The sequence below is a fragment of the Tasmannia lanceolata genome, unplaced genomic scaffold (genome assembly GCF_043159265.1).
Source record: "Tasmannia lanceolata isolate RefF3 unplaced genomic scaffold, GAP_Taslan_0.1 ptg000023l, whole genome shotgun sequence".
Lineage (NCBI taxonomy): Eukaryota > Viridiplantae > Streptophyta > Magnoliopsida > Canellales > Winteraceae > Tasmannia > Tasmannia lanceolata.
Window position 1 is genome coordinate 19791081 of NW_027518700.1, and position 72089 is coordinate 19863169.

The 72089-nt window shown below is 38.8% G+C and overlaps 2 protein-coding genes across 7 annotated transcripts; one reads left to right on the forward strand and one right to left on the reverse strand.

Annotated features, from left to right (window-relative positions):
- The first annotated feature begins 5247 nt into the window (after nucleotides 1-5247).
- Nucleotides 5248-32603, forward strand: LOC143856589 (uncharacterized). 3 transcript variants are annotated; one of them, XM_077366856.1, is made up of 14 exons: nucleotides 5249-5527; nucleotides 13920-14016; nucleotides 14198-14306; nucleotides 16995-17084; nucleotides 18836-18946; nucleotides 22025-22210; nucleotides 26313-26447; nucleotides 27460-27953; nucleotides 28647-28746; nucleotides 28913-28972; nucleotides 29895-29987; nucleotides 30079-30198; nucleotides 31363-32042; nucleotides 32404-32603. In XM_077366856.1, exons 2-13 carry the CDS (start codon nucleotides 13943-13945, stop codon nucleotides 31675-31677), a joined length of 1887 nt encoding a protein of 628 aa, XP_077222971.1. In that variant the 5' UTR covers nucleotides 5249-5527; nucleotides 13920-13942; the 3' UTR covers nucleotides 31678-32042; nucleotides 32404-32603. The 3 variants fall into 3 exon arrangements, with proteins under 3 accessions (XP_077222972.1, XP_077222971.1, XP_077222970.1); XM_077366855.1 differs by having other exon boundaries at nucleotides 13923-14016; XM_077366857.1 differs by lacking the exon at nucleotides 22025-22210 and having other exon boundaries at nucleotides 5248-5527; nucleotides 13923-14016.
- A 2584-nt stretch (nucleotides 32604-35187) lies between these two features.
- On the reverse strand, nucleotides 35188-51169 carry LOC143856103 (uncharacterized). 4 transcript variants are annotated; one of them, XM_077366160.1, is made up of 6 exons: nucleotides 51011-51169; nucleotides 46112-46262; nucleotides 37019-37209; nucleotides 36670-36910; nucleotides 35679-35815; nucleotides 35188-35585 (listed from the first exon to the last, which is right to left on the reverse strand). In XM_077366160.1, the coding sequence occupies exons 2-6, from the start codon at nucleotides 46251-46253 to the stop codon at nucleotides 35358-35360; spliced, it is 939 nt and encodes a 312-aa protein (XP_077222275.1). In that variant the 5' UTR covers nucleotides 46254-46262; nucleotides 51011-51169; the 3' UTR covers nucleotides 35188-35357. The 4 variants fall into 4 exon arrangements, with proteins under 4 accessions (XP_077222275.1, XP_077222276.1, XP_077222278.1 ...); XM_077366161.1 differs by having other exon boundaries at nucleotides 46112-46271; nucleotides 51011-51168; XM_077366163.1 differs by lacking the exon at nucleotides 51011-51169 and adding an exon at nucleotides 48643-48666.
- Nucleotides 51170-72089: the final 20920 nt, after the last annotated feature.

Below are 72089 nucleotides of genomic sequence, written 5' to 3' on the forward strand. Positions count from 1 at the left end.
GAGGATAAATTTTTTTAAAGACACCAAATTCACCCCCCTCTTGGGTTGCCTAGTGGGATTTCACACAGGTAATCACACTGATCTTCATGATGAGTGGATTTTAGATTCAGGATACTTTGTTCATGTATGCTCTAGGAGAGAATATTTTGATACGTTCCAGGAGACAAGGGCTGGTGTAGTGTCTTTGGGTGACGGGTCTACTTGTGACGTCACAGGAGTTGGGACGATGAAGATCAAGATGTTCGTACTTTGGGTGGTGTGGCGTATGTCCCAAAGATACAGAAGAATCTAGTATCTCTTGGCCGGTTGGACTCCAGGGGTTGCAGTTTTTCAGCTGCTGGTGGAGCCATGACAATCACACGCGGTTGTATGGTTATTATGAAAGGCGACAAGTGTGGCAGATTGTATCGTCTGGTTAGGGACACAGTGACTATTGTTCCTAAGATCTCGATGGCTAGATGGAAATAGAGTAATGGTGTGCACACACGTAAGGTCTCTTCGCAGTTGGTGCAGAGAGTGATTTTCAGGTTGCAGACGATGGTGGGAAGGTGACAGGACCTGCATTGGGGAGGATGGATCGAGATCCCTTTCCAAGGTTGACTAGGTGAGTCAACGGGTTGGCAGCTACACATTTGCATTGGCCGTGTTGATCGAATCGAGAGGAGTCAGAACCAAAGTTATTCGAGGGTGTGTAGCTGGTACTTTAAAAGGCCAATGGTGGTTTACGGCGATAGCGGACCGGTGGTGACATCAACAGAAATCTTCAGGTGGCTGGAAAATAAGCCAAGGTGGAGATTGTTGGGAAAGTTGCCTTATTTCCCCCTACCACAGGTTGCTTGGGTGAGAAGGCAAAAAAAACCAAAAATAAAAACTTACTTTTTAGGTTTTAGAAAACCTAGGATATAAGAGAGGCCTTTTCTCTTATGTGGTGTGTGGAAACGTGGCTAGAGAAAGAGAGTGAAAAAGAGAGAGGAGAGAGAAAAAGAGAAAGAGGGGAGAGAGAAAAACAAGAGAAAGTGGGCTTTTCTTCTTCGGTTTTTCTCTTGGGGTTTTCTTCTTGGGGTTTTCTCTTGGGTTTTCTTTTGGGTTTTCTCTTGTACGGTCTTGGTTTGGGAAGCAAGGAAAGGGTTTTGGGTTAAATCCATTGTAATCCTTGTATATTGTTTTTCTCATAGTGGAAGATCGTGTTTCTCACCCGTGGAGTAGGCTTGGCCGAACCACGTAAAATCTTGGTGTTCATCTTGTGGCTTGATTTATTATTTTACTTTGTCGTTAATATGTGCACGATCGAATTGTTTTGCCCGGTGGATTTTCTCAACAAAATGTAATTTTATAAATGGAGTGAGAACGTCTCCCGAAAAGTCGGCGGTGTAACGACGATGATTGGATAGTAAAGCTCTGAGGTCTACAAAAATTCGGCAAAACAATAGCGCTAATCGAACAACGGGGCTTCCAGTTCTCCGAAAAATCGGCAGAACAACGATGCTACTTGGACAAAGGAGTTGTGTTCCCTGAAAATTCACCAGAACAACGTCGCTAATCGAACGATGGGCTTCGAGTTCTTCGAAAAATCAGTAGAACAACAGCACTAGTTGGAGGATGTCGCTCTGAATCCTCAAAAATTCCTCAGAATGCTGACGCCCATTTGAGCTCCCTAAGTATTTCTCTACTTTCTCTCTCGGGTAAAGAAACTAGGGTTTCTCTGAAAGAGCTTTCTTAAAAATAACAGAAATCATAGAAATATAGGTTTTTTTTACTGAAAATCTGATTTTGATCTGGTTAAAATATGATTTTTACAACCATTAAAAAAAAATCTGATTTTTACACTTACGCCCTATTTATAAGACTCGGATGCCAAATCGCAGGGTGCGATTTTAAAATTGCAAATTGGGATTTTAAATCGTAATTTGTGATTTTGGGATAGCACCCCTCGATATGGGGGCCTCCAGTAGGTCGGTTTGGGGTATTTTAGGTATTTTCTGGGATTTTCGGGAGTTTCGGGGGGACGTAAGTCCTTTGCTTGGACTCCGAATTGCGTATAGTCATATCTGTTGAACTCCTTGCTGCAAGGAGAATCCTATGAACCTAACTCCATGCTTTGGAGTGGCGTGGGCAATTCGATGTGTTCGAAATCAAATTTTCAGGATTTTTTGGGAGTTTTCGGGAATGTTTAAAGACCATAACTCTTTCGTTTGGACCCCAAATTGCGTGTCGTCAAATCCGTTGGATTCCTCGCGGCGAGAAGATTCCAATAAGCCTAATTACACTCTATAAAATGGTGTACGCAATTTTGCGTGTCTTTGAGCCATAGTTAAATTCAGGCGAGTGCCGTGTGAAAACGGGCTTCTTTGGTTGTGCTGTAAAAGGCGAGTGCCGTGTGAAAACGGGTTTTTGGGTTTAAATTTGGAACAAATTTGTTTTTGAGAAGTAATTCCTGTTTCACGAACCAGAGAGAGAGAGAGAGAGAGAGAGCATGGGCTCGTCATGGGACTTATCTTCGCGACAACCTATCATTGGTACCATCTTGACAAAATTGAGCGTCCACAATGGTCAATACCATAGGATGATGCAAGCCGTCCATTTGATGGGCCACAACGTAGATAGGTTGTGCCACAGAATCATTTCCATAGGATAATCGCAACCCTCCGATCTATAGAGATTTCCATAATATGCAGTTTCTCTTTAGATCGGAGGGCTAGGATCATCCTGTGGAAATGATTTTTTGGGACACAACCTATTTACGATGTGGCCCATCAAATGGATAGTTTGGAACATCCTATGGTGTGGTACGTACGGTTCATTTTGGAAAACATGGGTGGGGCCTACCTTGTCAAAGATTTAAACAAATTAATAGTTGGGCCCACCAACCGTTCAAGCTGAAGAGAGAGACCGGTTGGAGTAGTGCCGGCTGTGGATTAGAGGGGGATATCACAGCCCGAAATATTTCAAATGTTTCAATTTTTTTTACACACACAAAAAGATGACTTGAACCAACCCTACTCATTTTCACTTAGAAGGATCTTCAATTTATGATTATATCCCTCTAAATTAACCAAAATCAAATCATTTCCCATTGTAAAGAGAGAGAAATATTCCTCAGAAAAAATATTAAGTCGGAAATCTTTTTCTTACAATCCAAACAAGGCCTAGAAACACCTTCTCGTTTCCATCGTCCCAGTAGCTCTCTATTGTATATACAGAGTTCACTGAATTGAAGAAAACAACAAGTGAAGCTCAGTCTTTGCTACCACGCGCGCCACTTGGTTCCCTAATCGCGCCACTTGCTTCCCTAATTTTATGAGAATTGTTGCTCTTAGAAGTCAAAAAGAAAGCCCACGAACTAGAAGTCCTAGCAACACCTTCTCCTTGGAACAAGACAAATTGTCATATGCTTTAACAACGGTTTCATAGAAAGGGCGAATGTTCTGACAAGACTAAGATTGAGTAAGAAAGAGTATAAGACGAAGACCGGAAAGTCTAGCTTTGATTTGCCTTTAGCAACGAAAAAGCTTTTCTTTCATATCATGCCGTGTTGCATGGTGCTGAAGTCGTTGCTTTTATGTCATCAAGTATCTCAGGCTTAACAATGTTCATCTCTCTCTCACATTCCTAAATAAATCACTCGTGTATAGGGTGATGGCAAATTCGCACTCCTCGTAGGATAATTCGCACCCTTTTTGTGAATTGTGGACAAACAAGTCACGGAAAAAGGTGCGAATTATCCTACAGGCTGTTTGAATTTATCATCCCCTAAAGAAAAGGAAAAACAATTAATGATGCTAGCGACAAAGGAAAACGAATCGAATTTAGTAGGCGTATGGACCAACAAAGAAGATAGAAAAGAGAAATGTGCCCTTCAAGGCTTCAATCACCTAACCCATGCCGAAGGATTTTAATGGTTTTGCATACCTAATCAATGCACGCACGTTACCTGTGTGTCGTGCATACCACGACGCTGAGATAACCGGCAATAATAGAGAACGACTAACTATAGGGTCACATTATTAGGAGTGTTAGAAGTCTTTTCATTTTAGCATTTAAACTTTGTAGTGATGTATTTTTACTCTCTCTTTTTTTTCTTAGCAATATAATGTGTTTTACCCGGGGCTGGTATAGGGGAAGCCATGAAGTTGTGTTAGGATCTCCGGAATCATGAATATAAATCAACATCATATTCATTCTCCCTTAAATTAGGGGTGCAACTTGGGTCGGGTTCAACACAAAGAAAAAGTCGGGTCGGGTTCGGGTTGGCAAATTGACCAGAGTCAAAGCCGACATTTCTTAACAATTTTTTGTGTAAGTTTAAAAACTCGGGTTGGGTCAGGCTGAACTCGGGTCGGGTTGAACCTCGTTGGGTTGGAAATTAGGTCAGCTCGGGTTTGGGTTGGAAAAAAAGGTTCCTCGGTCAGGTTGGGTCGGGTTGACCTCAACCCAACCTAACCAGACCCGAGTTGCACCCCACCTTAATAGAGCAAAAAATAAAAAAATTCTAATAAAAATTCTACTATCCCGTGTGGGATTTGAATACCATCTCTTGGGTGGGAAACAAATGCCAGCATTTTCCACCCCTTAGGGGCTTTTTGGATACGCGGATTTAGAATCCGGGATTTCTTTAAAATTGTAGCTAAGAGACAAGAAAAGAAGTGAACCAGCCGTCGTTTTTGACTTCTCGCCCTTCTTTCTGTCAGCAAAAGAGTAGCAGATCCTCCCATATTTTCAGGTTTTATAAATCTCAGGATGCGGGAGAGATTTTTAAAACCTGAATTTCTCACTTAAAATCCAAGAAACGCTGTCAGAACAGCACGCAGTAGCTTGATCATGAACCCTCTTTTACACTGTTTTCAAACTAAAAACCTTGATTCTAAAATCCGAGTATCCAAACGGCCCCTTATTTTCTGCCACGATGTCAATTCTGCCTCTTGATTCCATTTGTTTGACATTGGAATTAAACAGAATCAGAATTAGATGCAAATTCCAGCGCTTGATTCCAGCAATCCAAACCCATCCTTTAAGAGTGTCATTATTAAAACAAGGGTAGGAAATACTATTTTCCTTAAATTAGCATTATTGGATGAGCCGAGGAGTAGATCTTTTGAACTAGTTGGCCAGCATGAATCCAGTCCGTTGATACCAACCAAGCAACCACGATCATCCACTTGTTTAGGAGAATAAAAAAATGTTTGGCTCTGACTGGCCCGCCGGCTAAATTTTGAAAAATATTAAAATACCAGTTACGCCCTCTACCACCTGCCATCTCTTTCTCTCTTCAGATCAGCTGTCACCACCTCAGCGATTTCGATATTTCTAAGAAAGCTCTAAAAAAAAGCGTTAAAATCTGCCACCATTCACGTTAAGAGGGGTGCGAATCATCCTACAGGGGTGCGAATTTTATGGACACCTGTCTCCGCCTCGGCGCTCTATAAAATCGCAGAAATGGAGTTTTTCGAGTGTCCCGGACCTAAAAACGAATCGATATGTCTCTATTTGACAGAGAAAAAAAAGGACAGAAAGATCGGTTTCTTAAAAGGTATTTGTCCCAAGTACTGTTAGATTCTATTTTTAAGCTAATTGACATTAGTATTTCCTATTTCTAAGTAAAAGTATCTGTGAAATATCTGCTCATAATCTGTTTTTTAGCTAATTAACTATTTCTAAGTAGAAGTAGCTGTGAAGTATCTGTTCCGAATTTTTCATCTTACAACGCAAGCAGCTTCAGAGCTTATTTTTCTCTTTTTCATCAGTTCTTGAGCTACTTTCTTTATCCGCCCTGTAAAATAAAGAGATAAAAAGGAGCGTACACGAAAGTTTTGATTTTTCTTTGCTGTTTGGTCATATTTCGGCAGCTCTTAACCTGTAAAAATTAGGGTATTTTCGCATCCATGGGGGACATGTATGTGAGAAAATAACTTTCTTTATAATGGAGAATTGCTTTTTCTCCTTCCTCTGTATAAAAGATGTGGATAACTTTTTTTTTGTTTTAATAAAAGTAAAGTTTTGGACTTTGGCCAAGGTGGCCCTTTGAAACCTGTGCTTGTATGGCATTGGAGTTTGCATAGCTATGTAACTTTTTAGCGAATCGAAAGTGCTTATCACTTTTTAAGGTCCCTTTTTGTTTCCTTTCAATCTCTAATATGTCTCCTTTTTAGCTTTCCAAATTATAACAAGAGCATGTTATTTTACAATTGTTTGGATTGCAAAACAAGGTCTGGACTAGGAACTTTCTAACAATGGGAGTGGCTTAAACCCATTCAAAATGCGAATCATGCGTGCGTGAGCTGCAAGAATGCCCCTCAAAGCAGATCTTCTTTGGCGATCGTCGGAAGGAAGATACAGAGGTTTCAGAAGCCGTGGTCTCTTCGTTGTAGACATCGGCCTCAGCGGATTCCTCCCCTGTATCCTCTCCCTCTTCTTCTTCAGTTCCTTCAGACTCAGTGTCCTCCTCCATCTCGGTCTCTTCGTGGGTTTCAGATTCAGAATCCGGTGGAACCTCACGGCTCGGTGGTCGGCACATTTTGCAGAGTAGAGGAGGGTTCCGGGAAAATTATGATCTTCGACGGGGTCAGAGGTGTTGGGGGAGATCGTCCTAGATGGGCCAGTGGGGCGAATTTGATCCCTCTTGGGGTCCGGCGGACCAACCCCGATGCAGGCCTTTTGGGCGTTTCTAAAGAAGGATGGAGGACGTTTGGATCTGTGCCGACAGTTAGGCCGAGAAATTGGTCCCCCCGAACTGAAGAGGCGGATTGGCTTCCCGTCCGTAGCAAGAAGGGACGTCGAATGGATAGTGTCTTCCACAAAAGAAAGGATAGAGAATTAGGCGATTGGAGATGCTGCAGATGTGCTTTCAGGAATTTTCGAAAGAGGGTTAGATGTTGGAAGTGTCAAAAAGTCTGGTCCAGTGCGGATTTCAATTTTCCAGGGCACCAAGCCCAGCAAGCGGATCAGGTGGAGAGGAGGCGGCTTGTTCCTAAACCAACAGAGTCTCAAGCAGAGAATGTTAGAATGGAGCCGTTGTTTCCTGCAACTTCGGAAGGTGTAGCCTTCAACCTTGAAGTAGTCCCCCTTAAGTCTATTAGTAATGCAGACTTAGGATTATGGGGGAAGATGAAGGAAGGGTGGGATGTGATCTGGACGCTTTGGAAGCCTGGCTCTCTCGCAATAGTAGTCAAGGGACTGAAGCTGTGGTGTATAAAATTGCTCCTTTAGAACCCAAATTTCCATCTCAGCGGGCGCTAATCGATCTCAATTAATCAGAGACTGGTGCTCTCCACCCCATTCTCCTCTGGAAGATTTACAGAAGTGGGATACACGATTTCCTAAGGAGGGGAAGCCTTTCTGGTGGACAATAGAAGGGGTTCCGCCTGAAGCATGGTGCGCCGATAATTTTCGGCGTATAGGGCGGAAAATCGGCCAGGTGGTGGAGGTTGATTTGTCGTGTTATGCGGGTTTCGGGTACGAAGCGGGTAGGATGCTGATCATGTCCGAAGGTCGCCCCGGAAGTGAACTATCTATCCAAAGCTCTATCGATGGCACAATTCGTTGGATTCTAGCCTCCCGGGAAAAAGTTGACGACGACCAGAACTCTGCAAAAATCCTTTCTTCTTCACCGGCTGTGCAAATGGTTTCGGAAGAAGAGAGGGGTCTTCCTTTACATACTGCTATTGAAGGGGTATGTGTAGTTGAAGTTAGTAAATATCCCATAAATGCAACTCAGGTAGCCTTCAATGCCATCAATGAAGTCTCAGCATTGCTGTCTGTGCCGGAGATAAATGCCGGGCTCGTCGGGTTGGTGGAGGCGGAGGCCCCTTCAGACTATTGTGAGCAGAAAGAGGCGCAGGTTAGCAACAACTCACCTGGTGAAAATTATGAATTTCAAAAAGTGGGTCCCACACAAGCATACAGGTGGCACAGTATAGATAGCCCTATTCAGGACTACTCAGCATCAGCTTGTCCTTACTCTAAGGTCAACAGCTTTGAAGACATAATCTCAGTCTTATCTCTTCGTATCACAGCAACTCTTCTCGAGTGGATGTTGTCCACGAGCCAATCTCGGGTCCATCGGATCTTTCTGAAAGCGAAGTTGATCCAGAGGACCATTGGGCTTCTCTACTGGTGGTCTCTGGGAATCAGGTGGCGGTAGGGGCCTTTGGGTCTTATCCATCCTATGTTGGGGATGAATACCCGCGTCTGGTGGACAGAGCCGTTGGTCCTGCTCATCATTCTCCTCGTTTCTCAGCGATAGATCTTATTCTGGAGCTTTTTTCTCACAATCTCCGTCCAGCTGCTGCTTCTTCTCCTTATTTAATGAGCCCTACAAATCAGAGCCTCAATCACGACTTAAGTTCAGTGGGCGTCGCTCGATCCTCTCCTGAGTCTGAGGAGGAACTCGGGGAAAACCGGATGAGGGGGTATAGTCTACATCGACACAAGAGTAGGTGCCCCCTTATATCTCGTGGTGACAGTATCTTCATTCAGTGTTGGGTGGGGCAAAGGAAGGTGCTCATTGATTCTAGTGGCTTGGGAGGTATGAAGAATTTATTCTCTGGTGAAGTTAGGGAGTGGTCCTTTCGCTCGCTCGTCAGGGTATCGCTTGGAAGTCCCTCCCATCTCTCTTCAATGAGATGGTGTAGCAAGGCGGATCTTCCGTTCCTGCCTTGTGCTTCAGAATTCTTTCCTGCCCCTTCAAGGAATGACTCTGGCCCGGTTTCTCCCAAGGCGGTGCTTGAATTGATGGTGGATCATACCAGGCACCTTAGTTCTCATCTGGGCCTAGTATTTCCGGGCCCCGATGCGGAATATAGGTCTTCTATACTGGCGGCAGAACTTCGGGAGATTGCTGGAGTGTCATCTTCAGTTTCGATATCCGAAGCAAACCTGAAACGAACGGAGCGCGAACTGGTGAGACTTCAATCGGATATCAATTATGATTCTGGATCGCATAGCAAAGGCCTCAAATTAAAAAAAAAAAGGAAGAAACTTTGGTACCAGGGCGGGGAGGAATTCATCTGAATACAGTTGGTAATGAAGATTCTATCCTGGAATATAAACGGCTTGGGCTCTCGGGAGAAAAGAATTCAAATCAAAGCATTGGTTAAACATCGGCGCCCTGAGGTTGTTTGTCTTCAGGAAACAAAGATGGGGCAAATCAGTAGCATAGATATGAGAAGCATGGGGTTCAATAATGACTGGAATTTCGCTTTCTTAGCATCCAAAGGAGCTTCAGGGGGCATTTTGGTGGCTTGGGATTCAGTCTTGTGGGCCAGTACGGATGTTTGGCGTGGAGTTTTCTCTCTCTCCGTTACTGTCCGAAAATGTAATGATAACTCAGTTTGGTTCTTCTCAGGCGTCTATGGTCCTTTGTCATCCTCTGAGAAGTGCCGTTTTTGGGAAGAATTAAATCAGATGCGAAGCCTATGCTCCGCTCCTTGGTGTATCGGGGGGGATTTCAATGAAGTTCTAGGCTCAAGGGACCGCCTCGGGGGTCAGCGGGTCACTGCGGGCATGAGATCTTTCGCTGATATCATCGCAATCAATGAGTTGACAGATTTACCTTTGGGTGGATCATCTTTCACTTGGGCCAGAGGTTCGAATCGGAGCCGGCTTGACAGATTTCTTCTATCGGGTGACTGGTTGGCAATTCTTTCTGAAGTCTATCAACAGGCTTTACCACATTCAGTTTCCGACCATTGCCTAATTCTTTTGTCTCTTAAAATGGAGTCCTGCCGCCCCCCCCCCCCCTTCAGATTTGAGTTAGCATGGCTGGAGAACCCCCTCCTGGAGGCTCAATTAGTCCGATGGTGGTCTGATCGCGTTTTCGAAGGTCCAGAGGACGTAGTTATTGGCAAAAAATTACGGTTCATGAAAGGGAAATTGAAAGAGTGGGATAAGGAGCAGAAAGAAGTTGACCAAGGCAAGAAGCGGATTCTTGAGGACAGATTGATGGCGATAAATACATTGGCAGAGAATGGTTTGGCCTCGGTGGAGGATTATGAGCAACAAGGAAGATTAATTCAAGAGCATAAAGAGTTGTTGATGCTTGAAGAAATTTCTTGGCGCCAAAGATCTCGAGTAAAGTGGTTGTTGGAGGGAGATAAAAACACAGCTTTCTTCCATGCCATGGCCGGTGCTCGCAGAAGAAGGAACCGAATTGAATCCTTAGACGTGAAGGGGAAGATTGTATCGGACAGAGAGAGGATTATTGAAGAAATTATTGATTTCTACAGATCCCTCTACTCAGCTGATGGAATGTTACGCCCAATCCCTCAAGACATTTGTTTTGCAAGCTTAAGTCTGGAGGTTTCAGCCGGTTTGGAAATCCCTTTCTCTGAGGAGGAAATCCGAACAACACTGTTTTCTTTAGCGAAAGATAAAGCCCCTGGACCCGATGGTTTCTGTTTGGCTTTTTTCCAAACTTGCTAGGAAACAGTAAAATCCGACCTTCTTCGCTTCTTCCTTGAATTTTTTGAGGGAGCAGTCCTTGACAAAGGGACATGTGCAACTTTTCTAGCCCTCATTCCAAAAATTGAAGGAGCATCAAAAGTCTCGGATTTTCGTCCGATCAGCTTGGTGGGCAGCCTTTACAAAGTCCTCGCAAAGGTTCTGGCGGATCGTATCAAAGTGGTTCTACCATCAATTATTTCGGTCTGTCAAAGTGCCTTTGTCAGCAACCGACAAATTCTTGATTGTTCTTTAACGGCCAATGAAGCCATTGATTATTATCGAAGGAAGGGGGAAGGCGGCATACTATGCAAGCTTGATATGGAGAAGGCATATGACCGAGTGGATTGGGCAGCTTTAGATTATCTGCTGGGTCGAATGGGCTTTGGTGGTCGGTGGAGAGGTTGGATCCGGAACTGCTTATCGTCCGCCTGATTCTCCATCCTCATCAATGGATCTGCAAAAGGATTCTTCAAATCATCTAGAGGCTTGCGGCAGGGAGACCCCCTCTCTCCTTTTCTTTTCCTGATTATGGCCGAATCACTGTGCAGACTGCTGAAAAAAGGAAGTGAGTTGGGGTTATATCAAGGGTTCCTTATTGGTGATAGTAAGGTGGAAGTATCGCTTCTTCAATTTGCGGATGACACTCTTCTGTTCTGTTCTCCGGTCATATCCCAGATTCTTAATCTTAAAGCTATGCTTCGTTGTTATGAGATGGTCTCGGGTCAAAGATCTAATTTCGCAAAATCTCGGTTGTACGCGATCAACGTTTCCGAGAGCGATGCATCCTATTTTGCCGGAATTATGGGGTGTGGGTTAGATGTCTTTCCAGCAACCTATCTAGGTCTTCCTCTTGGTATGGGTCGACCCAAACAAAACCTATGGGTCGACCTAAACAAAACCTATGGGCTCCTATTATTCAAAGGATTGAGCGTCGTTTGGCCACCTGGAAGCGTCGGTTGGTTTCCAAAGGTGGTAAATTGGTGCTTATAAAGGCCGTTCTATCCAATATGCCGATATATTTTCTATCTCTTTTTCACTGTCCCGCCTCTGTTGCTAAGCGCATTGAGCAAATTCAGAGACGCTTTCTGTGGGGCGGCTCAGGTTCTTCCAAGGGGGTCTCCCTGATTAAATGGAGTGTGGTCTGCTTGCCTATTAAAAATAGAGGTTTGGGTATCAGGAGAGTTCAGAGTTTCAACCAGGCCCTTATGGGCAAGTGGCTGTGGAGATTTGGCGAAGATTGATCCTCTTTGTGGGTCCGGGTCGTTGGAAGTAAGTATGGTTCTGCTCATGGGCACTGGGACTCTGTTGATAATTATAAAATCAAAGGACTCACGGTCTGGAGGGACATCTTGAGGTTGAAGTCTTTATTTGCTCCTGGCGTTCGATTCAGAGTATATAGGGGGGATCAGATTCGGTTCTGGCAGGATCCTTGGTGTTCGGCTGCACCCCTTCAAGTGATTTTTCCTGACTTATTCATCGTTTCATCTCAAAAAGAGGCCTGGGTATCAGAATGTTTTGTAAGGGAACAAGGGAAAGTGGTTTGGTCTCCTAAGTTTCGGAGAGACTTCTTTGTTAGGGAGTTAAGCTCTTACCACGACCTCCTCTCCTTATTGGATTCTTGCTTCATCAAGTCTTCGGGCGTAGATCGTCGGATTTGGATTTGGAATCCTTCGAGGATTTTTTCAGTCAAATCTTTTTATAACCATCTGATCCCTTCTTTAGAGGAGCATGTATCCTCCTCGGTTTGGAGACAATCTTGCCCTCCGAGAGTAGCCTTCTTTGGGTGGTCTGTTAGCTGGGGCCGCATTCAAACTATGGATTTTTTAAGGAAGCGAGGAATGTGGCTGGTCGATCACTGCCCTCTCTGTTTATCCGCTGGCGAATCCATTGACCACCTTTTCATACACTGTAAGTTTGCTCGAAATATTTGGGATCTTATATTTTCTCGTTTTGGAATCAGTTGGGTCCCCTCCAACTCTATGGCTGAATTCATTCAGAGTTGGGAATGGAATCCGTGGAAAAAGAAAGGCAGAACTCTGTGGAAGATGTGTCTCCTGGCCTCATGGTGGTTCTTGTGGAAAGAGAGGAATGCTCGTATCTTCGAAGGTAAAGCTAGATCCCCCTATTGGATCTATGTCAAGTTGATAGCTGCGGTCATATCCTGGGCCCGAAGCCTTCCTCTGTTTCGCTTTGTTTCAGCTTTCGACCTCTGGGAAGGATGGTCAATCATATGTATGGAATCGGCTACCAAAGTGAAAATCCTCCCGTCTTGGACTCCTCCCCCTCCGGGGTCCCTGAAGCTTAACTTTGACGGATCGTCCATCGGCAATCCAGGAGCGGCAGGAGTAGGGGGGTTATATAGAAACAACAAAGGGGAAGTTCTTTGGGCCTACTCGGGGCCTATTGGATTGGCAGACTCGAACGAAGCAGAGGTTAGAGCCGTTCATAGCGGGATTGTTTCGATGCCTCGCCTGGTTTTCGACAAAATTATAGTCAAAGGGGATTCCTTAAATGTTATTCGTTGGCTTTCGGGCGTCTCTACTCCCCCCTGGCGATTTTTGCCTCTTTTAGAGGAAATAGAGGATAGCTCTAAGGGCTCATCCATCGCGTTTGGCCATGTCAGGAGATCAGCCAATGCAGAAGCAGACTCCCTTGCCAAGAAAGGAGTCTTTCGGGCCGCGTTCGAGTGCTTTGACTATCTCCCTCCTTGAGTTATTGTAATGCTATGCTTGTATTATCTTAGTTCCTCCAGGACCATCTCGGTTCTGCTTCTTTATATATATATATATATATATTCTGCTGCCCTTTTCAATAAAAAAAAACAAGAGCATGTTAGCTGAAAATCTTCTCTCTCATCCAACATCTTATATTGGGTACTCCACATCTTGTTTTCATACACTTTGAAGCATCATCTTCGTTGGTTATTTTTTTTTTTTTTTTTTTTTGTTTTGAAGGCATACTATGGGCTATAGGTCAAGCTTTTGGGATCTGGTTTGTCCTTTTTTCTTCAAGCGCTTGTGTTTGAAATTAAAAATGATTATTTGTGGAATTGATTTAGGGTCTAACCTCAGCATCGTTGGATGTTGATTTTAGGAAATGAAAATGACTGGCAGCTGTGCATTCATGACTTATTACTCACAAGTGTTACAGTGTTTTTCTGGGTCTCCATCTCATTGTGGCTTGTCTATAAAATGCCATGGGCATGATTATTTTCAGGAAGTGATTTTTTTTTTATAGAACCAAGGGAACTAGGGAAGTGTTTCCTATGAACAGTATTCACTTTTTTGAAGAGAAATTTACACTTTAATCTGCATCTCCCTAGGCCTGACAGCTGGGTTTTGTTACACATTTCATTATTTCTATAAAAATATTGCATATTTTGCGTAGGTGATGAAAGTAAATGAGTGTGTTATTTTCTGTTATGTTTTATTTTCTTTGTAGTGGGTAATTTGAGCTTACATGTTTCTGACATTTTGAAACAGCAGAATAATTCAGCAAATCTTGGATGCTTTCCATAAGCAGTTCACCCCATGATTATGTAATGTGTGACTCAACTGCTACGCTGTTTTCCATGAACTTGTAAGTATCCCATTCTTGCTGTTTTTTCAAACTAGCATCTCTGTTGCTCTGCTATTATTTTTATTCTGTTCACTTATTTTAGGGCATTTCTGCTGCTAGATCTATTTCAGTTCACTCATCTGTTAGGGCAATTTTCTGGGCTTTGGACAAATTTTCTTTAATGTATAATTATTCCCTGTAGAGGTGGTTCGCTCCCAAAATGTTTACAGTCTGCAGAGAAATTTTGTAGTAAAGAAAACCAGTCCGCTGTTCAGGGTGAAAATGGGAGTGATCGCTCCTTCAGGTCAGAGGTCAGTATTAGGAGTTTTATGTATGCAGTTGGATTTTATTTTTCCAATCATCTCGTAGAGAAGTGTGCATGTTTAGAAAGCTGGGCATGAAGAGCAATGCTAAAATTAATTGCCGTTTGATTTGGAGCTTAGCTGGCTTTGCCCAATTTCCTAGCTCTCGGTATGGTGCTTAAACTTTGATCTTATAAATGTTGGTGGAGTCAATGATCAACTCAGAATCCTGCCTAAAATGATGAGTGTTTCATTGACTTGGTTGAGTTGAATTTGAAAGTTGAAAGATCACGCTTGGAATCAACTCTGAGTTTTGAATTTTGATAACTGCTAAAGATTCAAAAAAGTGCATTATGTTGCATCTACTATTATTTCATGTAGTCAGTTAATTGGTATTTTATAACCATCATATACGAGGTTGTTTCTCATCACCTGTGACAAAGTAGGATGTGTGTTTTTCTTTTTGGTTGGTGAGCTGGGATTGAACCTCCGACCTCTAGGTTGAAGAACAAAGCCTTGACCATTGGGCTAGAGGCTCAATCCCAAGTAGGATGTGTTTGTCGCACATCATTGCCACACACGTGTAAATTATAAAACAGTGTTCAAATGATTGTAAGCGTCTATTCATCATCAATGGACTTTTTCCCATCAAATGTTGACTGTTGACCAAATTTTCTTTTAACCACCCACTTGAGTCCCACTATCATTGTCATATCAAATGGTTAGGATGGCCGGGTTATTATGATTTTTTGTACCGTGGGCCATCCACGGTAGGCCCATCCCATAAATAGTCATGATCCTCCAACAATGCAGCCATGTCTATTGTTGGAGCATACTGAACTGAACTCAGTTGAACTGAACTCAGTTTCTCACGGATGACAATGGCAAGTTTATCATTTGGACCTATAAAAAAAAGTTTATCATTTAGTTCTAATTATTACTTTGATATAATGTTATTAAGATTGATAAATCTGACCTGTATGCTATCTATTGTCATCTGCTTGAGTCTCATTTTTTTGACAGTTGGAACTTTTCAAGTGTTTTAGAGGTTTAAACTTTTCTTGGAATGTTTAATTTGCTTTAATCATGGTCCGGTATTTAAGAACTTATATGGTTTTTGTTGAAAGAGAGAAGAGAATGAGAGAATGAGCAAGTTGGAGAGCTTCTCCCCCATAGTTACCAGGGTGGGCAACGAATTCGGGAAAAGAAACGTGAAACGGAAACGGGAAAGACATGAAAAAAATAGATGGGAAACGGGAAACGGGAAAACAACAGAAAATCTATGAGAAACATAGTAGGAAACGCATTAGATGTGTTTCAGAAACGATAGAAAAAACACTGACGAAACACAAGGAAAACACGAAATATGTGGCTTTGTAGAATCAAATTTTGTTAATTTCAAATTTCTATTTGATTTTTCTTATTTTTATTTTTATTTCAATATAAGCTATTGTTTTCTATTTTAATATACATTCCACAATTTTTATGTGTTTTTTTCCAAAATGATTTTCGCTTGTTTCCTACACATTTCACATGCGTTTTCTACGAGTGTTGCATACGTTTATCACGCTTTTACACATGATTTACATATATTTCTCATGCGTTTCGAAAATGTTTCTCCAATTTTGTATCATGTTTCAGAAACGTTTCGGAAACGAGTTTCCCACGCACGAGAAACATGTTTTAGGGGAAACGGGTTTCCCACCAGCCCAAGGCGTTTCTGGAAACTATGTTCTCCCCCTCACAAGAATATATATATATATATATATATATATATATATATATATATATATATATATATATATATAGAGAGAGAACATATATATATATATAGGGAAAAGTGATCCTACTCAGTCGATTAGATAAGCTTATCTACTCGGTCGGGTTAAAAACAGAGTGGGCCCACATTGTTTGGGTGATCCAAACCATTCATTTGAAAGGCCCTTACCTACATAGGGTGTCCACAAAAAATCAGATCCATAGGATCATCCTAACCCATCCAAAAATGGAAGGAAATAATGGGTAGATTTGTGACAAACAGTGTCTGTCCATTTTTTCCATTTTCCCCTCCATTTTTGGATGGGTTAGGATGATCCTATGGATCTGATTTTTTGTGGACACCCTATCTAGGTAAGTGCCTTTCAAATGAATGGTTTGGGCCACCCAAACAATGTGGGCCCGCTCTTTTTTAACCCGACCGAGTTGATAATCTTATTTGCTCGACCCACTTTTCCGATATATATATATATATAAACTGTTGGTGCGCTCGAGTGCCTAATCACATGGGTCCCACATTTTTTGTGGTGATCCAAACCATTCATTTGCAAGGCCCTATCATAGATAGGGTGTGTACCAAAAATCAGGTCCATTGAATCATCCTAACCCCTCCAAAAGTGGAGGGCAAAAATGGGCAGATTTGTTGACAAACAGTGTCTGTCCATTTTGACCTCCACAAATGGATGGGTTAGGATGATCCTATGGAGCTGATTTTTGGTACACACCCCATCTATGTAACGGCCTTTCAAATGAATGCTTTGGATCATCCTAACAAAGTGGGCCCACATGAGTTTTGGGCACTCGAGCACACCATAGATATATATATATATATATATATATATATATACAATGTCCAAGTGCCCTTAGGGACATATACACCTTCTAACAGTTTTCAATGTTTTTTATCCTGCAATTGTTCAGGGGATCCATTCTAGTGAAGAAGTTAGAAGGCCTGAAACATGTGATAAAAGAAACAGCATATGTCCTTATCGATTCCAGCTTGAGCATGATGTAAGTTTATCCCGGTTATAAGTTATAACCATTAACAAGATATGGCTGTAAATTTATCTTGTGGTCTTAGGTAATTTTTTGAATTTATGAGGTCTTTGGATTATGGGTTGGATATTTATTTGCGGGAGACTTTGCAAACCTTCTGCGCTGCAACCGTTGCTATATTCGTCTGGGACTGGATCCTTATTTGTTCATATAGTTATCTGCTATTTTTTCGTTACATTATCCTTCGTTTGCAGAACATTAATTGATTGGATCCCATAGTTCAATGGAGAGAGTGGTTGCAATATATCAACTAAGTCAATATGTTGGCACCATGACTTTTTTTGTTTTATGATTCAGTGAGATCCAGCTCAATCTAAAGTTCTATCAGAGTTTGCTACCATGGTTCATATTAAGTGAGACAAAATCAGTGCATACAATTTTTTTTGGGAATCCTTTAGTGTGTACAAATAATAAAAATGAACCTAAGTTATAGAGATTTTAACATATCAGGTTGCTTTAAGTGTGTTAAAGTGGAGAGAAAAGGGCCTGGAAGACTGGGGTACTTTGTTTCACAGTGGGTTGGTAAGGGGTTGGGGGGTTGGAGGTGTGGGAGCACAATAGTTAGGCTTCCAAGAAGAGTACAACATAGTAGCACCTAGTATTAGAAAGCATTTGTATGATATATATTAAATAATTTAAAACAATAAATACTGAAACCAACTCATTCAGTGATTGTATTATAAACTTTAAATTTTAGGATTTAGAAATGACAAGGCACAAATATTCCAAAATTGATCAAGTTAAATGTGGTCTTGATGAATTTGTAGTATCAGCAATTGGTACTAGGAGGATGATCTGAAGTGGAATTGGTACTAGTATCAGCAAATCCCATATGTCTGATAATTCAGTATATACCACATATTACATGCAGTTCATATAAATATAGTCATGTAACACATGCTATATAATATGGGAAAAGTGACTAAGAGCGGCCTCTCATATAAACTTATATGAGGTGACGGCTAGAAACACGGTGGGCCCAAAATTTTGGGGTGATCCAAACCATTCATTTGATAGGCCCTGGCATAGATAGGGTGTGCCCAAAAAATCAGCTCCATAGGATCATCCCAACCCTTCTAACTGCGGAGGTGAAAAATAGGCAAATTTGGGCAAATTTATACCCGCCCATTTTCACCTCCACAGTTTGAAGGGTTGGAATGATCCTATGGAGCTGATTTTTTGGGCACACCCTATCAATGCCAGGGCCTATCAAATGAATGGTTTGGATCACCCCAAACATGTGGGCCTACCGTGTTTCTAGCCGTCACCTCATATAAGCATATATGAGGGGTCGCTCATAGTCACTTTCCCCATATAATATGCTACTAATATTCTTACAATTTTGGTTTTTCTATGCATTTCGGTTTCGGAATGTGTTTCAATGGGTATGAAAACTGAAAGATTTTGGTCATTACGTTTCAGGTTTCTGTGGAAATTTAAAACTATGGTATTGAAATCTGCATAGAAGTGCTTTGTGACAGTATCAAAAAATATGATTCCAAGCCATTTCTATTTTACTGATTATTCTGACTGGAGGATACATTTTGGAGGGGTTCTCAGCCCTCATAGAAATAAATGTATGGCCATTGTTGATCGCTTCGTTGTGCACTCAAAACGCAATCAAGCACAAGACCTTTAAATGCATCTAAGCTATACTTTTTAATCTGTCACTATGCTATTAGCTAATACAATTCATTCTGATACAGGTTGAAATATTGCAACGAAAACTACATGAAGAGATGGAGTTGCATGTGGTCCTTGAAAATGCTATAGATCATGCTATTTCATCACCAAGTTTATCGTACCTCCCGCCTGATGTAAGACATTATTTGTATGGATTTTGTTTTGTTTAAAGTTTGAACTTTGGAATATGCTACTACTGTTAGGTTTGGAAGTTTCACAAACCATCTTAACCTTTCCAAGGCACTGACAAAATTCAATTATGAAATGGCAAAGCTTGAATATTTTATTAATCTAAAAGTTTTACAAGGAGGGAATCACCCCTGAAGAAGAGTCTTCGGATGGCCAACTCCCGAGCCAACTCCATTCCCATAATCAGAGCTTGATACTCCGCAACGTTGTTGGAACACGGTTCGCGGAGAGCGAACGAATGCGGGATATTGCCGCCTTCTCAGGTTCACAGAAGTACATTCCAAACCTTTTTCACACACGATAGTTCCATACTTCCATCAGCAGACATTTTTCAAAACTTCAAGAATGTACTGCAAAACATCTTGCTTAAATCAATATGAATAGCATTAACACCATATGGGTAATATGCACATAGCCAATTCTACTAGAATAAAAAGGAGAGGTCTAGATAGTTTCCACACTTTTATGTACTCCTACCTCGACAAATGTGTTGTGAAGACTAAACTTTGATTTTATCTTATAAGAAACATGAAAAAGCTAAAAGGATGCATCAACCCTATGTAAAGAGACATCTACTAAAACCAAGCGCCCCTAGGTCTTTTTTTTCTTAGTGTTTGTTTGGATGAGGGGAAAGGATTGTAATCCTCAGGAAATGACATGGCATCAAGGAGATTACCAATGAAAACTGAAATTTTATTTAAGGTGTTTTGTTCTAAGGGAAAGTGGAGAAGGGCTGCAAAAATAAAAAATTGATGGGTATGGTTCGAAGGAGAAGTTATGAGTAAAAACTAAAAAGAGCTATAAATATAAAAAACTGGAGGGGGTGGGGGTGTACCTGCGAAACAGGGAAAAGAACCCTCGAATCATGCCCAACGGACGATGTGATCGCAGATTTGGACGTTCTGAATCGTCGACCAAACAAGCCACTTCCGATTCACCTTCGAGTCTGATGGTGCTCTCTTCCACTTCCAAATTCCAGAATTGTGCAATTCTGAAAGTGTCAGGGAGTGGGATTTTTCTGACTTTTATAAATGTTCCTTAAAACCTTGGATCTAGGGCTAGCTCCAGCATTTCCTAATTTGTGGACAAATTTCTCATTCAACAAGTGCCACAATTACCGATTTAACCATCATCAACAGATAATTTCCACAAAGCCAAGTGTGCACAACCCTAAGATAATTTTCTCAATCAATCATACTTATTAAACCTCCCACTTCGAATAGAGTTCAATCAAGAAATATTTCCATTTTTCCAATCATCCATAGATTTTCGGATTTACTCAATTCAAAGTGTTCCTTGATTTGATTGGCCAAATTGTTAATCGTTTTGTAAATTCCCTCGACATAATTGTTTGCGAAAATAATAATATAATAATATAATAATTTTTGAAAAAATATGTCCCTTATTTTTCTTTAGACATTCCAATAAAATTCCATTTTGGCATGACCGATCGTCAAGTACAATTAGGATAATTGTATTCAACTTTCGTGTATCTCTTGAGCACTCTAAACACACTCAAATTAAATATCATTAAATATAACTTAATCAGGAATTCCACAATTAATTCCTCAACTTCAGTTAATTCCTCAATTTCAATCGGCACATTGCAATGAGTCCTAGCATGGGCATTCATCACTCTTTACAGTATAGTGCCCTATGTCCCGTACAAAAGATTTCACCACAAGGGCTTCTCTAGTAATGTGTATTGCATACACACTATCGTATCGGTGCACTTAATTCAACATATTCAAGAAAAACATACATTAGCTTAATTCCATCGAATTACTTTTCTATCCCTCGCACCTGCGTGTATTTTCGCATATTGTGAATGAGTACTTTCCATTATGAGACACACCAACACAAGATTCACGTGATTCCTCAAACACACTATGTCAACAATCTTCAGGAGCCGATCCCTTCAGACAAACCCTGGCGGAACATCCAAGTACCAGGTTTAAGGGCTGTATTCTATCGACAGGTCCCATGGTCCTATCACCCATTGCACGATGTATTCCATGCTCTTGTCCCAACACCTAGTCTGCCAGTACACGTTTCTAGCACCCCACTCACCGTGGAAATATAAGTCCTAACAATATTCTATCATGCACATGATGTGCAAACAGAGGAAGATAAATTAGATTAATTACTAAATTGTCTTGAAAGGCCACAATAAAAGTCACAAAATCCTAACAAGGGGGCTGTCAATTTTTCCTTCTCCCAACATCTCTATTCCACCTATCCACGCCATGTCTCTATCTCTCAACATCTCTTCCTCTCCATCTCTCGCTCTAACGCCTCTCTCCCACCTACGCCTACCCTTCCATCTCTCTCTCTCTCTCTCTGGGTGTGAGAGAAGAGAATGACTGTGCATGCATCATCTTCAAGATCCACGGTGCCGATTTGCTCTAGGATCCCACATGCAAACATGTATATGAAGTCCATACCATTTGAAATTGTAGAGCATCATGGGGCAACACAAGTAGTTTTAGTCCCATGCCAAATGGACACCCCATATGTAAGATAAAGAACTACAAAAACTAGTGGCATGCATTATCTTCAAGATCCTAGGTGCCGATTTGCTCTAGGATCCCACATGCAAACATGTATACGTAGTCCATACCATTTGAAATCGTAGAGCATCATGGGGCAACACAAGTAGTCTTAGTCCCATGCCAAATGGACACCCCATATGTAAGATAAAGAACTACAAAAACTAGCGGTTTAGTTTCTATTTTCGATACCCTGAAAGTGGCTTGTTGACCAACAGATCTGACTACAGAGATCAATCTAGACTCCAAGCACCAATCGATAGTGGGTGAACGTCGATTGGCTTAGGGTAGTGAGAGGTTTCATTATCAAAATCCTATTTCCCCTACCAAATCAGTTTGTTTAAATAGCTTTCCTTTATACTCAAACTATTTCCATTTGCTCATATGGTCAATTTACCACACAAATATGGTTGATCATCTAATCACTTTACTCTTGATGGCCATAGGAGTAACATTACTTCATTCCATGTGCAGGCCCAAGAACTCTTGTCTAATATTTCCACCTTGGAGGTTACAGTTTCAAAGCTTGAACAACGGATGGTTTCTTTGCATTTTCAGCTCATTCAAGAAAGGAATGAACGCAGGCTTGCGGAGTACCGTTTGAAACAATCACCTTCTCAGTCTCTGTATCTATGCTCCCCTGAGAATGTGAAACCATCAGTATGCAGTTTTCTCTGTTATATTATTTTAGTTCTACCTTTCAGCTTTCATGAGTATAATATATGCCCAACTGCTCCACAGAAAGAAAGCTATCGTAAACGATAACTTTAATCTTTATTTCTCTCATTTGTTTTGGTGAATGTTTATAAACATTAGTCATTGTGACCTTTTCTAATTGTTGGAAATGGGAATAAGGTTAGAGAAGAAGAAGAAGAGGAATGGAGAGGATGGAGAGTCTCCACTAAGGAGCTCTCTCATGTAATATGATGTATATATAGGCCTAACTAGGGCAACATGTGTACAAGGACTACAATACCCCTCACAGTACATGTAATGACTAAACTACGCTTTAACACACTTCAACATTCCCCTCAAGCTGGAGTGTATATACTATAGAACTCCAGCTTGTTACAAAGAAAACTAAAATAAACAACTTAAATACACATACAACAAAATAATAATAATCTCATACACACAGCTAGCTTGGTACGACACCCCTCCCTCAAGCTGGTGTGGTAAATACATAATGAAAAAAAAAACTTAATAAAAAATAGCAACGGCCACAAGAGTACAGCAGTGAGATCAACGGCCATCAGAAAAAACAGCTGCCCCTGAATCAGTACTGCGGTGAAAGCGTTCACAACATGATCCCCCCCTGAAGCAGAGCAACGACAAACTAATCCGAATACCAACAGGCTAACAGCGAGATCAACGATCGAACAACAGTGCCACAATAGAGAAATAGCAACGAACCACGACTAAAATACTCACACCAAAGGCACACATAGCCAACAACGATGAAGCACGAGTAGAGATACGGTGAACAACGCATCGCCAATAGAAGAAGTCCAATCACCAGAAAGGTGAGAGGAACCAAGGAACCAACAACCAACCAACAAAAGGGCGATAGAAAATCAGCCCACAACAACAAGGAACAAATGACAGTCACACATCACGTCGCCTAAAGAAACAACCAACCAACGACGGCTCGACAGCACATCGCCTGGAGAAACAACAAAGCCCAAAGCAACACTAACGATTGGGCATATAGCCACTGACAACAATAATAAGGTGGATTGCAACGCAAACCACTACAACCACAGGGGTGTAAAACTGCGCCAAGGTAGCTACACACACAAGTAGAAGCACCAACAAAAGGGACTCGCAAACGGGGTGAGAAAAAAAACTAGCCCACCAGAACAACCAACCACAACACACTTTCGCTGCGCGGACAACCAACCAACAATCAACCACAACCAACCACAACAAACCACAACAAACCAACCACAACGATGAGGATCACAACCACGATCAACCCAACCAACAAACCAACCACAATCACAACCAACCCAACCAATGATGATCACAAACCAACAACCAACCAACGACAAACAACCACAATCACAACCAACCCAACCAATGATGATCACAAACCAACAACCAACCAACGACAAAAGCAACAACCAACCAACGACAAAAGCAACAACCAATAGGGTGCACAAACCACCAACCAATCGCGTACAAGACACCAACTAAACGCTAACAAACAACCAACAAATCACCAACCAACATACACATCATTACGCGAAGAAGCCACAAGCATACTAACAAATCATCAACAAAGAAGGGTGAACCACATAAAAGGAATCACACCGAGAAACACCAAGCGTGGACGGAACCAACGAAGAGCACGAAGAAGAAACCAACCAACCAATGAACTACCAACAAAGAAGACGATACTAGATCATGCGGAAATGACAACAAGACAACAACACGACAATACTAAGACAACACCCCCCCTTAAGTTGAGGCCGAAAGCCTTCAACTTGCAACGAAAAAGAACTTGAAGGCACAACCTCCCTCTTAGACATTTCGTCAAACACTTGGGTGCACCTTTAAGATCAAGACAAAGACCATAGAATACAAGGAATATAGAGAGAAAAAATAAAGATTAGGATGGAGTGGATGGGGGGGTGAGACGCAGAAAAGAAAGAGATTAAAGAACTAGAAAGAACTCAAAAGAACGAGATTTATGGAGAAATAACAAGAAAAGATGCTATGGATGGAGAAAAGAAAGGAAAATAATGAATCTTTTTATGGTTTTTTATTTTGTTTTGGATGGATGGATTTACAAATGGTATTTACAAGAAAGGGTGGGGTTTAGGAACTTACAAGAAGGGTTAGGGATTAGGGTTAGGGTTTCATGGATTTAGGGTGTGGGGTTCACGGATTTAGGGTTGAGGGTAATGGATGTAGGGTTTAGGGTTTAGGGATGCACTAAGGAGGAACCCAACAAGGGTTTTGGGAAAATCAAGGAGGAGGGAGTCTTGTTGCGCCATGTCTTCGGATGGTGGGGGGCGTCTCGTCTCGCGTCGCGTCTTCAGGATACCATGTAAGAATGAGCGTATAGAAGATAGAGAAACATGAATGGGAGATGGTGATGGGAAAACTCTTCTTCTTTTTTTCTTTCTCCTAGGATCGTAGCTGTGATACCATGTTAGAAATGGGGATAAGGTTAGAGAGAAGGATAAGGAACTCTCTCATGTAATATGATGCATATACAAGCCCAACTAGGGCAACATGTGTACAATGACTACAATACCCCTCACAATACATGTAATGACTAAACTACCCTACACACTTCATCACTAATTATAACAATTGTATGTATCTTCTGCATAGAGCTTTAAATAGCATGTCGTATGTATGCACTTCAAATTGTATCAAAAGCATTTGATATTTGGCGTGCTATGTATGTTTATAAACACGTCCATTGTTACCTTTTCTAATTATAACAATTGTATGTATCTTATGCATAGGGCTTTAAATAGCATGTCATGTGCATGCTCTTCAAATTGTATCAAAAGCATTTTATATTTGGCGTGCTGTGTGTCAAGACCTTCTAGTGCTTTTCAGCGCCATGGGTGGTCTTGTCAATGGTTCCATGTAACCTTACACATATTGGTGCTCTTCACTTATATGTTGGTTTTTTAGGTCAGGGCTTTAAATTTCAGTTTCAGTTGCCATGGAAATGCTTCATTTCGGTTTCAGTTGGAAATTTATGTGTAAATCCTGTAAAATCATAGAAACGTATGGAAAAATATGCAAATGATAGCATTTAAAGACGAATCTTCAGGAAATGCTAAAAAAGAGCAAATACACACGTAGAAATTATCACATAAGCAAGACAACCATCCATCAATAATGGTTTAAAAACACTGAACATCTAGTGACATGCACTATCTCTCATGTCTGATAATTTAGTACATACCATATAAATAAAAATTTCACATGTATTTCATGTAAATATTTATACATAATACATGCACCACATTTTCGCATACAATTCATATGAATATAATTATGTAAAACAGAGAAATTATATGATGAAAGGCCGTATAAACAGTAAAGGTGGTGCGTCAGAAGTACCACCCTTGATATTGGATCCAGCAACAGCTCCTCAAAAAAGAGCTGTTGTGGGATCAAATATCAAGGATGGGATGATGGGTACGTGTGTATACGGCCCTTCATCATATAATTTCTCTGTAAAACATACTAGTGGAATGATAGGTGCAAGGGCCGGAGAAGGGCCCTTAAATAGATCCACATCATTAAGTGTAACTGAATTCAATTTCTCAACCGACTTTCTTAATGACGTGGATCTATTTAAGGGCCCTTCTCCGGCCCTTGCATAAAGAGAGCCCTTGCATCTATCATTCCTCAACATACTAATATAGTATACCACTATTACACTTATGATTTTGGTTTATGCATTTCGGTTGTTTCGGTTTTGATTTTGGTGGCTATGGAAACAGAAACATTTCGGTTGTTTCGTGTCGGTTTCGGTGTAAATTTAAAACCATGATCTAGGTAGGTAGAATATTTATAAGTAACTTCAAGGGTTACAAAAAAGACATGAAAAAACAAGTTAGGGTGAAAAAGGACATGATAAAACAAGTCAGGGACCAATTTTGTTAATGAATCTACTTGGCTTTGATTCTAAGGTGGCTGTGATGTCTAATAATGCTTTTATTCATCCATTAACTATCCAGTTTGAATCAGAATTAGAGACTGAACATAAAGTTGTTCCTACATTGTCCAGATCTCATCTTCTTTCAGCGATCCAAAGCATTCTATATCTGATGTGCATCCTACATCTGAAGAAGTATCATTCCAGGAGCAAGATCCACCATGTGAAACTAGTAGCAGCACCTCTGGTGCATGCTCAACAACAGAGGTTTCTTTCCTTTTCCCTTGTGCTAGAATTTCAGCTTAAAAATTGGAGCATTTTTTTCCTTGAAGCTCTTATCCTTTGCTAAAGCCAAGGACTGAATGCTCCAGGTTGATGATGGAAAATTTATTGTGCCGAAATCAGTGACTGATTTTTTTTGTTCAAATAAGTGTTTTTTTCTATGATTTATCCGACACTTTGAATTTACCGCTGACACACGTGTCATGTCCGGCACGACACCCGTGTCCACATGTATCGAGACTCCTTTCGACACTTTTAAATGTAATGTTAGAAGTGTTAGTAACTTTATATGTATGTATGTGTATGAGTGTGCTATTATTTCTACATTTTTAGGGGTCGCCATGTCAGATACATCATATCTGTGTTGAAACTCGGCACACGAATCCGTGTCTAGAAATCATGATATAACTACTTCCTATTTTAGCCATGTCCCTGTTTCTAAATTTTGGAAGTTTGCCATGTCCAACACTCCATGTCCATGTCGACATTTGACACTTGTATCCATGTCCACAAATCATAGGTTTTTTTAAATTTTACTGAGTAAACTGTGTATGAAGAAATACATACTTAAACAGTACAAACACTATTGTAATAATGGAAATTACAATGAATATACGGAAGTTCTGGTGACATGGAAAGACTTGTTGTGGCATGACTGCTTGGGTTGTCCTTAATTGTTGTCATTGAGAGGCTTGTCGTTGTACACGAAAATTTCGCATAAACTCTTGCCATAGTGTAGAACTATTCCTATGATTTCTGATCTCAAACTCAGACAACATTTGGACTGGTTATGGATACCTAACTTGATTTATAAGCAACAACTTTTGGTGTGTTCTTAGACAACCTGAAAATTTTGGAGTTTTTTCTTGGCTCCTTAAATGTTTTCTCATCTCTCCTTGTTTTTTCCTTAAAACTCTAGAAGATGAAAGCTAGTAATTAAACTTTTGGTCTGAAAAAATTGACAAATATCGTCTAATATTTTATTCTTTGCAATCAGAGTACGTCCGGCAGTGCCTCTTTCATTGAAGATAAGAACACAACAAGAGAAGTGTTTCAGCATGTACCTATTGGGAAACTTAATAAAAATATGCGGTTTTGGGGCCACTTGAATCACCCTAATCAGCTGTCAGAAGAGATGGTCAGGTGTATGAAAAACATATTCATCTCCCTAGCAGATTCTTCCGCGATTTCATCCAAACCACCCATGTTGGAGAGCCTCAACTCCTCTGCATCTCCCCTTGGGCATCTTTCCAATTTGTCATGGTCACTATCTGAACCATCGACGGATGCATCATTAGTTCAGAGCCCACAAGTTGATTTACATTGTAGTAGTGAGGTGTTAGCCTCTGTTAATGTCTTTGATCCCTACAAAGTTAGTGGAAAACTAAGTTGGACGGACATTGGAAGCTATGCTTTAGCAATTGAGGTTTCTTGGATGTCAGTGGGTAAGAAACAACTGGAATATGCTTCAGGAACTCTACGGATGTTCAGGTAAAACTCTACCCAACCTACTCTTTCTCGAGTGTCTTGGGAATTGGGATGGATTGTGCTTTCAACACATTCGTAAAGTATCTTGTATATTTAACGACTCACGATATTCTGACTAAAGTTATAGAAATTTCATGTAGTTAAGCTTTGTTCTTATGACACCAGGGTCACGTGCGCGAGTTCACACACACACACACACACACTCACACTCACACGTATACACACATGTATTGAGTCACACATTAATAATGATGTCAGCACACAAAAAACATGTTTCGGCCATGGTTGCATCAGTTGATACTGGTACAGTGGTGTTGTGGAATCAACAAAACACCATGTGTCCCTTTCTGGAAACATTTTCTGTTTTCCTGGAAGAATTCCCAACAACTATGTAACGTAGAAACAAGTTAATATTATAAATTGGTACATCATATGATCCCAGAGAGCAAAAGAAAAAAAACTAAATCAAAATTTTATCTTGATGGTCATTGTCAACATAGGGTCTTTTTCCTGTGAGTATGTGTCTAACCTGGCCTTTTCTTGCAAATTTGAGTGTCCTTGTTACATACCTTTGTTGCAACTTCACAAAGATCACCTTTAGAAATTGGAGTCCTAGCTTCATTCTAAATGCATGATTGTTCGTATGAGTCTTGGATAGATTTTGAAACTGATTTCTTTTTCTGTTTTGAGGGACAGGTCGCTAGTTGAGCAGTTGGCAAATGTGAACCCAACACTTTTGAGCAGAAATGAGAAGCTGGCTTTCTGGATCAACTTATATAACGCATTGATCATGCATGTACGTTTTCACTTTAGTTTTTCATGACTTGGTGTGTAGGCAATTCCTTAGCAGAACTATTGGAAGCTCATGGCAAAGTATGGGTTCATTCAAGAAAGGAAGGAAAATCAATGGAAAAAGTTGATTGATTTTAATTTCGATTATCTGATATCTGAATTCCTTCCAGGCTTACTTGGCGTATGGAGTTCCGAAAAATGAGTTGAAGCTTTTCTCTTTGATGCAAAAGGTTTGGTTTGTAAACACATTACTCTGCCTTCTTTGTCATGTTTCGTAGTTTTTTGGTTTTCTTGAGTATTAGTTTTGATACCGATGTCTTAAACTCTCTTGAACCAAATAGCAGTTTTAAATGCACATCCCTCCATTACCAGTTTATACGAGGCATTTATGTATGTGGTCTCAGTAGGGTGTCCAATTGAGATACCAGCAGCAATGCGTCTTGTTTTTGGTTAAGTGTGCTTTCATTGGAGCAGAGAATTCTTCTATTTGTTTTTTATGTTTCTTTGGTAGGCAATGGAAAGTTTTTTATACCATATTTATTTGTAAAAAGAAAGACAAAACAAAACAAAACAAAAGATAAATCGAAATATCTTGTATCAGACACAGATGCAGAGATTGTTTTTACACTGAAACCAGCCCTGTTTTGGATTTGTTATAAATAGTATTAGTACCTTATACGCACCAGTAGAACACAGAGTAGTTCTGGAAGTCAGTCTTTCAGTTCCCTGTGTGACTTGTTCGAGTCAGTGAGAAACTTGCCCTATTTAATGGGAATTTTGTGTTTGGACACATTACTCTAAGCAACCTCCGAGCACCTTAATTTTTCTGAACTCCACGTCAATTATGACTTTTTCGGAACACAGTACTAAGATCAGATTTTTGAAAAACCATGATGGACAGAACTTAACACAGCCTTATTAAGTTATTGTTTCACCCGTTATCTTCTTCCTTTTACTTTTCCTGTATAAATCATTGCTGTTTCCCTCATTCTATGAGTACATGAAGTATATATTTTCCGTGGTTTTAATCCATTTCAGATTTGCTCTTGTTTCACAAAAGAGAAGCAAAGAGAGAAACATGTCATGAAATGACCAAGTGTTTTTGGCTTGAATTTGCCTACTTATGTATTGCTGTTTATCTTTTGTTTTCAGGCAGCATACACAGTTGGGGGGCATTCATTCAATGCTGCATCTATCAAATATGCAATCTTGAAGATGAAGCCACCGCTCCATAGGCCACAAATTGTATGGGACTTGTAGTTTGACATTATAGGAGTATTTTCTTCTGAGAGCTTTTGGAAAACATGATTTTGATTAATATGTCTGAAATTCTCAGGCATTGCTTCTTGCCCTTCACAAATTGAAGATATCAGAGGAGCAGGAGAAGTTCTCAATTGATAACACGGAACCGCTTGCAACATTTGCTCTCAGCTGTGGGATGTACTCTTCCCCTGCGGTAAAGTTGATGCACGCCTCCATGCTTCCATTGCTTTATTTGACTGTTTATTCTGGTACTTATATAACGCATTTGGGCTAAACATTATAGTAACTAATGTCAAACAAATTATTTATGATATATTCTTAATCATCCTTGTAAATTCTTTCTTCCCCTCTTGATAATTGAATCAAAGGGGCCTATTAATATATTTTTCTTGGATCACTGCCATCCAAGAAAAGTTTATTTAATTATCGCCTATTTTGCGAATCAACGAGGGTTGAAACATGCTATTAAACTGTAAAAATATAATAGTTTTAGCATTTTTTTACTTTCCACCCATCTCTTTTATCTATAATATTCATTGCTTTGTTCGACTGACATGGATTAGAGCCGACCCCAACTAGAACCAGGATGAGAGCCCGGTAGATTCCTTTTACCTTCTTCATGAATTTTTTTCTAAAGGATTCATTTAGCTGACCCCAACTAGTTTAAGACAAAGGCTTTGTTGAGTTGAGTTGAGTATTCATCGCTTTGTTCGACTGACATGGATGGTATGAAAACAAGTGGGTGGAAAGGCAAACTCCATATACACAGTTTTGGACTTTTAGTCGTTGAGTGCTTGCCTACGTTGCATGAGTGCGGATACGAATGTGCAGAATCTGACATGGGCATCAAGTGTCGGATTCGGCAAACCTCAAAAGGGACGATTTGTGGATTCGTAAAAATGTTTAATCAATTTCCAAATTTTATTTTTTTATATAATAATATGAATATAATAAGTAATATGTTGAAAATTTTAATAGGCTAAGTAGATATAATATTTTATTTACATTTAAGAAACTTAATATTAGGATGGGTAAAACTCTAAACATGCAGTAATTGTAAAGTTGTGGTCGTAATATTTAGCCAAAAAATGATAAAAGAGATCTAGAAGTGTCTTGTAGAATCCTAAAGTATTTGGAATTCGTGACGTGTCCGACACGGACTCTTCGCCCATTTAGAAGAATCTATGTAACATGGGTGCCTGCCTAGGCACGCCTTGAGCTCAGCACACATCAGTATTTGTGTGTTATATAATTTGAAGCAGGTCTCAGTACATAAATAAAAATATTTAAACTTCCTCTCCAATGTAAATTGATCCATAATCTTGTGATTCTTTGTTGTCTAATATTGAATTTTCAGGTGAGGATCTATACTCCTGTAAATGTAAGGGAAGAGCTTCAAGAAGCTCAACGTGACTTTGTACGAGCTTCGGTTGGAGTGAGTAGCAAAGGGAAACTTCTGGTGCCAAAGATGCTGCACTGCTTTACCAGGGGCTCTGTCGATAATGCCAATTTAGCCGTCTGGATCTCCCATTTCCTTCCTCCTCAACAGGCTAACTTTGTAGAAAAATGCATATCACAGAGGCGGCATAGTTTCCTTGGCTCGCATAATTGTGGAATCCTTCCATTTGATTCTCGCTTCAGATACCTTTTTCTGCCCGAAACCTTTCCATGACAGTCCTAAGCCCACACCATTCTTCTCCCAAATCACATTTCTGGAAATTGGGCTGCATATACTCATTCTCAAAGCACTTTTTGCTTTACATTGACATTCTTTTCTGTTAAAGCCTATCTGTCAGCTCAATTGTCAACTGATTGATGACTGATTACAGAGTTTTTGATGGTTCTAAAGGGGGATCAAATGAAAATCCAACCTATAAAGTCACAAGGTTCTTACTTAGGACGCATCTCGCACCTGCACCAGTTTCTATCCACTCAGTGTAGAAGTTGTTGTGTTCAGAATTGGTGAATCTTGCTCTTGCCTTTCCCAACTGCTATACAAAATTCGCATTCAGACGCCAGCCAGAATTCTTGGATCAGGTAAAGAGAACAGAGATGGATTGATATATTCTTGTACCTCAAGTATCAGTGTCATAATTTGTCTCCTAATCTGATGTCTTTTCATGCTAAAGTTACGTTTGTTATTTTTCTTTATTGGATATAAGGATTTTATAATCCCGAATTGTAAAATCCTTACAAGCTATAAAACCTTGCTTTTATAAACTAGAACCTGGATTTTATAGCTTATAAAATCCAGGTTTTAGCTCATAAAATCCAAGTTTTAGCTTATAAAATCCAGGATTATAAAATCCATGTAAAATGGAGCCGTAAATTTCAGAATTAGGATATAACTTGGGTTGGTTATTTTTTTAGTAATGTTCTTAAATTTATTTTTTGGTAGGTAAGCTGGGATTGAACCTACGACCTCAAGGTTGTGATACATAGCCTCAAAGAATTGAGCTACAGGACCAATCACAATGTTCTTAATTTCTCCAGAACAGATGAAGATCAATAGCACTGACTCTCCGTGGGGCTATTTTGAATGATGGAAAATAGTTTTCAACAATTTTTTTAAATAGAAAATGAGTTGTCCTTGGTAAACTTTTTTTCCATGGAATTTTTTAATTTTTTTCTGTTAAATTTTTCCCTAAATCCAAACCCCCATACATAAACTTTTCCAAAAATTTGCACCAGAAATGGGTTTCTCGCAGTCCATCTCGCAGTCCAAGCAGTCTCTCCTTCTCTCTCTCTCTCTCTCTCTCTCTCTCTCTCTCTCTCTCTCTCTCTCTCTCTCCACACACACACACAACAGGAACAATTGGTGGGCCCAACAGAAACCGTTGGTGGAATGGTGGGCCCATCTTTGAACAATGTAGGCCCCGCCCATACCACACCATAGGATAATCCAAACCGTCCATTTGATGGGCCATAAACGTAAATAGGTTGCGTCCCAAAATATCATTTCCATAGGCTGATCCTAGCCCTCCGATCTAAATAGAAACTACATCTTATGCAACCTCTATAGATTGTAGGGTTGTGATCATCCTATGGAAATGAGTTTTGGGGCACAACCTATTTACATCATGGCCCATCAAATGAATGGTTTGGATCATTCTATGGAGTTGGTCGTAAAGTAACATTAAAGCCCGTCCACAACATAGGACGATCCAAGCAGTCCATGGTTTGGATAATCCTATGGAGTTGCCGTACAATAACATTCAGGCCCAATCGTAGGCCCCACTGATATTTTTTCTAATTGAAGCGTACCGTCCACAACATAGGATGATCCAAGCCGTCCATGGTTTGGATCATCCTATGGTGTGGTTCGTACAGTAACATTAAGGCCCAATTTAGGCCCCACCCATATTTTTGAAAATGAAGTGTACCGTACAGACCATAGGATGATCTGAGCCGTCCATTTGATGGGCCATAACATAAATGGGTTGTGCCCCTAGAAGGCTTGGCCCATCAAATGAATGGTTTGGATCATCCTGTGGTCGTACAGTAACAATAAGGCCCGTCCACAACATAGAATGATCCAAGCCGTCCATGGTTTGGATAATCCTATGGAGTTGGTCGTACACTAACATTAAGGCCCAATCGTAGGCCCCACCGATATGTTTCAAATTGAAGCATACCGTCTACAACATAGGATGATCCAAGCCGTCCATGATTTGGATCATCCTATGGTGTGGTTCGTATCAATTTAGGCCCCACCCATATTTTTGAAAATGAAGTGTACCGTCCAGACAGTAGGATGATCCGAGCCGTCCATTTGATGGGCCACAATGTAAATAGGTTGTGCCCCAAAAATCATTTCCGTAGGATGATCACAACCCTACAATCTATAGAGGTTGCATAAGATGTAGTTTCTATTTAGATCGGAGGGCTAGGATCAGCCTATGAAAATAATATTTTGGGACGCAACCTATTTACGTTTATGGCCCATCAAATGGACGGTTTGGATTATCCTATGGTGTGGTATGGGTGGGGCCTACGTTGTTCAAAGATGGGCCCACCATTCCACCAACTGTTTCTGTTGGGCCCACCAAGTGTTCCTGTTGTGTGTGTGGAGAGAGAGAGAGAGAGAGAGAGAGAGAGCGGTCAAATGGTGGGAAAACGTTAGCCAGCACGTGGCATGCCTCTGTTGATCGGCTTGCTGATATCATATGAGCAATCAAAATGCTGATTGCAATTCTCTCCATTTAAACTCCACCTCGACTATTTTCCAGTGATCTAAACCGTTCATCTGTTCTCCTATGTGGATATGACTTGCCCCAAAATTCATCTCTATTAGATGATCCCGTTACAAAACAATTATGCAAATGTGTCAACAAATTGGAGGGTCAGGATATTTTTGCTTATTAAGTGATAACTCTGACACAAATGATTTTAGAGCATGTCTACAATAAATGGAAGGCTAGATAGTGATGATGATATGGACGGTTGAGATAACTCTTGCCCACTCGACTCATATGTCAAGTTGAGTAACCTCAAACATCTGCACAACTATATTTTGATAATGGGACGAACTTACCATGTTTTACCTTTTTAAACCAGCTGTCAAAGGTTATTATAATTCCCAAAAGCTCTCAGAGCCAATCAGACAAGTGTGAAACAAAGTGAGTCTTCCCATTATCAAAACATGGTCATACAACTACAGGAAAAATATCCGCACTACCATATCTTGATAATGGCATCACTCACTTTGTTTTATACTTATTGATTATTGATAGCATCTAGAGTAATAATGTAAGTCATGAAAAGCTAATTAAAAAGTGAAAAAAAAAGAAGCAGTGCCATTATCAAAATATGGCAATGAGTCCCTTATAAAATTAGGGATTTGCTAGCGTCCATAGCAAAAGGCATTTCGCAGATGGTCTGTTGCATGTGAGAGCAGCCACACAGGCTCACTTTTCAGCAGATTTTGTCTTCCTTCATGAGGTGGCTGCTCTCACATGCAACAGACAATCCGCAAAATGCCTTTTGCGATGGACGCTAGCAAATCCCATAAAATTAACGTATAATTTTTTTCTTTTGATTGGGAAAATTAAGTTATTAATATATAAGGAGAAGTTAAAATTATAAGGTCTCAAACAGCTCAACTCAACTAAGCCTTTATATATATATATATATATATATATATATATATAACAAGGGCTTGTGTACATAACAGTCCAGTTGATTTCCATTTGAATAAACACTGAAAGCAGTATTGATTAATAGACATTAACTTGTTTCAAGATATAGGGCAAGAAATGAAGTTTGTGATTCTAATGTAAAGATACACAAATGGTTTTTGAGATGATGCCAAGTGAATACCAAGTTCCCTCAGCGCTCGTTATAATCCATTGTTTAGTCGGGTAAAGCAGTTCCACGCTCGAGATTGTTCTTGATCTCTAGAGTATATTTGCCAAACGCTCTTTCAATCTTCTTATTGAAATGCTCATTCCGATCATTGATTGAATCAATGTCCTTCTCTTCATGGAACCTACGCCGCCTGCTAAATGCCTTTCGTTTCTCGTCCCTGTCTGTGAGCTCTTTCACCATGTTCTCTATCTTATCTTCAGAAACCTTAGGTGTCTGCGCCATAAGAGATGGATGAATAGAAGGATCAAAACCTCCCGTTTTTATAGAACTGACGACTAATAAATTGGGTTCTTTAAATATAATTACCTTTCCATACTGAAGACTTGAAGCATCACGATAAAACTCTGGGTCGGCTTCCTTCGATTTATTATAATCTTCGATGTCACACTGTATGTTCTTTGTACGCTTTTTATAAGCATTGTACAATGTCTTCTGATTGAAAACTGTACATAGGAGATGATATTGTTTAGTGTACAAACAGAAAACTATGCAAATATGAGTTCAACCTAAAATTCTATAGTTTCCTCAGAGCAACAAATGTCAATGCATCTCTGATTCTGAGCAGGGTTGCTCGGCTAGACTTGATATTTACACAACCATGGTTTGATATTTACACTGGCCCATCTTGTCTTTTATTATTTAAAGAGCTCTAAAAGGTCATCGCAATTCCAAAAGGCTTTCACAAGTCAATTTAAAAAGAAAAGACAAGATAGGTTTGTGGAATTATTAAACCATGGTTGTGCTGATATCATTTCCCTAAAAAAAATATGCAAGTTCTTTGATAATGAGTTTCAAAGAGGAAACTGAATGAATCAGTAACAGCTCATTAAGAGTACCCTCATGCATCAAAACTATAACAGATGAAGATCCTCAAAGCAGCACCTCAATGGGTTCATGTCATTTTCAACATAAAAAAGCCCGTAAGCTTGAAATCCTATATTAATTTCTATCTGTTTACTCAAGGAAGTTTCAACACAAGGAGTCAAGCATAAGAAATTTATAAATTTAGTTCCATTACTATAGGAGTGCATTCAATTGTTGTATGTTAACAAGCAGGACATGATGAGTCTTCCAAGAGAAAATGTATTCTGAGTATTATTAAAGTTCATAGAGGGTGCATGAGAAATGTCAGCAACCAAACAAGATCCATTCTTATTGCTAGCAAAACAGCTATCTTCACAGAGTAGTTCCAACGGTATAACTAAAGAGAGAGAATCCGCATGAAATGGTAATTCAAATTGATAGCCAACTACGATGTAACAAATACAAAAGTAACATGAATTTAATTTGAGCTTACCGTCCCAACCAAATGGGGCAGGTTCCTTTTCCCATTTCTTATATTTAGTTTCAGCCATCTCTTGTGTATCAAGCATGTATGCCTTTGTCATATCCAAACCATTTGCATCCAGTAGTTTTCCAATTTTCTTTTTCCTCTCTTCAATCCATTTTTGTTTAGAAATGCCTCGTGATTCGGGCGGAGCTTCCAGTCTTTTCTTTTCTGACACCATGGCACTTTGATTGGCCTTTCTTGCCTCATTCTGCAAGCAGAGACCCACAATCAATGAAATTAAGTCAAAAAAGGCATAAAGCAAGTCATCTTAAACCTCAGGTAGTGACGCTCCTATTACAAGGGTGAATGAAGTTACCATCTTAAGCCTCAGCTCAAACAATTTCTTTTGTCTTCCAGTGAGATTTGCGTAATCTGCTTCAACATTTTTCTCAACAAGTTGGTCATCATCACCGTCAGCATGTTGTATTTCACCTGGCCTTTGTTCATTTGGATCTTCACTATGATCAGAGGCATCTATAGACGGATCACCACCATCTCCTTTAAATTCTAAGATAAAATGACAAACAATGAAATTAAACATAGATAGAAAGTAGTATATTAAATACACTGACAATATGAGTCCTCACAAAACAGAGCTTAATGATTGCCCAAATAATCTAATCAAGGGTTTATATGGTATATCCAATGCTATTCACACAACAAAAATTAGGCATGTCAAAAGACTTGTGAGATTGTTAGAGATTAGCAGAAACTTGACAAATAGATGAGATGTTCTTTAGAGAAAAAATCTATCATACGCCTCACTCGCATATGCCTGATTTATTAAGCGATGAGACAATTATCATTAAAATTCAGGTCCATATTATAGCAACAATTATTTAAAGGGCGACGATTTTTTCACCCCCCACCCCAGGACTACGCACCCCCTTTTAACGTGAATTGTGGTAAGACTTTAATGCTTTTCGACGTCAAATCACATTAAAAGGGGCGCACATAATCCTTGGGGGGGTGAAAAAATCATCTCCCTTATTTAAAACAATATTACCCCACTAAATTGAATTTATTGTGAGAAAGGCATTTTTTTTCTTTTGAACGGTATCAAGAGATTGAAGATTCACATTCAATTTTGTACATACAAGTCACTTGTTTGCATCATTCAATTTTGTACATACAAGTCACTTGTTTGCATCATACAAGTCCTTTGGACGCACATATTATTTTACAATGACAATATTACAAGGCTAGTATACCATTCAAAAAAAATATTACAGGGCTAGTATCTAAAAAATATCACAATATTTGTCATTTCTTACATATAAATTAATATTTTATATTTTTATTTACTTTTGGAACTTCCTTATTTTTATTTTTGCAAGCACCAGTGTTTCGAAACGCGAATGTGGGTCAAAATGCGGCCGAAGAAACTTGGCACGACGCGGTCAAGTACTTGGTTGACATGGCTGAGTACTCGGTTGGCGCGGTCATAACTCGGGAGAGTCAAAGTAGTTTTTATTGACTTTGTAAGGCAAAATGCGGAACGCAGCCAAGGCAAAAGGGAGTCAACTTTGGGGGAGGGGGGGGGGGGGGGGGGGGGGTCCGTGGTCCACGATGATGCAGAGGAGTTTGGGGTTTTGAAACTGTGGCAATAACTACTTGATATTATCTCTATAAAATGATTTGGAATAAGACTATCAAAACAAAAAATATTTTAATTAATTAGGGCCTAATATGGGTTCCCACTACATTTACATCAACCCCCTTATGTAACTTACCAGTACGGTTGTCCGTCTCAGGCCCATTATTCTTTCAAAATGAAAGCAACTTACCTTCATAAATTTCCCATATTTCCACCACGTATAGTACACAAATGGTCCTCGTTCTTGGTAATATGGCATGGCCACCACCATGTGTATGAAGGTTGATTCATAAATCTTGTTGGGCCATGTTTGGTCGATTGCCCATGGTCCCACCATCATCGAATGATTTTAGCCCCTTCATCACGAGTAATGAAAATTGAACGTTTTTGGCCATTGACTGTTCACATGCCTTTGCTCTTGCAAATGAGATCTTCATTCAGCATGGGACCCAGACCCACTAGGTTGCCTAATTTTTTTTTTTTGAATTATCGCTAAGTTTTATTGAAAAGAAATAAGGGACCGAGATGGTCAAAATACATAGAGAATGGAAATACATAGAAAGAGAAATTATGGGGGGAAAGAGTCGAAAAGGGCTAGATCCTCTTTAGACACCCTCAATCTAGCCAAGTGATCAGCCACCTCATTTGCCGTTCTACGAACGTCCTTAAAAGTTAAGTCATGGACCTAGAGCAATCTTGCACCTAATCAACGTATCTATCAAATCATCACGGGTTTTTGTGTTCTCCTCGAAGCCACTTGATGACATTAAGGGAATCAACCTCTACCACCACATTGTCCACCCCTTCTGACGCCAATAATTTAATACCTTGATGGGCGGCTTGGACCTCTCTTTCGAAGCATCTGCTATCCCAATTGGACCGGCAAAATCCCAAATGACTTGCCTTACACACACACACCCCCCTAATTACGGCCGGTCCTGGGTTTGAAATCAGATCAATGCTACTGATTACCAAACAAGTCTTCCATGAGTAGAATGCATCATGGTCGCACTTGTGATCAATATGGCATTGTCTACATGATCTCATTCAAATATGAAAAAGAAAGGGAGATGGCATAATGGCTTGCCACCTTCTAGAAGACTCTTTTCTAAAGGAAAATTGACCTGCCCATCTTAGCTTGTAGTTCATTTGCATGAGGTAAGTCAAGTGGGTGGTATAGATAAAATAAGGGGTGTTGACATAAGCCCCCTTAAATAATTCATAATTGTCTGAGCAATAAATATATTCTTAGATCGAGAAATTGGATAGAAAGGAGATTAATTATGCATACAGAGTGGAAGATTCAATTCCAACCTCCCTGTTTGTTCCAAAGAGGTGGGTTAAGTGAAGCGGATGGTACAGGTAAAATATGGGGTGTTGACATTAGCCCCCTTAATTAATTGATAGTTGTCGGAGCAAGTAATATATTTGTAGATCAGGAAATTGTATAGAGCAGAGATCAATTATGCTTAAAGAGTGGTAGATCCAATCCCAACTTCCAAGTTTGCTTCAAATGGGCGAAAGGGAAAGGTTTGATGTTCAGTTCATTTTTCTGTTTGAGTGGTATAGGGTAAGACATTCGTAGAGATTATTGCATGATATCAGTGTTCAATGTCAAAGATCTGTACTCAGTCTTGGACTTCAGCTCGCCAACTCAAACTTAAATTCCGTTTGGGACTTAATATTCGTCAAATTGCGGTCATCTTAGTATTTCAATTAAAGTGTCACCACGTTGACAGATTTTGCTTATATAGTGTTAAAAAACCTGGACTTGGACTTGCCAACTCAAATTTAAACTCGATTGTGTCTCAGACTCTCAGCATTGTCAAAATTTGCTGACTCGGTTTAGTATTGCAGTTAGCTTGGCAGCTCAACTAGATAGGTTAAACATAATCAACATTGGAGTACAATTTCCTCTAATGTGATAATTTGACCTCTTTGAATAGGCTTTGATGAACTGATGTTTAGAATGGAAAAAGTGAATGTCACATATCAAGCCAAACACCAAAGCCCTTTTTTCAAATGGATAGGGAAATTGTTGAAAGCTTATCGTAGATGTAAATCCTTTAAAATAGAAGTCAATAACTGTAACAACCCAGGTTTTACAATCCACCCCCTTGGGGCCCAACATCCTCATTGGCACAGTGGGCCCAACGTCCTCGTTGGCACATCATACTGCGGAAGAAACACTCCGAGTCCATGTGAGACGACTAAATTGCCCTTAGAGCCCGTAATTAAATTTCTTAGTTTCTACCAACATAACTCGCTCACTTGTCGAACTAGGCATCCCCGTTGCCACCATGCGGTTCTTTTACAACACAAGTAAATTATGTGCTCACCAGGCGTCCCAGCACACATGAATCTAATGTGTCAATCCTATGTGCTCCTTGTCTAGTTTCACCATCTCTCGACTTTTCTAGATACTAGCCCTAGGGATCTACAACCTAAGCTTTGATACCAACTGTAACGACCCGGGTTTTTAAAGAACTCTAAACCGGACCGTTAACAAAAGCCAACAATTTTATTTTACAAATTGGAAACTCAATTAAAAGTTTTATAAAGAGTTTAACAGAGGATTTGACATAATTAACAAAAACCGAAACAAACTAACAATAAGACGGATGGATGCCGAGGCTACATGGCCAAACCAACTCTTCGACGCACTCCAGTCTATATCTCTTCAATAGCATTTGTCTCAATGTCATAAATGGTTTCAATACCTGTGAAATTTTTATAGGGGTTAGTTCAATGAACTAAGTAGACCCATTCGTTACTAAACAAATACTATTAAACAAATCTTGAATTTAAAAGCATACAAACCAATTCAATAGTGAACATGAAGTAACAGTTATAATAAATGTGGAATATGGATTCAATAGTAATGATGGGACCTAGAATCGATCATCCAATCAGGAAGCGACACGTGTCATCTGAGGGGGGGGTACCCAAATTACCCCCGCTATAAGAGGATAATTAAGAACCTAATCCCAAAAGAAAAAGAAAACATACACTCTCCGCCCAACCACAGGGCGACACCTATCCAAAGGGTAAAGAGGTAAATCAGCCATGACCACCTATTATAAATAGCCATCCAAGGCTCAAAGGTAAGGGTGAAAAACCCAAGAAATTATTGTTCATTACTATTTTTGGTATGTGAATGGTGCCCAATACTAACTTGAGTGTCGAAGGGTCCGCCGGGGGACTATACCCCGAGTTGGCCTTCTGACCGGGTGCTATCTTGTGCAGGATTCATCTAGGCACAAAAACCTTTCCTTCTAGATGACTAGATAAACATTCACCCCTACCTCTGATTAGATCCCGATCAGGTTCGCTCCTCTTGAACTGCCACATCACATAAACTGTTTTCGACCACAACAGGTAATAAAGCAACATACCAAAATATCTAACAGTGAGAAACAAAGTATACAACGCTTTCCAATTAAGAAGCTTACGTTATTATTATTTAAATGCATGAGAAAACTCCACTAAGATAATCCAGCTCCCAATAGCTAGTCACCCCGCCTCCAATACGTTCCACTACACTCGCCTATAGGTAGTGGGCATGGATGACTTTTTACGACATGCTTAATTGCCACACCGCCTCCTTGACATCATGGTAGAAGATGATGTATTTACCACCATAGGGGTGCGCTAAAAACCCATTGCCGGCGTGGAATTTCATTACTTCTGCCACCGCCCAATCCACCAAAATTATTTCCCCACGACTTTATAATCTTACCAATTTTCTGGTATATCATTCATATCCTTTTCCTTTCTAATATCTTGTAGATATTATTTAGCAATTCTATTGCTTCCCATATTATCTCTTTTTTTTTTCTTTTAAGGAGGATTCATAACATTTCATCATTTGTAAGCTACTAACATAGCATCATTATTTCCACATTTACATGCTTACCAATATAGCAAAAGCATGGGCGTAAGGTGCATATCTATGAGAAACAATTATCGTAACAAAATCATATCATGAACAATTCAATGTCTACTAAGAATTTTCGTTGTATATAAACAAACCAATCATTGCTCAAGAGTACAAGTTTAGGGTACTGTCATCTACCTCGGTGATCTCTGATGTGAAAAAGTAAGGAATCCTCTAGGTCTGGATATGGTTCTCTACTGTATCTGTAACACGATGATATATAAGTTCTCAAGACATATTTTAAACGACACACACCTAACTAAGGATTGTGTGAGACCATATCTTTTTTAGGATTCTTAATTATTTTTGTTTATAATTACCTGTGGGTGACATCAATAGTTTATTTGCTGTTTTTATTGAAAAGATAGCGTAACAATTCTTCATTTCTTCTTACGTAGTATTCTCATCCTAGCTCTCATTGAAAACCTTTTTACAACATAAATCACATAACGTATGTGGGCTGTTTTTAACCGAAAAATACAATTACTTGCACGAATTTGTAGCATTAAGGTGCTGATTTTTCTTGAAAGATACATTACCCCCTCGATTATCAAATCACATAATTGTTTCGCAAAGATCTCTCTTTGAGTTTCCAAAACTATCAAGCCGGCATTAAAGTGCTGATTTTTTCTTGAAAGGTTCATTACCCTCTCGATTATCAAATCACATAATTGTATCGCAAAGATCTCACTTTAAGTTTCCAAAACTATCAAGCTGGCATTAAGGTGCTGATTTTTTCTAGAAAGGTTCATAACCCCCTCGATTATCAAATCACATAATTGTTTCGCAAAGATCCCACTTTGAGTTTCCAAAACTATCAAGCTTAGGGGTTGTTTTCTTGAAAAAAGTCATCAATAACTCTTTAGTTATTATTTTTGAATGCTGATTTTCATAAAGTTTATATTTGTGGGTTGTTTCTCTAGAAAAAATTATCTAATATATAATGCGTACGTGAGTATTTTATTGGGAAAAACAAGGTTTGTGATGGTATTCATCATACACTTACAAATCTAAAATTTTTGAATAGAATATACAACTTGATTCTAGTCTAAACCCACTTAGGGCCTTTGATTTAACACGTATGGGCTGATTTCCAATGAAATATGATATTACATATTAGTTTTATCATTCAAATGAATTTAATAGAAGAAAAGAAATTTCTTTTTCTATAAAATCATCAAGTAATCATTATTTTTTTAAAGAATTTAACCTTCGTAACGTATATCGTATTTTTGTTTTAAATTCGAAAGAAGAAAGGTACTTTTATTATCTATTTGGAAGGAATTAATTATATATATTTCGTATTTTCTTGATACACTTGCCCTAAAAGGAAGAATGGGACCCCCTTTGGTTCTTTTGATGATATCCCCAAAACTTTGTGAGGGAGTTTATCTAAGAAAATAGAATTAAAATGATACGAATTTAACATAACTAAAGGGGTCAAAGTGGACGATAGAGATTTGGGAACCCTAATTTGAGGATCTACGATTTCCCAAATTTACTATTTTTTGTAAATCCGAGACTAAGTATTTATAGTAAACCTGAGACTTACTATTTATAGTAAACTGGAAATGTACTATAAATAGTAAATCCAAAATTTTAGTAAAACAAAAATTACTATTTATAGTAAAAACGAAAATTTACTATTTATATATATAATTAAGAAAATACGAAATATATATATATATATATATATATATATATATATATATATATAATTAATTCTTTCCAAATAGATAATAGATGTATCTTTCTTCTTTCGAATTTAAGAAATAAATATGATATACGTTACGAAGGTTAAATTCTTTAAAAACTAATGATTACTAGATGATTTTATAGAAAAAGGAATTTCTTTTCTTCTATTAAATTCATTCGAATGATGAAGCTAATATGTAGTATCATATTTCATTGGAAATCAGCCAATACGTGTGAAATCAAAGGCCCCAATTGGCTGATTTTGTAAAAATCAGCATGTTTAGACTAGAATCAAGTTGTATATTCCCTTGAAAAATTTCAGATTTGTAAGTATATGATGGATACCATCACAAACTTTGTTTTACCCAAGAAAATACTCACATACGCATTCTATATATGTATATTAGATAATTTTTTCTAGAAAAACAGCTCACAAGAATAAACTTTATGAAAATCAGCATTCAAAAACAATAATTAAAGAGTTATTGATGACTTTTTTCAAGAAAACAGCCCCTAGGCTTAATAGTTTTGGAAACTCAAAGTGAGATCTTTGCGAAACAATTATGTGATTTGACAATTGAGGGGGTAATCAACCTTTTAAGGAAAAATCAACACCTTAATGCTAGTTTGATAGTCTTGGAAACTCAAAGTGAGATCTTTGTGAAGCAATTACGTGATTTGATAATCGAGGGGGTAATGAACCTTTCAAGAAAAATCAGCACCTTAATGCTACAAATTCGTACAAATAATCGTATTTTTCAGTTAAAAACAACCCACATATATTATGTGATATATATTGTAAAAGGGTTTTCGATGAGAGCAAGGATGAGAATACGTAAGAGGAATTGTTATGCTATCTTTTCAATAAAAACAACCCCTAAACTATGGATATCACCCACACATAATTATAAACAAAGATAATTAAGAATCCTAAAAAGATATGGTCTCACACAAGCCTTAGTTAGGTGTGTGTCGTTTAAAATATGACTTGAGAACTTAGATATCATTGTGTTATAGATATAGTAGAGAACCATATCCTGACTTAGAGGATTCCTTAATTTTTCACATCACAGATCACCAAGGTAGGTGACTGTACCCTAAACTTGTACTCACTGTAACGACCCGGGTTTTACAATCCACTACCCTTGGGGCCCACAGTCCTCGTTGGCACAACATACTGCATAAGCACAAGCAGCTCCAAAACTCTTGAAATATATTTTTTTACGAAAGATAACTATTTTTTAATGGCGAAAGATTATACTAAAAAATGGGGAATAGTCCCAAAAGATTGAGGTGGTCAAATACAGGAAAGAAAACATAAACAAAGCCACAAAAAAAGCAGCCAGTACATCATTGGGCGAGGATTGCCTAGAAAACAAAAGATCACAAGTATCTCCTGATTTGGCTAATTGGTCTTCCTTGCAGCATCTACTCCAAAACGCCAAAACTTCTCATCCCTCTTAAAGCTACAAACAGATTTCGAAAGAGATGCTTAAATCACATATGAATTCGATGGTAGTAATTCCTAATTCTTAAGAATCTATAAAAATACAAAGATCAAGTCGATAAATTTTTGGATTGAGTACTTTCAGCATCTACATCATAATTTAAACTAGGTTGACCCAATTTTCAGTTATAAGTTCTTGCCTTGAATACTAGATCATCTTGCTAGATGGTGTCATGCAAAGATTCGGGATTGATGTTTAGACTATAAAATTTCTAAATTATGATGCATCCTCTTCCTTCCACCATAGTTCTTGAGATTCAACACCCAACTTAAAATCATTGAAAATAAAATATAATAATAATAATAATAATGACTGAGTATTACTATTCAAAAAAAATAAAATAATGACAGAGTATTAGTCTTCTCCTCAAAACTTGGTAAATTTATCAAGTTCTTAAAAGTAACAAGCATGCTAAACTCATATCATCTCTAAAGTCAGGATCCTAGTTTCCCAAGTGCATTGCATCACCAAAGAAAAGAGCTCAGTTCTAAATTAGAGAAAATTTCAATTTCCACAAATTAATAAATCACGATACACAAGCAATAGAATAGAAAAACAACATAGGGAACAATTTCCACAAGAACAATTGGTTAGCAAGTTCACACACAAATGAAATCAATTACAAACAGATGACAAAACAAAGAATCGTAAAGAGGGGAGGAAAAAGAAAACCTAATTCATCTCTGTCAACCCGCTCTCTCTCAATCCGCTCCTTGGCTTCAGCAATCTTTTTGAAGCAGAATTCGACACATTCGTGGAAGGGATTGGATGCATTTATGCAATCTGGGTGCACTCTCCCTTCTTCAGACATCATTCGTCTCACCTTCAACAACTACATATCATCATGTTTTATTCTAAACATTAAAAAAAGGAGACGCCTACCACTCTCCCTAAATATATTTCAATAGATAGAAGGGAAAAATCCAAAAAAAAAAAAAAAAAAAAACCACAAGAAATATGAAGCATCAACAAAATCAAGATGAAAAGCTAGATTCCGAAACAAAAGAAATTTAATGTTTGTTTACAAATATAAAGAGAAAACTATGTATCGGTAGCTAATTGCCTAATCATTTGCCGATGATGAAAAAATCAATGTCAATGTTTGAGTGAGAGAAGAAAAGGCATACGCAATTTGACAAGTGAAAGGTGGGACCTGCTTTATGACACACGTTGAATGTACGTAGTTGGTTATATATAGTTTTTGAGTCAGTGCCCAACAACAATACATACATGTTATTTAGGTCCTATTTGTTTTGGATTCTGAGTCCAAAACTGATTCTAGACATAACTGGGCAGTTAGTTTGCAGGGTAGAATCAATTTGGGACTCAAACCGATTCTACATCCCATCAATATGTGTATTTTTGTTGAAATGTATGATCAATGTGAGTCCAAAATCAAAATCAATTCTACAGCTGAGATCGAAATGCCCAATTTTGCCCAGAATCAATTTTGGACAGTGATTACGAAAAATCCAAAACAAACATTGACATGAGTTTTGGGCCATAGGAGATCAAGAGCAATGCCTATTTAGATGGACTATGACTGGATATTTAACGTGTGTTTGGGCCATAGGAGATCCAAAGCAAGGCCTACAAAATGGAAGGTTCCAATTAAAAAAGGTGGGACTCCTGGACCATGGTAGGCATGCCATATTTGGGTTTCTGTTCTCTTATGAATATATAGATCCAGAACCACCATCTTCTTTTCAAGTGTAACTTTATGCTTCTATATTTTGTCTCCAACATGTTCAGATACTAGCATACCTTTTACAAAATATTCATGTATCATCAACGTATCACCTATTTTGCATGAATTATATCATTGGCAAATTCTTGTGTGCATTTTTCCATGTGATTGTGAAATAGGAAAAATATAGCAGTGAGCAAGTCAGAATGTCATGTTACCAAACGCCTAATGTTATGTGTCCCTACGAGGTTGTTCTATTTGAAAGACTAATAATTCAGACATGAAGACATAAAATCGTGTTATGTGTCCCAAAAGGGTGGCCGGTTGTCTTTTCTAACAGACCCAAAGTTACTCGAAAATATTTTATTTTTTGAATGGCAAATGAAACTTGAAAACATTTTATTTCAAGAAAACAGCTTTAGGCTTTTACTATGAACGCATATTATTTGCTAGGGATGCAACTCGGGTCAATTTTTGCAAATTCGGGTTGAGCTTTTACCTTAGAATCAAGTTGGGTTCGGGTTGATTCCTATTCATGTTTTAGCAAAAGCTCAACCCGACCCGACCCATGTTGCACCCCTGCAGTATACAAAATAAGTGATTAGGTGGCTTCATGTCTTAATTACTAGTCTTTCAAATGGAACACCCTCCTAGGGACACATAACATGGCTTTAGGCATTTGGTAACACAAAATTCTTACTTTCTAGCTGCTACATCTTTCCTATGCCACAATCACATGGAAAAATGCACGCACAAATTGACAATGATAAAATTCCTGCAAATAGTTGATATGTTGATGAAAGATGAATCTTCTATGAAAGTTTGCTAGTATCTGATAAGAACCTTGGATTAGAAGTATAGTTACTAGTTTTTTGAGTTATGTTGATAGTCTCCCTATTCAATATCCAGTTGCATAGAGGAGAGGATAGGCTCTTGTGACGTCAAAAAATGAACTGGTGAAACACTTCTTACTCAATTAATCTGAACAATCTTGCATGCCAAAAATGATCCTTAATTGAAGAAAGAGAGAAGAGAGGAGATGAATGTGTCTTTTTATGTTAAGAAATGAATATTAGTAACCTTTAATCATAAAAAAATAGATTATAAAAGATAAAAGAAAACAAATATTTGTCATAAGAAACAGATTATAGAAAAGAAAACACAATTTTGATCTTGAAACCTATAGCTCCAATCAGAGATCTAACAGAAAAAAAAAATTTCTGCGAGATTAAATGTTTTTCTAAATCAGATTTGGTGGAACACTAGTTGCTCAATCAATCCAAACAATGCTAAATGAAAATGCCACAAAAATCATAAGAATTTTAGCTTTTTTTTAATGGTAAAATTCTAGCTTTATGAAATTCGAAATTAGATTTTGAGGAACTAGATATTTCAGCCAAAATTTTTTGCAATGCTTGTTTGGGTTCAGAGAAAAATCAGAGCTCTCTTCATAAATTTGCAGAACTACATAGAGTACATAAAAGAAAAAACAAGCAAGAAAGCCATATCTGCATACACCAGTACAAAATTAGCTGGCATCCATTCAATCGGTAATGCATATGGTCCTGATAGTCATGAAAAAGAATAACAAAACTACTATAAGTAACTCAAATGAGATGAACAACCCACCCTACTACTACTCTACACTTGAATAAGCATGTATTGCATTTCCAAATACACACCTTCAACCTAGAATTCCCAATGCAGCATCAATTTACAGAAGCCATAGACAGAAGAAAAAAAAAAAGCTCTTATGTGCAGCAAAACATCGGAAACCATTGGAAGGCACCATACCGGGACAAATGTGTAATATATAGCAGTAGAGAGAAAACTTCTGATATTCGAAGTTCGAAGAACCGTTCTTAGAGAAAGATAGATGGCTCAAAGCACAGAATATGGTACAGTGAAATGCACGGCAACTCCTATAATGTAAACAGAACTTTCTCATATAGGATCCGTTTGGATGCACGTAGCATATAAGTAGAAGGAATGGGAATCATATAAGTAGAAGGAAAGGAATGTGGATTCCCATTTCTTTACTTTTCTTTTTTCTCTTGATTTGAGAGGGAAGTCAAACAGTGAAAATGACTAGCATTTGGAAAATTTAAAGCCAACAAGGACTGCCATGTGAATAGTAAATGACAGTGAAACAATGCTAGGAAATGGAAAATCTATCTTTTTACTTTGATTTTCCTACTTTTTGGTGCATCCAAACGGAACCATAATGTTGCAATGCCAAATCCAACGGTAGGACATTTTTTATGGAAAAAAAGTATAAAGAAGGCAAAAGCAAACATCCCAGTACTCAAAAAAGTCTGGACAGTACATCTTTGGCAAGATTCCAACCTTTTAGCCTCTTAAAAGAAAGGCTGAAATGGATACAAGTAATACCGAATCTGCAACAGCCTCACAACTTGCCCATCTGATTGTATATTTGGATGTATGACTTTAAGCAGAAAGAGGACAGAGAATGCCAAGAAATTTCCTAACCTTCTAAGAGTCCACTTCATTGAAATCGTGACATCAAAGCCACATCCTAACCACATAACCTATCATTACATTGAACTCATCCCTACACATCGTCAAGGAATAACATTAATCTGATTCTCTCGCAACCACAATTGGGTCTATACCATTGTTAAAGCATGAATGATTAAATAACACAAACTCTAACAGCTAAAGCTGTTGAAGTAATTGGTTGTTTCACATGGTATTAGAGCTATTGCCTCATGGCAAGTCTTGGGTTCAAAACTCAACAACTCTTTGATATTAAAAACCCAAGTGTACAGCCAACCCAAAATAGGGGCTACACGTGAGGGGGAGTGTTGAAGTATAAATAATTAAATAACACCATCTCTAACAGCTTAAGCTTTTGGAGTAATAGGTTATTTCACACAAAGTTCTAAATTTCGGCTCCGGTTTCAGTCACTACGGAAATGGAAACATTTCGGTTTCGGTTAGAAATTTCAGTGGAAATCCTGTAAAATCAAGGGAACATATGGAAACCTATGCAAATGATAGAATTTAAAGATGAAACTTCTGGGAATGCTAGAATAAGCACAAATACACACTTAGAAACCATGACATAAGCAAGATTAACATCCATAATGGTTTAAGAATATCGAAAACCTAGTAACATGAACCGTCACGCATGTCTGGCAATTTAGTACCAACAAAATTTCACATCTATTTCATATAAGAATTTGTACAGAACACATGCACCAAATTTTGCAAGCAATTCGTATACATATAATTAAGTAATACATAACAATATAGCATACTACTATTCAAGGTTTTAATTTTCAACCGAAATTCGAAATTTTTGAACGTCCGAAATTTCGGGTTTCGGTAGAGGACCAAATCGAAATCGTGTATACCCGGTATAAAATTTCGATTAAATTTCGTTTTCCCTGAAATTTAAGGAATTTCACCCAAAAAAAAGATTTTTTCCGTTAAATAAAACTTTCCCGAAATTTTGGTCGAAATTTTCTATCGGGTAAGATATTGCACGTTCGGTGAGGACCGAAAATCACCCCCGAAACCGAAATTCAAAAGCTTGCTACTATTTCACTTACTATTTTGGTTTATACATTTCGGTTTCGGAGGGGGTGGAAATGGAAACATTTGGGCCATTTCATGTTGGTTTCAGTGGAAATTTAAAACCATGGTTTCACAACCCTCGATGATCCTTTTTTTGTGTTCTTTCCAGATCCTACAAGGATAAATCACGAAGACATAGGATCTAAACAAAATAAAATAGGTGAAAATCAACCCTAAAATCACCCCCTAAATTAACCCTCATGCAGAGCCATTGTCCATGAATAAAAACACTAACGCATAGTCATTATACAGGAGAAAAAAAACCCTAAAACATGGAAACATACCTTGATGCTGGGAAGCTCCGAGAGTGGGAAAGGAGTAGTAAATAATGAAATATCATTAGAGAAATATTCACCCCCTTTTCTTCCCCGCTCCTCCCCCTCTTTTGTATTTATGTTATTTCCCGTTTCACACTAAAGTGGGGTGACACGGGGACGAAAAGTGGGAGCGAGCATAACATTTCCATAAATATGTGAATTAAAAGTCTTTTAACCCCTCTCCTTCCTCCCACAAATCTACATGGTCACTCAATTTCCTACGTGGCATATGAAAAATAAAAGCATAAAAAAGAGAAGTGATATTTACGCCCCTTTTCATCGCTAGGGACACCCAGCGCCAGTGTACGTGGCAATCAAGGCCACTGGATTCTTCTGACATCAAGTACATTAGCCCTCCTTTAGTCATTGATACACTAGCACTTGATACACTGGCGCCGGATGCCCCTGGTGATGAAAAGGGGCGTAAATATCATTTCCATAAAAAAATCTTAATGGATAGATTAGTCATTATGCAAGGAGAAGGGCTGTTTCACTCTTCGGAGGGTTGATCCTAACCCTCTATAGATTGGAGGGTTAGGATCAACCTATGGAAATGACTATTGGGGCACAACCTATTTAGGTTGCGGCCCATCTAATGGACGGTTTGGATCATCCTATTGTGCGGGCCATACCGAACATTTTAATAATGTGAGGAGTGCGATCATCAAAATACAGTAGTGGTGATATCATTTCCCTTAAAAGTTTTTTAAGCCCACACTATATTTTGCCTCCACAAATCGTAGGGAGGGTTGTGATGATCCTATGGAGCTGATTTTTTGGGCACACTCTATCTATATGAGGGCCTATCAAATGAGTGCTTTGGATCATCCAAACAATGTGCCACTCAATTTCCTACATGGCATATGAAAAATAAAAGCATAATTTTTTTAATGGATAGTCATTATGCCGGACTGTTGAGAAAATCCCGCTTGGCAATCCGATCAGATTGTGCACAAATATAACGGAAAGATAAAATAAACAAACAAGCCACAAGATGAACACCAAGATTTTACGTGGTTCGGCAAAGCCTACTCCACGGGCGAGAAACACGATCTTCCACTATGAGAAAAACAATATGTAAGGATTACAATGGATTAGTCTCAACCCACAAACCTGCAACCCTTTCCTTGCTTCTCAAACCTAAGATCTTACCCAAGAGAAAACCCGAGAGAAAACCCCAAGAGAAACCCAAGAGAATACCCCAAGAGAATACCCCAAGAGGAAAACCAAAATAGAAAACCCTCTATTCTTCTTCTTCTCTCTCTCTCTCTCTCTCTCTCTTCACTTCTCTTTTTCTTTCTCTCTTTCCCTCTCTTGATTTTTCCACTCACCAAAGAAGAAAGCCACTTCCTCTTTTTAGTTGTTTCCAAGAAACCCAAATAAGAGGGTTTCTATCTTTTCCTCTTGCCTTCCCACCCAAGCCACCTACGGTGGGTGGGAAATAAGGCAACTTTCCAACAATCTCCACCTTGGCTTATTTCCCAGCCACCTTCTTCTCCCTTTGTCACTCTCTCCCTCTCTTCACTTCTCTTTTTCTTTCTCTCTTTCCCTCTCTTGATTTTTTCACTCACCAAAGAAGAAAGTCACTTTCTCTTTTTAGTTGTTTCCAAGAAACCCAAATAAGAGGGTTTCTATCTTTTCCTCTTGCCTTCCCACCCAAGTCACCTACGGTGGGTGAGAAATAAGACAACTTTCCAACAATCTCCACCTTGGCTTATTTCCTAGCCACCTGAAGATTTTCCGTTGTTATCTCCACCGGGTCACTATTACCGCAAACCACCATTGGCCTTCTAAAGTACCAGCTACACACCCTCGAATCACCTTGATTCTGACTCCTCCCGATTCGATCAACATGGCCAATGCACATGTGTAGCTGCCAACCCGTTGACTCACCTAGTCAACCTTGGAGAGGGATCTCGATCCATCCTCCCCAACACAGCTACTATCATCCTCTCACCATCATCTGCAACCTGAAAACCTGTCTCTGCACCAACTGCGAAAGAGACCCTATGCGTGCGCACGCCATTACCATGCTTCCATCTACCCATCGAGATCTTAGGAACACTAGTCACCGTATCCCCAATCAGACGATATAATCCACCACACTTGTCTCCTGTCAACAGAACCATATAGCCGCGTGTGATTTTCATGGCTCCACCTGTAGCTGAAAACCTGCAACCCCTGGAGTCCAACTGGCCAAGCGATACTAGATTTTTCCGTAGCTTTGGGACATACGCCACACCACCCAAAGTACGAACCACTCCATCGAACATCTTGATCTTCACCGTCCCAACTCCCGTGACGTCACAAGTGGACCCGTCACCCAAGGACACTACACCTGCTCTTGTCTCCTAGAACGTATCAAAATATTCCCTCCTGGAGCATACATGAACAGAGCAACCTAAATCTAGAATCCACTCATCATGAGAAGTGTGATTACTTGAGGAGACTGTGAGAACGTCTCCAAACACTTCGCTCTGTTCTCCCGCTACCACAGCATTCGTAGCACCATTGTCCACCCGGTCAGCTCGCTTTGGACAATCCCACTTAATGTGGCCCTATTCCTTGCAATGGTAACATTGCACACCCTTTCCGCCGACCCTGGATCTTGACCTGCCTTTTCCTGATCCCCTGTCAGACGACCTTTGTAAGCCCAATGGTTTCCACCTTGGCATTCCCATCTTATTTTGATGATTCCAATACACAAGTGATTAATGATCACTAATGTGTTTGATTGTCTAAGTTGTAGATCACATTGGTGCTAAGACAACATTGCTTGGATTGAGGCCAAGAAACACTCATTGGACCACATCATGAAGGCCAAAGACAACGAAGTCCAAGACAAAATGAAGACTTGAAGAATCCATTGAAGATCAAGTTATATTAGATTGTATTAAGATCCAATCCTAGTTTAGGATTTTGAAAGGCATAATTAAGGAAATAAACACACACCCTAAATTTATATGTGATTGTCTTTGTGGTGTTCCAACACCTTGGAACCCTCATAGAAATCCCAACTTGGTGTTAAGTTGGAAGCCCAAAAACATGAAGTGAAAAACTGCTCTTCATAGGCTTCTCGGAACTCCGAGAGAAATTCTCGGAACTCTGAGAATTCTCGGAACTCCGGGAAATATTCTCGGAACTCCGGGAAATATTCTCGGAACTCCGAGAAATGGTCCAGTAGACTTTTTTTTCATCTTCTGTTTGTATTCCCGGAACTCCGAGATTTTTTCTCGGAACTCCGAGAACACTATAACGGTCATATTTTGAGCCGTTGGGAATTTTGCTGGAATTACCACAATGCCATTGAACGGTTATATTTTGGTTTTCCTATATATATGGGCATTCTAATCTTCCAAACCATCAATCCTAACACTTTAAAAACCTTCTTGAACATCCATAGAGTGAATCAAACTTGTTTATGCCTCTCATCATCTAAAGATTAGGATTTGGATCATAGGCTCAATTTGTACATCTTCTACCATCTTGTAAACCCTTGTGAGGGATTGCTTTTGTTCTTTCTTTCTTTTCAAGAGCTTGTATTGGGCGAGTGTTCGGAGAAGCGTAGCCCACTCTCCGTGGTGAAGATCGCCACCAAGGTTAAAGGCGGTTGGAATTTGTAATCGGCACCGATCTTCGCCGAAGTTAAGAAGATCACATAGTGAAGCCATCAACGGGTTTGGTTGGTGGAGTGGAGTAGGCCTCACGTCTGGAGGACCGAACCACTTTAAATCTCGGGTGCAATCTCTCTTACTCTTGCTCTTTATTTTGCATTTGCACTTTAGATTTAACTTGCGTACTTGAATTTAATTGTTGATCTCTTAATTTCTAAAACTGGGTTTGAGTTTTCAAAAGAATTAAAACTTGTTATCAACCTAATTTCGCACTCCTCATAAGTTGCCGTACTCGGGACCACCCTTGGATTTTCAACCTTCCTCTTTTATTCCCATCATGAACAACCAACCCTTGTTCTTCACTTACACCAAGAACAGGTTTCTTCTGCATCTCCTTCGATAAGAGCGATGCCGTGACTTCCTCAAACTTTATCGTATCCTTACCATACAATAAAGTCGTCACCAAGTTGTCATACGAATCAGGAAGAGAAGTAAGAAGCAAAAGGGCCTTGTCTTCTTCCTTCAACTTTTGTTCTACCTTGTGGAGCTGATCCACAAGCCCGTTGAACACCGTAATGTGTTACAGAAGATCCCCGCCTTCCTGCATCTTCAGCCTGTACAATTACCGCTTCAGATACAATCGGTTGTAGACACCCCATTTTTACCGGACCCTAATTCCCGAGAGCGAATAAAATCCCGAAAACTGAACGCCAGGAAATTTAACCCAAGTTGCACCTCAATCCTTATTTTTATTCCAAAAATCAATGAAAAGGGGTGTGAAATATCCCATACAGGAGTGTCAATATCAACCCTATAGGTAGCATAGATTAGAGCAAAATGTTGTATTCATTGTTACCCCAAGGCAGCCCTTGTTGGATAAAGAGTAATCATAATTTCACATACAGGGGAGTGAATCAGGGATTAAGGTGGCTGTCCATAACAAAAGAAAAGAAAAGGCAATTTCATTTTACCCTTATTGTTCAATGCACCACCCCTGGTAGTGTAAAAAGAGTGGTCATGAGCACCAGAGAGGTGGCTGTCCCAAGAAAGATGAGGGGTAAAAATATCATTTTCTTATAACCCATCGAGTGAGGGTTTCAGGGGATCCTTTTTTTTTCGTAAAAAACAGGGGGAGAGAGCGAGAGAGGCAGAAGGCATCTCAAACCCTAACCACAGCCACCATCCTCTCCATCTATAAATAGAGAGGAGCTCATTTGCAATCAAGGGGGGGAGGCGCTCATTTTTTTTTCGATTGAAAAATCCAGAGAGCAGTGAGAAAGAGAAAACCCCCAAATCCAAACCCTATCTCCTTCTTCTCCGGCTAGGCTCCGGTGAAATCCCGAATTCCGGCCAACCTTTTCCGATCTACATCTCCTCCTTGTTTTCTTCTTTAACTTGTCTACAAGCTTTAGCTCTTTCGAAACCCTTAGATTCAAAACTTCTAACCCTAAGATCCAAGGCCTGCTGTTCTTAAAATATCCTCAAACCCTCCTCCATTAAATCATGATCTAAGCTCCGATCATCTGATAGCTTCACATCACCTCCATCATCTTGTTCTCTTTCTTTTTCTCCAATCTTTATTTTCTAATTTCAGCAGCCAAAGAGAGAGATCTCAGATCATCGGAGCAAAGAAAAGGAGCAGAGAGCTTAGTAAGATAGAGAGAGCATCGGAGAAAAGAGAGAGAGCTGGGAAGATCTCTTGATTAAAAATTAGAGAGTGGGAAAGGGTTTTCAGAATTTCTGTGAAAGGAAGGAGGCTGATTTGTTACGGTTTGAGTCTAATCTTGATTTCTAAAGAAGAAGTAGAAGAAGAAGTAGAAGGAATTTCTTCAGAATTTGGAATCGTCATTAAAGTTTAGGTAATGATCTTCGTTCTTTCATTTCAGAATTTCTGTGTAATTGTGCTGGTTCATCTTGTCTTGTTCATTTTGAGGTATGCATCAGAGTATTTAGAATTTTAATGGTTGTATTTGCTATTCTATCTTTTCTGATTTTTTTTTAAAAAAAGACAAGATGAATTAGTGTAATCAACAATATAGAGTGATATCCCTTTTCATCAGTTCTTATATTTTGTATTAGATAGCAGTTTTTACTTTGCTTGTTTCCTGTCAATTGCTGTGATCTCTGGTCTCTAGTGTTTATTCTTTAATTAATTTCGTTTTCAGGAGATTTGTTTTGGATTTTGGTCTTTGGTTCATGTCTTGAGAATACTTTAAAACCTCTGTAGAGTTGTAATGTTTACACGAGAAAAAAATCACCTTTTTATTACCAGGAAGACAAGCTCTATTCACTCTATAACTTACCTATAGCATTTACCATATGAGATTTCCCTTTTGGTTCATTAATAGTGCCCTTGTGACTCAGCCTTAAGATCATGGATGTTGGTCATCTCGTGATTACCCTGTGTAATTTGTTTCTTTGGTTACTTGTATGAATTTAGTTAGTTTCCTTTACCCATTTGTGGAGCTAACACAGTCACATTCTGGTAATTTTCATATCTCTTTGTGAAAAGGAATAAGGTTGTCATATGCAATTATTCAAACAGGGTATGACTTATTTTGGCCTCACATTACCATATTTGAATGAGTGCATCAGACCAATTAGATTTCTTTCAGGGAATTTATCAACCCAAATATGTCTTGATGGAAGTATGACACAAAGGACCTGAATTTCTGCTACTATTATTGTTGGTACTGAAGTTCTTTTTCTGCTGCTCAAATATCATTTCAAATTGAAATCTTTTATTGAAATTGGTTACATGTTGTCATCGAACACCATAGCTGAGCACATTTTAGTTTGCTGTCAGAATGTGAATCCAGTCCAAGATTGGCTGCCAATATATCATTCCTGGAACTATTGAGTTACTATTATAGGGTTCTATTGTGAAGAAATTCAGATTGCATGCCATTGCTTCACATGAAGGCTACCATAAATAATCATAAACAGTCTCATGGCTATAGTTTTTGAAAAGTTTTTTTTTTAAGAGATAAGTTGTCTTGGTAGAAGTATCAAAATATAGTATGGTTAATGTCATTTCCTTATCCAGTACAATCATATTTCGTTTTGAATTGTCCAGGCTTACTTTTTTTTTTTTTAGTTATTCACTTAGGAAATTTATCATTCCTGCCATGTTCTGTGTAATTGCATCAATATTATTGAATGTTGTTTGTAAAACATGGTAATACCAATATCTTCATCTATAGATTGAGGTTTTCTTTCCTAGTGTACTTCTTACATGTTTATGGAACTAGTACAGTCCTGTTTGAAAAATTAAATTGTTCAGTTCAAATGATCTGTTCATTAATTTCGCGATGGGATCGCAACTATTCATATGTTCAAGATAATCTGTAATTGCTGACTTCTTTAAATTGGATTCCTATACATGCATGAAGGTTGTATTATGATGGTTTTGAGAAATTGTGCTTATTTGGAAAAATGTGATAATTAGAATACGAAATTTTGAAATAGAAGTTGGTGTAAAGGATTTATCTTGCAAATTGTTTTTCACATTTGAACCAAATCATAAATTTAAAATGTTTCATTGTTCATTTGGTGAATCAGTCGGAGTTAATGTGTAGATCCAAAGATCCTTATGAGTAGGTAAATAAATTTTATTTCCTATAAATTTTGTCACAAAGCTTATGGGTATCATGGAATATTACTAACGACGCTAGTTGACTTGCTCGGGTTTTTAAGTGGTAATGCATTGTTGGTCATTAATAATCGTTGGAAATATACTTTATACTATATTAAAGTACGAACCTTGGTCATTAGCTAAAATTACCTTTGTCGTTTCTTACATGTTTTGAGTTATATCTTGTAGGTTTAGGACTCATATGTGTTCATCAAAGTATTGTAAAATAATACTCGGGTCTTGTGTTTTTTCTTAGTTTTAGATGATCTAAGGTGGTTTAGGGCGATGAAGGTGCTAGCCCAAGTCCATCTTTAAGGGACTTGCTCAGTCCGAGTAGTGCTCCTCTCTTTTATTTTTAGACTTACATAGTCTTTAGAAACCCTTAGGAGTTGTCTTTTCATTGCAAGGGCAATGATGGCGCTAGCTGGAGCCTACCCCTTTTAGAGAGACAAGCTATGTCTTGATAAATCAAATCAAATCCTTTGGAGACAAACTTTGTTTCATTAGCGAGTCATACATAAGAGACTATCCAAGTCTCAAGCAGAATACCATGTCTAAATAGAAGACCAACTTCGTTTATTAGTAGCCTATTCTCTTTTATCATTGCAGAGGTAATGATAAGGTTACTTGGAGCCCATCTCTGTGTTTAGGAGACTTGCCCAGTTTCACTAACTCCCTTTTTATCTCATCTTCTTTTAGGAGACTAGCCTAGTCTCATTTGCACTCCCATCTTGGGGTTGTGCACTAGGAGTCAGTCCTTTTGTATATGAATCTGTCATTATCATAGGAGTCTGTCCTCAGCTAAAGAGTCAGTCCTTCTTTCAGGAGTCTGTCCTATCATCATAGGGGTTAGGATTCTGTCCAACCTCTCATCAAGTCATGTGATTTTATCCAACTCCTGTAAGGTATAGGATGTTGTCCAACCCTTACAGAGTCGTGATTTTGTCCAATTCCCCCGCAAAGCATAGGATGCTGTCCAACCTTTGCGGGATATCAGGAGTCTATCTTACCCTTATGATGATGGGATTTTGTCCTCTTGTGTTAAAAACTCAAAAACATTCAGAAATTTCAAAAAATCAAAACATCTGAGAAAATTCAAAAACATTCTAAATGTCAAGAGTCATTATAGGAGAGTAGTTAGGAATTTATGTTCTGAACTACGTTGGCTTGATCCCTTTCCACAGGGTACATAGTGCAGCTTGGGATTTTATCCCAGGTCCAGCCAAACCTTTAAAAATAAACATTTCAAACTTTTCAAAAATACAAAAATTCTTCAAAATCTTTTCAAAAAGATCCTCCCCTAGAGTTAGGAGTCTGTCCTAAATATTTGGGGTGTTTTAGAGTTAGGAGTCTGTCCTGTTTGTGTTGATATAGTGTGTCTTGTCGTGTGAGTGTCCCTAGAGTTAGGAGGCCTTGAGTCGTGGTCGGTTAGACATTTAGTCGAACCGATGGCTAGACTATGAAGCATTTAGTCAGCCCATGGTTTTCCTTAGGATGCACAGCCTAGTTATACATAGAATGTAGGGCCCACTTGCATTAGCTTAAGATTAACCAATTTGCATTAGTTAGGGCATATAGGAAGTCCTAAAAATTACAATTCACTTGAACTTAAGTAATTGTATAAAAAGCTTTAAAAACCAGTTGAGTCTAGTTGGTCAAGTTTAGGATAACGGTTCTAGATGGTTAGGCATCGTAGTTTAGAATAGGTCATCGAACTACGTTGATTCTGATTCTTCCTGGGGCCGGGATACGTAGAGTAGCCAGGACGGATGGCCATCTTGGTCCGAGTCAAGTATTGCATTAGAGTTTTAGGGTTTGTTGTGTCGAGTCGTGTGTGGAGTCAAGTTTTGATGTGTATTTTTGTTGTGTTTTCTTACTTTCATGTACAGACCCTATACCTTTAGCTATAGCATGCATGTGTTTGCCCATCAGAACTTAGACACTAATCAGGCATGACACTCATAACCTAGCTATTCTTAGGTGACATTTCTTTCATTTCTTTTTGCGTGTGCTTATTATTCATCTTTGAGACATGCATGATTAGATAGACGTCTTCTCGGAGATATATGTTCCCATTTCTCATGACTTTCGCCCAAAACTCTTCAAAATCAATAAATAAATGGCATAAGAGACCAGGTGTTTGCACTTGGGCAGATGATGTGCTCTTCGGACCTTCCAAATTTGTAACCAGGCACGAACATTCTTTTATATCTCTGGTTATCCATTGCAACAGAGCATAGTATGGGATCTAGGGCCTACTTCCTTGGATGACGACTCTTCTTTGTTTAAGGTACGACTCAAATCCGGGCTAGTCCCCGAATCGAGAGATATCTTACCTTTTATCACCACTCATGTTGTGAGAGGCATTTCTTTCGAGAGTTCCTTGGTAGAGCTCTCCATTCACGTGGATGATCCAGAGAGACTTTCGTGGGGGCTCGTCCCCCGCCTCTCTCGGATCGGGGTCCACACCGGTTGGCCAAGCTTTTTGACATATAAAGCTTTTCCAACTTATTCCATAATTTAGGCGCATCTTCTTCTTCCATAACATTAAACATAACGCTATCTGCTAGACATAGTCGAATCGTGCTGACCGCCTTCGACTCAATGTCTTCCCACTCGGCATCCGTCATCTTCTCTGCCTTCCCATCCTTTCCCTTCAACGCCTTAGACAAGTCCTGTTGAACTAGGATGTCCTTCACCCTCATCTGCCATAGGGTGAAACTTTCATTTTCGTCAAATCTGTAGATGTTGAACTGAGTAGAACTTGATTTTACCGTCATCTCAGATTACTCTGCTCTTTGCGGTGTAGCGCTCCACCTCGAACGAAAATCTTTCTTGGACAATCTTTCTACTCTCAAAAATCACTCTAACCGCGATCCAACCACAACATCCACGATCACTCCACCGGCCTTGACAATCGCTCCACCTGAGCTCTGATACCACTTGTTAAGAAAATCCCGCCGGGCAATCCAATCAGATCGTGTACAATTATAACGGAAAGATAAAATAAACAAACAAGCCACAAGATGAACACTAAGATTTTACGTGGTTCGGCAAAGCCTACTCCACGGGCGAGAAACACGATCTTCCACTATGAGAAAAACACTATACAAGGATTACAATGGATTAATCTCAAACCCACAAACCCGCAACCCTTTCCTTGCTTCTCAAACCTAAGATCGTACCCAAGAGAAAACCCGAGAGAAAACCCCAAGAGAAACCCAAGAGAAAATCCCAAGAAGAAAACCCAAATAGAAAACCCTCTATTCTTCTTCTTCTCCCTTTGTCTCTCTCTCTTCACTTCTCTTTTTCTTTTTCTCTCTTTCCCTCTCTTGATTTTTCCACTCACCAAAGAAGAAAGCCACTTCCTCTTTTTAGTTATTTCCAAGAAACCCAAATAAGAGGGTTTCTATCTTTTCCTCTTGCCTTCCCACCCAAGCCACTGTTAAAGTATAAAAGATATATAACGCCTTTCTCCAAAACACAGATGATTCATTCCCAAAACACATTCATTCCTTTTTCCAATGTGTAAAGTCTTCTTACCTTTTCTGATCACAAAATGGCAAGATCCTAACGCTTCCAAAACACCCCCATTAGGTTCTAATCTATATATTAGAAGGAGGAAGGGCTGTTACACTGTTGTGAAACGCATACAAACCTTGCTTACCGTTTCTATTAAAAAAGAATGTCATTTCTTAACCCACGACTACAAACGAAATCGTTTCTTATATAGTAGCTCTGAATTCTTCGTTGGCATTTCGGCATGCACATTTGTGATTGCGCCACTTGGAACTCTAGTGGCAGGATCTGTGATGCAGCAACATAATCTCGGGTTGGTGTTGCCTTCATGTTCCCTTTGTATGGCCTTGGGGCGGAAGGATTAGAGTTTGAAGAGGAGGTTGGTTCCAATTTGTCAGTAAACTGAGATCAGTCGTTGAGCCATGAAGATAATAACAAGGTTTGGGTTTGTGTTTCAATTTATTGTTATATTTGCATTTGTATGATCAAATTTTTTTTAGTAAAATGATATTGATGCCCTTATAATTTAGCCATTTTCTAACCATGTCATTTGTCTTCTCTATTTTTTTCCAATGCCATCTTATCTAATTTATTTTTACATATCTTATCAATCCACCTGATTGACACATGCAATGGATCTCTAGACATCCCATTGTGCGCTAATTGAGTGCAGTTTCAAGAATTGATTATATTATTTGGATGGTTAGGCTTGCCTAATCAGTTTGAGCTTCTGATGATGCAAGGTGAGCTCCTCTCATCACTTTTGATTCTTGCATCATGATCATGTTAATTGTTGACAGTCTTTGCTAAGCTTGAAGATGATGTTATTTGTTAGATGTTTATCTTGCGATTACGTAGTGCACATAATCAACATATTTTTTTTAATCGTTAGAATTTTTCTCAAGCTAGTTAGTAATTTCCTTTCAATGAGATGTAGTTATTTCCTTTGCATTTGATGCATGGAGTGGAAGTTTAATATGTTGATTTGTTATTTCTGACTTTACTGATGATAGTGATCTTAATTCTCCCCTTTATATTTGCTAGAACGGAGACAACAACATTATGCAAGTATTTTCATATCATGGATATGTACGTGGTGTTAAGGCGCACCCGTGTGGAACAACTGGGGAGTTATGGTCTTTTAAAAATGTAGATGATGAAAATTTAGTTGACATGTCACTAACTAGTTAGCTGGAAAGATTTTTTTTGTCTATCAATGCTTCAAATTAACCAGCTATATCTCATTATCTTTCATGGGCTAAAAATTGACCCATCTTCATAAACACTTCAGTATAGTCTCGTAAATAAAGAAGTAGGGATAGGATTCCTCTTTCTGGGTTGGTTTTGGATCTTTCCATTTTTCATATGCTTGGCATTGATTTGGAAATTGAGTTCTTTTTCCGGTCCAGGTTTGTATTCTATTGCTGGGCCTCTAGAGGATGTTATTTCGTAGACCGTCGTTGTTAGCAATGTAAGCACCCTCACAAATCCCAACTTTTATTTGGATGTAATGCAATTGCCTTCTTTCGTAGACTGCTTTGGATCATGTATGTTTAGGATCATGTAGAATACATGATCCAAAGTATTTTCATATCATGGATATGTACGTGGCGTTGTAGCGCACCCGTGTGGAACAACTGGTGAGTTATGGTCTTTTAAAAATGCAGATGATGAAAATTTAGTTGACATGTCACTAACTAGTTAGCTGGAAAGATTTTTTTTTTGTTTATCAATTCTTCAAATTAACCAGCTCTTATATCTCATTATCTGTCATGGGCAAAACAAAATTTTGCCAATAACAGTGACCCTTCTTCATAAACATTTCAATATGGTCTCGTAAATAAAGGAGTCAGGATAGGATTCCTTTTTTCGGTTGGTTTTGGATCTTTCCATTTTTCATATGCTTGACATTGATCTGGAAATTGAGTTCTTTTTCCCATTGTCCAGGTTTGTGTTCTACTACTGGGCCTCCAGAGGATGTTGTCTCCTAGACCGTCGTTGTTAGCAATGTAAACACCCTCACAAATCCAAACTTTTATTTGGATGTAATGCAATTGCATTCTTTCGTGGACTCCTTTGGATCATGTACTAGGGGCACCTTCTAAATGGGCATCATTGCGGAGGGTGTCGGGGTAGGGGTTGAAAGGTATCTCTAGTTTTGGCCTCCACTTTGCCACCAGTAACACCTTATAACTCAAGCTGACAGATCACTTGCATATTGTTATTCTTTTCATGGAACAAGATATATTCCTTCAATTTCTCAACGTATACCTAATGACAACAATTTGCACATTGTATGAAATTTTAAAGGGTGAAATGGTGCCCATTATTGCTATACAAATTGAAGCAATGTCCTCCTACTGGCATGCATTTTTTTTAATGGTCCTCCCACTGGCATGCATACACAGATTAAAACACCAGTTATACAATGATAGATTATTAACAACTTGATTTGAAATACAATATCACCTACCTCACATGAAATAAGCTTCCTCCATGGTGCCAATCCATCCCTGTAAGGTATAAAAAGACTTGCTATGGATATTCAATTCTAATGTATAAGAACCATTAATCTATTGTTTGCAATTCAAAAAAAATTATTGTTTGAGGGCCCACTTGCATTTCCAAGGGGTATTTTTTCTTACGATTGTATACATTTTCTTGTTTAAAATAGTTTTAACCAAGGTTTTAAATTTCGGTTTCGGAATGGGTTTCGGTACTCACCGAAACCGAAAATTTTGCCGAAATTTCGGAATTTCGTTTGAAATCCCAACAAATTGAAAAAGTAATATTCTATCCAGGCAAAAATTTTGGGCGAAATTACCCAAATTTCCGCCGAAATTTTGGTAATTTTGCCCGACATTTTAGGGAAATATTAAATAATTGGTAAAATTTAGATTTTCAAGTGATTTTTCTAAAATTTCAGTCCCAAATTTCTAAATTTCGGTCAAAATAAAGTAACGTTTCGGGTCAACCCAATTTCGATTTCGCTAACGACCGAAACCCAAAATTTCGGATTTTAGTCGAAATTTAAAACCTTGGTTTTAACAACATTTACTATTTTGGTCCTCCGTGCGGGGTGCCCCCACTAGTAATATTCTACTATAATAAGCCGGACGAAAAGTGGCAGCTTTTTTAATTTTTTTTTATTTCACGTGGAATTTTATTCGCTTTACTGGTCACTTCTTTCCATTCTAACACTCTCAGCAAATTCTGATTTCCTTCTATGCCCCCATTTATGAGTGAGAGATATATTTTTTTGACAGAGGTTTTTCCCATCGAATGCCCTTTTTCCCTCTGGAAATAACTATTCGTGCCCTCTCCTAAACGACAAAATATACGTCACTAAACGCCTCTCTCTCTCTCTCTCTCTCTCTCTCTCTCTCTCTCTCTCTCTCTCTCTCTCGGTTCAGAAGTCTCCATCGAGCTCTCTCTCTCTCCCAACCTTTTTCGGTTGCCTAGGAAACCTGTTTCTTCCATCCAACTGGACTCACTCCCCTCAAAACCCTAAACCCTAAACCCTATTTCGTTTCTCCCATCCAAATCTTTGCAAAACCCTAAACCCTATTTCTTCCTTTGTTGCCTTCAGTGCTTCTTCCCCAAACCCTAACATATCTCTTGCTGAAAATCAGAGGCAATGTTCAAGAAGCCATAACCCAATATAATGTTGGTGGAGAAATGGGTTGAAGGGAGAAGTGGGTTCGTATATTTTTTTCCCAACTGGGAGAGGTGGGTTTCTTGAAGCAATGTTCCAGAAGCCATAATCAATAAAAAGAAAGGGAGGGTTTCAGTGTGGGGAAGAGAAGAGGGAAAATATGATTTGCAGCCATCTTTATGTTATTTCTTCTTTTGAGTTGCTACTGCTCGATAGATTGCCAAAAAGAAGTATGTATGCATCTAATGTTATGATTCAGAGTTCTCCTTCATAATTTATCTTACCAAATCAGTGCAATTGTCTTTTTTTAATAGCATCAATGCAATTGTCTTTGTCATAGTTTTTTCTATTTTTTGAATTTTTATGGCTCATTAGCAGGTAGTTGATAAGTTAGTAGTTCTTTATCAAAGATGAAGACGTGAAATAGGAACAATGGTCCATTAAGGTTCTCAATAAATTCAATGTAGAATTGCTCTAGAGTTCGACTTCGGCGCCTCCAAGAAGAATGTGGCTCCTAGGTTTACTAACTATATTTGTCATTGCTACATTCTCTTCTGCATCCGTAAATTTTAGAAAAATTCCTAACCCATGCTTACTTAACAAAGATCCTTCCATGGTGCACTTCTCAATAACACAAACTTTTACCGAAAAAATCATGTGCTTCATCACCTCCAAGTGGAATGTGGCTCTTTACCAACCGTGTTTGCCATTGGTACTCTCTTTGGTGTTTGTAAGTTTTAGAAATTAGTTCTTGAATTTGAATTTCTTCTTTTGGATTGATAGGATACAAGGATTTAATTGGATGATTTTCATTACTATTATGGGATGTGTTCCAGATAATCATCCACTTCTTTAATAGTGTTATATATACAATTCTTTTTATTCAAATTATTCATTTCAAAAACTTTTTCTTTTCAAGCACTCTTCCATAAATTTTTTTAGAAGATTATAATTATGATGGTTTTATTTACTATGGAAGTTGGAAATTATTTTCAGGTGATGTTTCTAAAACAGATAGCTTTGAATAATTGCATTAATATGATTGAACATTTGCAGGAAGATATGGAATTAAGTATAAATCAACTTTTCTTTGTGTTGTGGGAGATGTGTATAGAAATTAGTATTTTTATTGGGTTTCTCTTTACTCTGTCAATTGTAATTGCAATCAGCTATCAACTCCGGAGTAGTAATTCACTTAGCAGTGAAGAAACAGTATAATTTTCCCTTTTGAAATTTGGTCACAGACAAGATGTGATACACTAGGAAATTCGAGCTGCTGATATGCATGCCCACTTATATTGTGACATATAAAATTAGGGAAATGATTTCTGTGCTCCAGTGTTTTGATAAACATGCGCTCCACTTGCTTGTCCTGTAGTATTTAAAGGGATGCCAGAGGATATTACGGTTCTCAAAAAGCTCTTAAAACCCTTTAAATACTACATGACAAACAAGTGAGCGCATGTTTATCAAAACATTGGAGCGCTGAAATCATTTCCCTAAAATTATATTACTTCTCAATAATTGATCTCAGTTCCACAATAGTTTACTCTTACTCAAAGAAACTGTGCATGTCTTCTCTTTGTAATTCAGTCAGATACCGGGATGTTCATCATTTTCATATACTGTTATGCTTGGATCCATTTTGAAGATATTTAAGAGTTGTTGGGTCTAGGTATGTAAATATTTTGTTGGCTTTATCTTTTTATGTTGAGGAAAGATGATGGCTACTTTATTATTTTGATAAGTTACACTTGATTTGTTTGAATGTGCATCCCAATCGTAGTTCTTCAAATTTTTTAATCGGCTATTTGGAGGCCAGATAGGTGAAGGATCTCCTCTTCTTGAGTAGTGGATTCATTTTATATTTTCTACAAAGCAAATGTAAGATATAATTGATGACAAATGTGAGATATCTTTTTGATGACATAGGGTATCCCCCACCCCAATTTTTAGGGTGAGACTATTCACTACGGATGCGCATTCACCTGTAAACCAAGCGCATCCGGGAGATTCGAACTCGTGTATATGGGAGCATACCTATGACTTTAAGCCAAAGAGCCACACCAATGCGTCTAAGTTTTTGACTGTTAGTATCCAAACAAAAATATGGTGACATTGGCGGATAGTAGTTTGGAGAATTGGAATTGCAAGGGATACACAACTAAAATAATTATCATGCCTATTTTTAAAGCCTTGGGCCTTTTTTTATGTTTTCTCACTGATATTACAACTCATTTTATACAGATTTGGTAGTTTTTGTCTGCAAACTATTGATATATTGGTAGAAATATTTCTCATTTTGGGTCTATTACTTGGTTATCTTGAGAATATCTAGATGTTTAGGGTCATTATGTAGCTTATTTTCAACTTCTGTTTGCCACTTTGGCATAATTATTTAAGGGAGATGATATTTTCACCCCTTGCATTCCCTTGCATTACGTGCACACCCCACTTATAACCTGATTTGACATGAAAAGTGGGCAACTTTATGTCAAATCACGTTATAATGGGGGTGTGCAAGTACTGCAGGGGGTGAAAATATCATCACCCTTATTTAATTCCACTAAATTTTTTGGCTGCCTCCGTGCCTCTGACGGGTTTTTTATTAGTATAACTAAAACAGAATCCGACACACTAGGAGCGTGCCACGTGGCAATCCCTCTGTGTTTTTAATTTTCCTAGTTTTTATATCCTTTAATTTAGCAATTAATCTCCTAACCAATTTAGAAACGCAAGTTACGCAACCCCATTATGTAACCCCATTAAAGCTAATTTGGGAAGATAAATACAAAATAATGGTAATATAATATGCATTTATTTAGCAAGGATAATTGTAGACACCCCATTTTAACCGAACCCTAATAGCATCGTTAGGATAGAAACCCTATCAAACTAGTATTTTAGCATCCCCAATTTGTTCCTAGAGTAGGTTAGGGTCTCATTTAAGTCCCCATAAAATTTTGTCCGAATCCGTCTCAATTTGCCTAGTAAACGGATGAAGTTTGTAGTATAGTGTAGTGTAGGAATAAGGGTGACGATTTAGCCAGAAAAGGGGGTGTGCCAGAGCCTGGAAAGCCAATTCAAATTTGCTGCAATGGGCTATCCTGGAGGATATAAAGGTGTACAGATTAATGTGCAACATAGTTGAGGGTTGCATTATCCGGAAGCATGGCAGTTTGGTAAATAGGGAAGATTCTTTTCTTCCTTTTCAAGTCTCAATTAGGCCTAACAATGAGTTAATGAGGTTTAAAGCTAGGATTAGTTGGGAGGGAATATTAGGAAGCTTCCTAGGAGGTTTAAGGGTTTTGATCTCAACCCTTTATTCATAAAGGCAATATGAAGGGCTGAGATCATGTGAAGAGGAGAAGATATTTTTCACAAAAATTCCCCCCTGTTTTCTACTTGGCCCCCCTGCTAGTATAAGTGATAGTTATAATAAACTATGGTGGTTGTCCAGGGAGGGAATGGGGGGTCGAATTTATCGTCCGCCATTACATAAGCCATTAAATTAGGGTCTAAAGAGGGAGGGGTTTTTTTCCATTTTTGAGAAAAAATCACAGATAGAGAGGGGAAGAGAAAACAGAGAGAATAAGAGAAATTCGGCCATTAATTCCGGCCATCTCCTCCGACCCCACCATCTTCTCACCACCGACCCCATCTCCGGCCAGCCACCTTTTCTGAGACCAGCAACCCCTCATCATCTTCTTCTCCACCATTTCAACCCTCATCCTTACCGCCAAACCCACCTCCATTAAAATCCCTCTCCACCACCATCCTCTCCGTTCAACCCACCACCATCACCACCTTCATCTCCACCATTTTATCTCCAACCCAGAACCCACATCAACACCACCTCCACTATCAGCCATCTCTGCAAAACCCAGCCACCAAACCCTCCTCCATTGATTCCAGCAATCTTGCCGGAATCCGACCGAGAACTCTCTTTACCACCCCCTTCTTCAAACGCTTTTCACTACCCTAAACCCATTTAAAAACCCATCTTCATCTTCTCCTCTCTATCACTAACAAACCCATCTCATCCACTCCTAAAACCCATCCTCTGTTTCACTCAAAACCCCCATCTCCTACACCCCTTTTCATTCCCCATCTACACCTTCAAACCCTCTTCAATTAAATCCGATCCAAACCCACTTCAAACCCTAATTCATTTTCTACTTTTCTGGCCAATCTCCGGCCATTTTCCGGCACAATGTCCGGTCAAGTTTTAGCCAATCCTTTTCTTTTTGGTCTCTGTGTTGATTTCCTTTGAGAATTTGATTCCTTTTCATCCTTTGATCTTGTATTTTAGGTTCTAAACCTGAAATCCCCAAATCCGAAACCCTAACTCTCTTGCTCCTTCTTCTCCGACCAAGCTCCGACTAGTCATTTTCTTTCCAGATTTGCATCATTTTCAACCTTTAAACTTTAGTTTAGTGTTGTCCTTAGGCCTTTGAAACTCTCAGCCATCTCAAACCTTAGATTTTTGCTTGTTCCTCTGTTGAAACCCTATCTCTAACACTTCTTTTTTGTCAAGGTTTATAACTGTTTCTTTAGAACCATCTAGATTCAGTTCGTTCTTCATATTTGATTAGCTGAAATCTCTGAAGAAAAGGAAAGTAAAGATCAAGATTAAGAGCATATTCAGGTATTTTTAAGAAATGTAATTTTCTTTATATTTACATAATGCTCTGTTTGTTTTCTTCGCCAAATGATGATGATAGATTGTGATTTTGCGTGCTAAGATGAATTTCTTTTGATAAGTAATGCTATAGGTTTACATCTTTCATCATAGGAAAATTGTTTTTCCTTTTGCTTAAATGAGTAGTTTGTGATGGATCAAATAAGATAGTTCTGTAATGCTTTTGAAAATCTCAATAAATTTGTTGTGTCTTTCCTATTGATACTAATGTATTCAATCGTGATGATGAAATTGATTTTGTATTGATTCTCCACTTCTGTCAGTTCCTCTGTGTGTTGTCCAGTTGTAATTCTGCTTCTAATTTTTATTAGTTGCTCTTGGTTCTAGAAAATGATACTAGCATAGCTATAATTGATTGCTTTATGAGCTTTACTAATTTTTCGTAGTGTTGTTTCCGTTTGGTTTAATTGAAAGATTATGAGTGTCATGGCCTATTAGTATAATGAATTGGTGTAAGTCATTGGTTTATAGATGAATGAAAATCCTTATAAAATGAAGAGAGGGAGAACCTCCTCGCTGAAATTGATAGGCTTAAAGTAGATGTTGTGAAAGCAGAGAAGAGCCTCGACCATGTTTCTCTTGGTCTTATCGGTTGGGAAACTGCATGGAAGGGGCCATAGCAGAGAATCTGGTAACTGAATGATCCTATTGGTCCTGTTTTTGGCCTTCAAAGAGATCGAGCGGCAGCCCGTGCTTAGAGGAGAAAAGATTGAATTATGTTCGAAGGATCTGTTGTGATCACAACATAAGCAGAGTAATAGGCTTTGGGGCAAATAGAGAAAGGAATGTTATTTACTAATCAGATGTTGGTATGGATTTTGTCCTCGTGCATTCGTGATGAGCCTAAAGTTTACAATTAGAAGGGCTCGTATTTAGACTACTGTAACAATTCTAATTTCTTTGATGTTTGTCATGAAGAATCCAATTCTTTCCACCCTTCCCTTTTGTTCCCTACAAGAAGTTCCATCAACATTGATGTCATCTTTCTTTGTGTTAAAGATTACTTGAAGTTAGCCCCTTCTCCTCATGCAATATCTCATATGCCTTAGTTTAAAAAAAAAAGAAAAAAAGAGAGGGAGGAATGAACTGAAGCAAGCTCAATTGCTTATTAGAAAGTTTTTTTTTTAAAAGACTTACCTAGTCTCGTGTTTTTTTTTCTTTCCTCTTTTCATTTCCCAAGCCCATCCTAGGGGACTTGCTCAGTCCAAGTAGCACTCCCCTCTTTATTTTAGTAGACTTGCCTCAGTCTTTTAGACACCTGTCGAAATTAGAGCTCACCCTTAGGGAGACAAGCCTTGTCTCACATAAGCAAAGTCGCACCATTTTAGGAGACAAGCTATGTCTCATGTAATAAAGCCCATCCTCTTAGGGAGACAAGCTATGTCTCAGCAGAAAAGTCAGCTTTTAGGATACTATCTTGGTCTCATTAGAGGAGTCCGCCCAGAGTAGTCCACCCTTAGGAAACCAGCTTTGTCTCATTTATAGAGTTCCCCTTTTTAGGAGGCTTGCCTAGCCTCATTTGTGGAGTACCCTCATAAGTAGAAGACTAACTTAGTCTTTTTAGTTGCCCTGACCTTGCTTCTTTATTGCAAGGGCGATGATAAGGATACTTGGAGCTCACCTTTGAGTCTAGGAGACTTGCCCGGTCTCACTAGCACCTATTTTGGTAGCGTTATTAAAGAGTCTCTAACTCATTTGCACCATTCTTTTGTGTTTTAGCTAGAAGTTTATTCTTTAGTATTGTTATTCTCCTTTTCTTTAGAGATTAACTCAGTCTTATTAAAGCTTTGCTTACTGGGGATTTTAGATCATTTTCTCTGTTCTTGGAACTTTTGTTTACTTGTTTGTAGGTTGTTACCTCTTGTTTTGAGATACTGGTTTGTTGGTTTGGGGTTTCCCCTTTACCCTAAGGGTTTTACCCT

Coding starts and splice junctions, on each gene's coding strand:
- LOC143856589 (XM_077366856.1), top strand. CDS start 13,943: ATGCTTTCCATAAGCAGTTCACCCCATGATTATGTAATGTGTGACTCA. Junction 17,085..18,835: donor GATTCCAGCTTGAGCATGAT/GTAAGTTTATCC, acceptor ATTCTGATACAG/GTTGAAATATTGCAACGAAA. Junction 30,199..31,362: donor GGATGTACTCTTCCCCTGCG/GTAAAGTTGATG, acceptor TTGAATTTTCAG/GTGAGGATCTATACTCCTGT.
- LOC143856103 (XM_077366160.1), bottom strand. CDS start 46,253: ATGATGTCTGAAGAAGGGAGAGTGCACCCAGATTGCATAAATGCATCC. Junction 36,911..37,018: donor TTGAGCTGAGGCTTAAGATG/GTAACTTCATTC, acceptor CTCTGCTTGCAG/AATGAGGCAAGAAAGGCCAA. Junction 35,586..35,678: donor CAAGTCTTCAGTATGGAAAG/GTAATTATATTT, acceptor CTTATGGCGCAG/ACACCTAAGGTTTCTGAAGA.